Source organism: Medicago truncatula, chromosome 1 (assembly GCF_003473485.1).
Source record: "Medicago truncatula cultivar Jemalong A17 chromosome 1, MtrunA17r5.0-ANR, whole genome shotgun sequence".
NCBI classification, from domain to species: domain Eukaryota; kingdom Viridiplantae; phylum Streptophyta; class Magnoliopsida; order Fabales; family Fabaceae; genus Medicago; species Medicago truncatula.
In genome coordinates this window covers 27802204-27874292 of record NC_053042.1, presented here as the reverse complement: position 1 = coordinate 27874292, position 72089 = coordinate 27802204, and the positions used below count along the sequence as shown (strand labels likewise).

The window sequence follows — 72089 nt, the reverse complement described above, 5'->3', positions numbered from 1 at the left end:
GGGGTTATATTGTTAAATCACCGTCCACATCCATCTAGCTAAAAGGATCAAGTTGACCGCCTTCATGTCTTTTGCACCTAAACCCCCCTCACTTTTTCGGTTGGAAAATTTCCTTCCATTTTACCCAACAAATTTTGCGACCTCCCCATACTCCACCCTATAGGAAATCTATTAAATCTTTATTATTCACTTTAAATTCTTTGTTGGCATTTTCAAAAAAGACAAATATAAAATAGGAACTGAACTCAATACTGAGTTAAGAAGAACTATCCTCCCACCCGCCTACTTACATATTTGTTCCCCCTAATAATTCAATATCTTCCTTAATTTATCCAGCAAAGGTTCCTATGTGGACAATATCCTTAAATTTTCTCCTATCGGAAGTCGCAGATAAATAAACTATATTGTGTCTTCCTAACAATTCAACTTCGATATGTTTAGTGAAAATTTGATAGAAATTTATATTTAGGATGACACTTTGAAAGTAGTCATCATTAATATCTATGTTAGAAAGAAAAAAAAAAATTATAAGTTTTCTTACACACTTACAATAATAAGTCTTTTTTGAGAGATACAATAATAAGTCTTATTGTTATTTAGTTTTCAAATTGGCTATTAAATAATATTAATGCTTAAGAATATTTTAGGTATTGATGAAATAGGTTGATGGTTGTTTAGTGATTAATGTTTTTTGAAGTTTGATTAAGTAGAAAGAAGGTTAGAGTTTCAAGTTTAGTAAGAAGTCTACGCTTATAAATTGTTTTCATGAAATTTTGAGTGCTTTAAGATCAATAGAGATACTTATGTAAATTTTTGTTAGTTATGAGATGATGAGATGATTTTAATGTTTGAGAAAAGGTGACAACTAGGGTACCCATGGAAGAATGGTGGGTAATTTACCCCAATCAATACACATTAGCTACATAAGCACATTTTTAAGTGGTATCCATGAACTATCTTGACCCCACCAACAAATTGCTCATTTTTATTGGTTGATGGGTAAATTACCCACCATTCTTCAAAGGTAATCTAGAAAAAACCTTGAGAAAATAGTTAGTGTTACTTTCTATTTCTATTATTAAGGTTGTCATTCTATATTTTTTTATTCACAAAAATTAGTATTTTACATCATCGACAGTTCATCTGCTTGGTACTTAACTACTCAATAACTTCTTGGTTGATATGATATTTTACCAAAAAAATATCATCGTAAAAAATAGCGGGAAGAGGAATTCAATTCTGGCAATCCGAGAGGGGGATAGGTGGGCCTCTTTTTTCAGCACTTCTCAGAGTCTGTGCATTATGAAACATCTATAGATGATAGACTATTACTTTTCTCCACCCTATTGTCTTTTCGCACGCCCTGTAAAATGTATAAAAATAACCCTGATCCAGATTATATAATCCAGACCAGATTGTTAGTGATGTCAGGAAAACGATATCCGGACCAGATGTTATGTGTTTTTTTGTGTCTTTCTTTGATGTCAATAGTCTCTGTTGACCGTTATATGAATCTCACACAAGTTGCAATGCTATTGCAAGGTTTATATGAACGGTCAACAATGACCATGACACCACCGACACCCCTAAAAAACTAAAAACATTTTAAGAAAATGGAAGAAAAGAGGTGAAGTGAAGAATGAAGGTATTTGTTGAAGATGGAAACCTATTTATAGCCTAAAACAAGTCCTAGGTCATTACAGTCAATGAAAACATGTTAGTGGTTGTAACCGTCCAAACCCTCATTAATGACTCTCTTTCAAAAGAATCCAATGTTGAATCTTTCCGGATTTTACATTCCGGATTCTCCTTAACCCTACAAGAAGTGCCAACTTTTCCCTCGCTCACCATTATCGCATTAATCTGGAAAATAAATTTTGGAAAACACATGTGCATTCCAGATTTTATATTCTTGAATGCATCAGTAATGGCCGGTGGTCTGCACCACACGTTTTTGTCGGTGGTCAAGTCAAGAAAATGCTTTTTACCACGTTTTTTGACTGCATTTATGGCCTCCCAACCATTTTTGACCCGCCCCTCCCTATAAATAGCCTTCCGAACCCCACCATTTCTCACACCATCCTCTCCCACCCTCTCCTCCTCTTCTTCCTTCTACAACCATGGTTTTCCATCGTTGGCCTTTCATAGATAAGGGCCTCGTTGAAAACTTTCAGGGTTTGTATGAACGGTCAATGAGGATGGAACCGCGCTGCAACGAAGTGCAGTTCATTTGAGGGTCATGTGGTCAGTGCGGTTCTTAGATTGGCCTGCCTGGGCGTAAGTTTGAGCACCCCCCACCTCCCTAAGGGGCATTGTTCTCTTCTTCCCGCCCTCTTCTTCCCTCGTCCTCCGGTTTTCCTCCAATAGGCAAACTATTGGTATGTCCTATCACACACCAGTGGTTAGGATCTTAGGAGATTAGAATTAGGCTCTTAGGAGATTACAAATAGATTTATGATCTTATGTAATAAGCTTGAAAATTATTGTAATGTATTGTTCATATATTAATAAAATGAGTTGTTTTTATGTTTGTGTCTTTTTATTTTTGTCTTTTATCTTATTCGCATTTTATTTTACGAATTGTTAAGCTTAAAATTGCAAAAGTTATGGTAAAACATTATTCCGAATTTTCATATCCGGAAACATCTGCAAAATTCTAACAATGAAATTCGGAAAATGAAATCCGGACCAGGGGTAAAATTGGAAAAAAATAGGGCGCGCATGGAAAGGCATAGGGTGGGAAAAGTAATAGTCTAGATGATATTAGAAGTTGTGTATGAGCCTAACACAACTCCATAAAATTGAATTTTAAGGTGAGTATTGTCCCCACTTATAAACACAGGTTCAATCCATCTCGTATACAATCTGTGACTCTTTAAAACACCCACTAAAACCTGACATTATTAGGATGATAACATAAACCTAATAGCAAGTGCTCCAAGGATCTCCAGCTAGGTTCTTATACCATCTTATAAATTTTGGTAGGGCCTAACACAAATTTAAGGTGGATTTTTAGAAAGCCTATGGCGTCTTTGTCAATAATATATTTTAAGGGAAATACTCCCTCCGTCCCTATATGTAAGTCCCCTTTGCATTTTTCACATTTCTTAAGAAAAGTTGTCAATGTAATTAATGTGTCTGTTTTGTGTGTTAATATTATCAAATTGACATTTGTTTGTATATGTATTAAATTTGACTTTTCATATTTCAAGATAAGTTAGTAGTATTAATTAGGGATATGTTTAGGAAAATAATAATAAATGTATCTAGCAATTTGAAAAGGGGTTTACATTATGAAATAAAAATAAAGTCAAATGAGTGTTTAGATATAGGGACGGAAGGAATATATTTTAACGGAAATGTGGATATTGATTTTTTGGGTTGGTGGAGCACTTCCTTAACTATCAATTTGGATATCTCCCATTGAGAATATTAGGTCTACCTATTGGAGCCAATTCCCGTAGCACAACTATCTTTGAGCTCCTTAATAAATCTTATCACATACAACATTGAGTCGTGAAGAAGTAACTATGTTATTCTTGTTGATGGAGTGATACTAATTAACTCTACTATCAATGTTATTCACATTTTATACCTCTCTTTCATGAAAATGCATGTCAAAGTTTGGGTGAAGATGGTCTAGGTTTAGAGGCATTTATTGTGGCGTAGTTCCGAATGTGGGTCTAAGTCTTGTTGGGTCCGGTTGTCGGATGTTTGTAAGCCTAAGAGTAAGGGTGATCTTGGGGTTAGAAACTTACATGTGGTGAATCTGATCCTTCATGGTAAGTGGCGCCGCTGAAAGTTCATCTCGGGTAACCAAAGGTCGTGGAAGGATATTCTTGTTAAGAAGTGTGAAGGCCATATACCTCTTCCGTTCGTAGGGTGGCGATTCATAGGGTTGAGTTTGATGTCAACTTGGTGGAAATGAATGACTCTAGTGGAGGATAACACTGATGCCATAAGTGACTGGTTCTCTAGGGGTATGGCTAGGGTGACCTGTGGTACTCATGTTTCATTTAGACCTATAGTTTATTAATATATTTATTGTTAATATATACTTAAACGGTAAGCATACAATATGTACTTCTACCATTTATATCGCACTTAGGGGTGAGATTGGGATAGTCCAAGCTAGGCTTTGCAAGGCCTAAACTTCATCAGTCAAAAATTTTTAAGACCTAAGGGTGGTGTGTCTGTCATAGACATATTTTCTAGGCCTGAGTCTTACCTTTTGAAAATCTAATATGACATACTAGCCTATTTAAAAGCATATTCCATATGATCATGTTTAAATAAGTAATGTGATATAAATTTAAATAGACTAGACAACTAATAAATAAATGAGATTAAACTCCCATTTGATATTTAAAATGAATTTTTAGAGAGTATAACTATATATTATATCATATTTCAATTATAATTTAAAATAATACATTTAAATTTGCGAAAAAATAACGTATACTAATAAGATAAAAATATTGAAGATGTTAACAAATTTATAATTTTATTCAAAGTATAATATATAATATAATAACATTAGTGTAAAATAATATTATTCGTCGTACTAGCGTTATAACGGACATGCATGTTAGTTAAGAATAATTTTTTAAGAAATTTAGATTTTTTTAATATGTAGTATATATTACTTAAGTATATGATATGATAGTCCTTGTGAGCATAACTCTGGTTTCAACAATGCATAATATATGCAATGTCCGGGGTTCGAACCCTCGCCACCAAAAAATATATATATGACATGATAAGCTCATGAGGCTTTTATGACTTGTTGCCTTACTTTTTTTTTTTTACCCAAATAGACTTTTAAGAAATCTTGAGGCTCTGTTTGGATGAGAAAAGAAAGTTAAAGGAAAGAAAGTGAAAGGAAAGATTGTTAAGGGAAAGAAAATAAGATGAAAATGAGTAGAAAGTGAGATGATTTGATGGTTGTTTGGTTATAGTGAAAGTGAATAGAAAGTCGAAGGAAGGAATAAGCTATATTTTGTAAATGACATTTATATCCTTTTATAAAAATGATATATAGACACATGTATTATACAATTTTAATTTAATATAACAAATTATTTTAATATAGCATATGTACTAATAATGTACTCTCTATATATAAATATAAATCATCTGGCACTTAATATTTTTCGATAATGACAGATATATAGCTATTATTAATAAAAAAAACAATTATATATCAAAACTCAACTAATATATATTAGGCTAAAGTGCACTTTTCCCCCTCTAACTTTAAAAAACTTGCAATTTTGGCTCCCTAAGTACAAAAACTATAATTTTGGTCTCCTAAGATTTAGCCCCTTTGCATTTTTGGTCAATTTTGAATTATTCAACGCCTACGTAGCAGACCACGTGTGTAATTAATTAATTAATTTTTTTTTAAAAATCACATAATTAATTTTTAAATTAAATAAATTAAAAAATCATTATTGTATTCAAAATCATATTCGTTAGCATCATCACCGTCCTTCGTGAATATTGAATAAATTAAATGATAATTTTTTGGAATACTTCTAGTATATTACTGGTATTAATTGAGTCAAACAAAAATTAGGAGTATTAATTGTGAGTGGATTTAATTGTTTGGACTAAATTAGGAGAAATGTCTATAAATTCAAAAGTTTAACCTAAAGTAACTTTATTAACAAAAGAGAGAATGGCGCACCTTCAACATATTTATCCTTGTTAGTTACCATTTCAATGATATTTTCTGACTTAATTAGGAGTAATGCCATTTCACCAGCATCAACCCCCAAGTTGTACGACAGTGTATGTAAAGAACTTGCTGAAAAAGACTATGAACCTTGCCTGACAAGGTTATTGATACTTTCATTTCTACACTGAATAGTGAAATATATGGATTTTCTTATTCATTTTGCCCTAAAAGCCTCACAACATCTAGTATAAATTTTTATTTAATGAATAAAACCACAAATTTTATTTTACTTGCATTATTTTTCTTGAATCTCTTCTTCGTATCAATTATGGCTTGTTTATTCAACAGAGCGGAGGGAGGAATTAATTATATAATCTTTTGTGTTTGATAAACTTGGCTTAGAAGAAGTTTTGTTTGCTTCCTCTTTCATCCACAGATGTCACTCTCATCGACTGATCTTAAGCAAAACATTTGGACCTTGATTATGTAGAGTTGAAATAATGTCTAACTTACACAGTTGCGTTCTTTGTTAGACCTTAATCGAATGACTCAAATTTCGTAAATAAATAAACAAAAACTTTTTAAAAATATACGGTGAAGTTACTGTCATTTTGGATAAACATCAGTAAGTGGTCGTGAGCTTAGTTCAATTTGGATATGAACAATACATAATATATGTATGGTTTGGGGTTCAAACCCCGACCACCACCAAAAAATGATAAACATTAGTAATACTCATTCCGCTGCAAATTTATACATGATAATGACAATTTTAAACAAATTAAAAATTGTAGTTAATGTTGTCATGAAAAAGTGAAAAATTAGTTACTTTATAAAAATACCTTTCATTAAATGTATGAAAAATATAAATTAAAATAATTAGAAAAGGATAAAAAATATATTAATGATTTATTGATATTATAAAATGACTTATAATTTAGGATAAGTATATTTTATAAACATACACTAAATAAAATATCAAGTCTAGATGCAGTTAGGTATAACAGTGAACCTATCATACCTCTGAAAAGCTTTTGATCTACCTTTGCTCATGTATCTTCTTTGCATAAGGTGTAGGTTGGATGCATTGGAGTGTCCATCTCTTTACAGTCATCAAGCTTGAATTTCATCAGAAGCTCAATAGTGTATTTAGACTGTTGAAAATATACTCAATCTTTGCATTGGTTGATTTGAATTTCAAGAAAGAACTTCAATTCACACATCATACTCATTTCAAACTCATCATGCATTAACTTAGAAAATTACTTTGAAAGAGATGCATTATTAGAAACAAATATTATATCATCAACATAAATCTCCACAATTAAGATGTCCTTCTCAAGTTTCCTTCTAATGAGTGTTGTGTCAACTTGACCTTTTTCAAAATCATTTTCAAGTAAGAAATTACTTAGTCTATCATATCAAGCTTTGAGAACTTGTTTTAGACCACATAGTGATTTCTTAAGTTTATAAACATGATAAGGATATTTTAAGTCTTGAAAATCTGGAGGTTGTTTGACATACACTTATTCAGAGATCACAACATTGAGGAATGCACTCTTAATAACATCCATTTGATATAATATAATGTCTTAAATAACTGCATAGGATAGAAGTAACCTGATTGCTTATAATCTTGCAATTTGAGTAAATATTTCAGTGTAATCAATACCCTCTTGTTGACTATATCCTTGTGCAACAAGTCGTTCTTTGTTTCTAACAACTTCTCCTTGTTCATTAAGCTTGTTCCTGACCACCCATTTTGTTCCAATAATGTTCTTCTGATCTAGTTTAGCTACCAGATCCACACATCATTTATTTGGAATTGATTAAGTTCTTCTTGCATAGGCACTATACATCCAGAATCAGAAAGTGCTTCATCAACAGAAGTAGGTTCAACCACTGATAGCAATTTCGCCATAGAATGTTTTGTCTGAAAGAAGATCTTGTTTTCCTAGGACTGTCTTTATTTTCAATGATTAGATCTTCTGGATGTGAAGACTTGTATTTGAATGTGCTTTTGGATTGAGTAGATTGTTTTGAGCCATCTTGAGCTTCATCATAAGCTTTTTCATTTTGAGCTTCTCAAGTGGGTTCAGGTTCTGGACTTTCAGGAATAACATCTGACTCTAGAGTCTGACCAGGTTTTGAAGGTTCTTCAGACACCTGTATATCTACAAAAATTTCAACTAGCTCTGGAATTTCACTTCCAGGATCTTTGTCATCAAATTAATGTGCATTGATTCTTCAACACTTTGTGTTTTTGAATGATACACTCTGTATTCCTTAGATCTTTCAGAGTAACCTAAAAAGATTCTTCTTTGAGCCTTGACATCAAATTTCTTTAGATAGACCTTGTTATTTACAATGTAACATGTACATTCAAATTGATGAAAGTAAGAGATAATTGGCTTTTGTCATACCCCAAATTTGGCCCGTTTGAAATCTTTTATCCGTTTCTTTTACCATTTAAAACTCGTTTTTGTGTCGTCTTTAATTATTAAAAAAAACTATCATCTTGCATTTAAGTCTCTGCTCGCTTTTTACAACAGTTAAAATCACTTCATCTTTTTTTTTTTAATAACTTTTAGACGCATTTTATATTTAAAAGTTTTAGTCATAACAGTCAAGTCATTTTAAAAGGTCTAATTGTATTTTAAAAGTCGCGTTTTTTTTAATCATTTCAGACAAAATTTCGGCAGGGAGGATACTTTGAAGTACCTCATGTCAGATTTCGAAGGGACTTTTTTTATTATTAATTAATATTTTATTTTTATTTTATTTGTCATTTTTTATTTTTCTTTTTTTTTTTGTTTATTATTATTTTATTTTATTAATTTTTTTTAAAAAAAAAACAAAGAAAGGAAAGTCACTCACGTGAACTTTCTTTCTTCTTTCCTCTTTTCTTTTCTTTTTTTTTTTCTTATTTTTTTTATTTGTTAAGTCTTTATCCCCAAGTCTCCAACATGGGTATTTTGGTCTTTGATATGTACCAGAGCCAACCCTATTTTGTCACTATAAGTACACTGTCCAATCATTGGGAAGAGGGTCCGAAAATTCACTGTAGCCGCGTCAGAGTCAGAAAACGGGTCAGATTGGTCCCTATCACATAGAAAACACCTTTTTCCTTTCTCTCTCATCTAGTTACAGATCAAAACACCGCAAAATGATGAACACTTCATGAATACTCATGAACATTCATGAACACAAAATCACAGAAATCCCATAAACAACAATAATTTTCATTTGATTCACATATTCCGAATTTCAACAGAAACAACACTAATCATCATCATCGATTCCAACACACAAATCCAACTCAAACCGAACCGGATCTAAGCAAAACGAACCGAACCGGAGCAAAAAGGAAAGCAAATCGGACTGAATTCGAGCTGGATCGGAGGAATTTAGCAAGAAGAAAGTGAATTCGAGCTTAAAGTAGTAGATCCGGTCTTCTCCGTTTTGAAACCGAAGGTAATTTCACTCAAACTTTCTTTGCTAGATCTAGCTCAAATCTCTCTACCCTTTTTAAAACTAACATCGGATTTGTATAGAGGAGAAGGAGAAGAAGCTTTTGATGTAAAAAAATTTCAAAAATAAAAAATAAAAAAAAGCTCCGACGCGGCGGCACTATGGCCGACCACCGTGCCGGAGCAGCTCCGGCCACCCCTCCTCATCTTCTCCGGTGACGTTTTTAGAGAGAAGGGAGAGCTTCTCTCTCTAAGTTTAACTTAGAGAGAGAAGGTTTGTTTGATTTATGTTGTTTTTTTGGTGAAACCACTTTATATAGCCTCAACATTTTATTTTAATTCCATGTGTGTTGTTCCATCGTATTACTGTGTATGATTATAGCTAGGCCGTCAGATCGTAGATCTAACGGCCTATGATGCATCTCGTATGTGGTTGAGTGTTTGTTTCTTTTGTGTGGAATACTGCGTGCCTGCTGTTGAACCGTCAGATCATTGATCTGACGGTCACTGTGCTTCCAGTATATCCTTCCTTTTTTCTGTTTATTTTTAAAACCGTTGGATCTTAGATCCTATGGCTGTGATGAGATCTTGGGATTCAGATCTGGACCTCTGGATTCATCCAACGGTCCAGATTAGATCCTGCTGAGCCAATATTTTTTTATTTCTTATTTTTAATTGTCTTTATTTTTAAATACTGTTTTTTACACTTTTTGACATTTTTGTGTTTAGAAAAATTCCAAAAATATTTTTCTCACCATTTTAATTTTCTCTAATTTTAAAAATCCATCCTATTTGTTTTCTTTTAAATTTTTTTGTTTATTTCTTATATGATGATCTTAATTATTGTTTGTCTTAATTCCTTGCTTTTTATTACTTATGTCTCATTCACCATGATATTTCTTATGTTACTAACGATTTAATTTTTGTCTTGAATCATAGCATGCACATTTAATTTTCTCATCATTTTGTTTTGTCATTGATTTAGTGTGTATAAATAGGGAATTGATGTAATTTTATTTCTTGCATTTTTATTTTGGCATAAAGGCCTTAGGGTTGTATTTAGGAATTGATGTAATAATGTAGGTAACACAAGCACCGACACTACCACAATTTATTTACCGCTTTCCGCTCGTTTTTACGACGTTACGTTAGTTTTCACCGTTAGTTTAGAAAAATCATTTTTCTCAAAAAAAATCAAATATGCAAAACTTCAAAATCATTTTCTTAATAACTTTTTTCCTTTATTTCTTAATCAAACTTTCAATTAACCTCACTCATTTCTTTTATCTCATGCCTTGAGGCCTCTTTCTCTTCTTAAAATCATTTTCAAAAAAATCTTAAAATCAACCTAACCCACCAAAGAAATTTTTTAGTGGAACTACGTCGGTTTTGATCCCTTTCCCAAAAAGGGTACGTAAGCAGAGGACTTGTCCTTCCAAATCAAATAAAAATAACCAAAAACATACTTCTTCTCCCTCCATTCTTTCACTTAGATTTTAGGTAATAATTTTTCAAGTAAGCCAAATGAATTTAGCACAAGATAATCTAGGTAAGCGGTTCCTTCGGAGTACCGAAGTCGTTTAGGGTGCTTAACACCTTCCCTATTCGAAACCAACCCCCGAATCCAAAGTCTCGATAAGGGTTTTTACTCATTTTTTCCCTTCCCACGAATAAAAATTGAGAGTTCAAAGATTGACGATTCAAATCAATCAATGGTTTGATATCCGAAAATCGGGGAGCACAGCTTTCTTCCTAAGAGTTCATATGTTGTTTTGCTTAGGACTGTCTTTATTTTCAATGATTAGATCTTCTGGATGTGAAGACTTGTATTTGAATGTGCTTTTGGATTGAGTAGATTGTTTTGAGCCATCTTGAGCTTCATCATAAGCTTTTTCATTTTGAGCTTCTCAAGTGGGTTCAGGTTCTGGACTTTCAGGAATAACATCTGACTCTAGAGTCTGACCAGGTTTTGAAGGTTCTTCAGACACCTGTATATCTACAAAAATTTCAACTAGCTCTGGAATTTCACTTCCAGGATCTTTGTCATCAAATTAATGTGCATTGATTCTTCAACACTTTTTGTTTTTGAATGATACACTCTGTATTCCTTAGATCTTTCAGAGTAACCTAAAAAGATTCTTCTTTGAGCCTTGACATCAAATTTCTTTAGATAGACCTTGTTATTTACAATGTAACATGTACATTCAAATTGATGAAAGTAAGAGATAATTGGCTTTCTTCCTAAGAGTTCATATGTTGTTTTGTTCAAAATTGGTCTGCAATAGATTCTATTTTGAATATAACATGATGTGTCTACTACTTTTTTCCAGAAGTACTTAGCCAAATTCTTTTCATGAATTATAGTTTGAGCCATTTCTTGGAAAGATCTGTTATTTCTTTCTACAACTCCATTTTGTTGTGGAGTTCTAGGAGAAGAGAACTCGTGGATAATTCCATGTTTTTCTCAAAAAGATTCAAATGGCTCATTTTCAAATTCACCACCATTATGACTTCTTACTTTTAAAATTTTCATCTCCTTTTTAGATTGTACTTGTGTGCAGAAGTTACTAAACACATCATATACATTATCTTTAGTTCTAAGGAATTTAACCGAAGTCTAGCTGCTCTAATCATCAACAATAACTAATCAGTATTTACTCCATTTGTTGATGCACTTACTGGACCAAATAAATCAATATGAAGTAGTTCTAAGGGTCTAGAAGTAGAAATAATGTCTTTAGATTTAAAAGATGATTTTACAATTTTTTTTTCCTTTCTGACATGCACCATAAAGTGCATCAGAGTAATTGTCAATGTCTGCTAAGCCTCTAACTAGTTGTAACTTACTAAGCTTAGAGATTAATCTCCAATTAGCATGTCGCAATATTTTGTGCCACGTCCATTTCTTATCACTCACTGACAAAAGACAAACTACATTCTGATTAGTCAATTATAAAAAATTTATTTTATAAACATTGTTATTTCTTTTTCCTTTGAACACTATCGATTTGTCATTCTTGTTAATTAATGTGCAGTTGTTCTTATCAAACATCACATCATAACAACTATCACTAAATTGACTAATGCTAAGCAGGTTATTTCTAAGTCCATCAACAAATCACACATCATTAATATAGATTAAAGAGTTACCATTAGTTCCCATATCAATGATTTTGCCAGTCAGGTTTCCTCCAAATCCCACAGTTCATCCCTCTTTCATTGTTAGGGTTGGAAACATAAACTTTTCTTTAGTCATGTGTCGTGAGCAACCACTGTCCAGGTACCATGATCTCTGTTTTTCCTTTACTCTTAACCAGATCTCATTTTTATCTTCAGAATTTGTTCCAGAGTCTATATCAGAAGCCACTGTAGCCACTAATCCCATAGCCACATTAGCTTCATTTTCAGCTTCATCTTTCTCAGACCCTGATTCATTGTCTAGATCTTCCCAAGTAGCCATCAGACTCTGCTTGATCTACCTTCTGAATTTATTGGATTTGAAGTTTTCTTTCTTAGATTTCTCCTTTGAATTATCTTTTTGCAAATCATGACAATCAGCAATGAAGTGACCAGATTTCTTGCAGTTGAAGCATCCCTTCTGATCTTCTTTCCATGAACCTTTGTAACCACTACCTCTGCTCAAGAACTTCTTGTTCTTCCAAGCCAGATACTGAAGTCTATTGGAGAGCATATATAACCATCTCTTCAACTTCTGGATCTTCTTTGGAACCTTTAGCTGGAGATTCATCTTCAGATTCATTAGCTTTGAGAGCTTTTGAAGACTTTCTTTTTGACTTTAGTGCAATAGATTTTAGCTTTCTAACATATTCTTTTTCATTGCGCCCTATCTCATGACATTTGAGAGAGCTTATAAGATCTTCAAGACTTAGAGTGTTTAGATATTTAGCTTATTCAGTAGCTTTCACCTTATGTCTCCACTTAGCAGGCAAGCTCCTTAGAATATTCTTCACGTGATCAGAAGCTACATAGCTTTTCTTCAGAATCTGAAGTCCATACACTAGAGTCTGAAACCCTGAGTACATAGTCTGAACATTGGAGGCTTGTTTGAACAAGATGACTTGTCATCAGTACCATATTCATATGATACAACAGCACTAGAGTTACCAACGTCACCAGAAGCCATGTTTTTCTCGGATCTTTTCTGTTATACTGTTAAGTGCTAGAACAATAGAACTAGGCGCTCTGGTACCAACTGAAGGTGAGAAAAACACAAGAAGGGGGGTTGAATTGTGTTAGCTTTTTTACTTTTCAAACTAAGTCCAGAGTTTGATAGAGTTCAGAGTTTGGAACAATGTTCAGAGTCTAGCTAATGCAGGAGATAAAGTAAAGATAGAGAGAAGAGAAAGGCACAAATCAATTATCATGGTTCCTTCCACAATCCGGAAGTAGTCCAGTCCCCCTTGCACTTCCAAGAAGATTTAACTATAATCCAATCTGATTACAAATGTTCAAGAACACAAGCAAGAGACTTATTCAAATACTCAAGCACACAAGCAGAGATTTCATATTCTCAAGCAAACAAATCACACACAAATATGTTTGGTTTGAACACTTGGTATTGAATCAGTGATGTTCACAATACAACACAAATCAGACTCTTAAGACTCTAATATTTCTAAGATATGAAAGTTGTTAAGAAATTGTAAATGTTTGATCCACAACAATTTCAGCAGAGTTTTGACACAGTTTAAATGTTGTAGAGTCTCTACTAATCTTTAAGTCTTCATAAATAATAACTTAAATAACATAGATGGTGTTAAAATTTGCTTATATTTAACACAATCAAACAAAAAAATTTGATATTTATCTTCAAAGATCGGAAATTATATATTAGACAATTATATATTTATTTTAAAGATGTTTGAATTACGTTTCTCTATTTACTTATGTTAAAATAAACATTTCTCTCATTTGATAATATACACTTTATATTTTTATTTTTTTAGAATAAGATAATACACTTTTTATTATTTCAAAGATTTAATTTATTTTAAATCTTTGAAATTAATTTCTATTTTGTTTTAGAATTTTCCCGTATCGTCAGTATATGGACTTCAAAGATAATAACGTTAAATAACATGCACGTTGTTGATATTTGCTATATTTGAGGCAATCAAATAAAAATTATTGTGATGCTTATGTTCAAGATCGGAAGATTCATTTATTAGACAATTTTTTTTGTTTAAAAAATGGTTGAATTATATTTCTCAATTCTTTTATGATAAAATCTACACTTGTGTTATATGATAATACACTTTTTATATTTTTATTTTTTTGGAAGAAGATAATACACTTTTTATATATTATACAATTCAATCATCGCAATTCCTCAAATGAACTTAGGTCAATTAATAGAAACGTTGTATTATATATGCAGGGGTATGGTTCGAATCTTAGATTTTTCACTTATTAGTTTTATAATGTAATTGCTATTCACTGAACTATTTAAAAAAAATAAAAATTGAAATTTGTATCAAGGGAAGGAAATGTAAGGGCCTATGATTCCCAATGATTTCTGCTGTCAAGTTCGATCACATACTCACATTGGAAGGAAGCTCCTTAATTATGTGTTATTGATAGAGCTGTTAAAACAGGCCGGGCCGTATGGGTCGGCCCGTTTAGCTCGAATAAATATAGGGTTTGTGTCTAAAATATTGAGCCCGAATGTTAATAGGGCTTTTTAGCCCGGCCCATAAAAGCTCGGTACCCGTAGGGCTAACCCAAACGGGTTGCGGGTAGCCCGTTAGCCAGCATAACAAAAGAAAATCCTATAAATTATATATATTTTTCAAATAATTTTTTACTTAGTTGATTATCAAAGTAATAAACAAAAGTGAAAATTAAATGAATTAACACAAATATAAATGTAATATAAAATTATATTTATTCGTTTCGTTATTTATAGTTTTAAAGATCGAATATATAAATATCTATAACCATAACGTATCTAATTTATTTAAAATCATTTTCCTCGTCCTTTTAGTTTACGACGTTTGTACGAAAATGTTTACAATTTATTATTGTGCTAGACATTATTTAAACATATTAAAAATATTATTTATAAAAAAAATTATAGTAGTGTTTTATAGTACTTTTTAAAATAAAAAAATATATAATTTTTAATACGGGCCGGCCCGTTTAGCCCGCGGCCCGTGTAGGGCCGGGCTCGGGTAGTATATTTCAAGACCGTTTTTCAATCGGGCTTGTTGGCCCGGCCCGCTAAAGCCCGTTAGGCCCGGCCCTAAACGGGCCGGGCCGCCCGTTTTGACAGCTCTAGTTATTGACTAAAGTATTGGCATATTGGAAACAGTAAAATTGAAAATCTAGAAGAAAATAAATACTTTGTCACAAAATATGCAGGGGCATGCATTATTATATGCAAGGGTTGGGATTCGAACCCCGTACACCCCACTTATTCACGTTGAAAAATGTGAATTCTAGCCACTAGACTACTTGACAATTTTTTTTTTTAAGGGTATAATTGAGATAAGGAAAAGGTAAGTATAGATTTACTCGTCAAGTTTGTCACACTTTTATTTTATATTTAAATTTACTCTTAACTATTTGTCATATGTATTATTTATATTGAAAGTTGAGGGTAGTTTTAGAATGAGAAAAAGTCAACGCAACTGAGCCAAACCATGTTATTTTCTTTATATATAGTGCAGATGAATATATTTAAATTATAATTTGGTCTATATTTTAATAGACCAACAAAACCAATGGATCAATGAGATTAAGTTTCCTTTTAATATTTAACATGACATTTTCTATATTTTTATTTTAATAGAAGTCAAATATCCAATCTCCATTGTTATCACAAAGTAAATCACCAACATATATGTCACCCGAAGCACCGCAACATCCACCAAGATTCAATGTAATACATCTATCTTAAAGGGGGGATGACGGTTAATGTGATGCTTTGAGGAGTGAATTTTAACAGAAGTTAGGTCAATACACATAATATCTATAAAAGGAAGGACATTCCGAGTTTTGCATTGCTTGTTTCTTAAAATATGTCTAATTCTGAAGTGCAAAATCCACCAAATATATGTGATCTCCCTTAGTATCTACGAGCGTCATGAGAACCAAGTTGGACACAGTTTTAGAGACTATCATGATCCCTACGCTCTTTCTCTCTAAAATGATCATAACTATTAGTGAAGTGTTTAGTTCGAAACTCATAGTGATCTTCCGACTAGTCAAACAAGAATCGAGGAACTTCCTTAACATCCTTCATTATAACAAGTGTTTAGTTCGAAAACTACATCACCACCACTAAACATTTAACAACTAACCTATTGGTTCTAAACTTAAGCAAATCATTGGAAAAAAAAAAACCACTGACAAATCATTCCATATATGAAATGAATAAGAAAAGCATAAAAGAACCCACTTGTTATAATGAAGGATGAAACTACTCTGAAAAATCCAAAGATTCTAGAAAAACATGAAGCTTTGTGTTTGCAAAAACAAAAAAAAATGGAGAGACTTAGAGAAAAGATGGTATAAATTGTTTTGAATACCCCAAAAACCTCTCATACTTTCCGCAAAACAACATTTAAATGTCATAAGGGTCATCCATCTGGTACAAATATAAGAAAAATAATTCAATGTCTCACAAGCATTATACCGACTAGACAGTCAAGATTGAAAGGCTTCATTGAATCTAATGGTTCATCAAGATATTTGATAAAGAAAACCAAGTGTTTTAATGAATAAAACAAACGCAAACCATCCTCGAAAACGAGCGCTAAAGATCACTCAATAGTCTAGGCCATCAAGTGCAATGAAGTAGCCCTAATGCAGGATGTGACATATGAGCATGAACTTGTCCTGCATAATTCAAACTCCTCATTCCTTGTGGGCATAATATCGCATCACTCGATTCTCTCTTGAAAAAAGCATAAGAGAGGATGATCATCGTCAAGGCAAGGCATCCTTGACATGTTTAGCTTAGTAATGTGTTTCCGCTCTAGAGTCAAGTTCTCCTCAAACATTATCTCACGTTCTTACAAGACTATTAGTGTAGCGCTCCCCATGGGTCTAAATTACTCTTTCAAGAAAATATCTTTGAGAGCTTAACATCCTTTAACAATAAAAATCCCCCACGAATTCAAAATTATTCTTCAATAAAATTGCTCGTTAGGAGTTTGATATTCCTTACCATAAAAGCTCCCCCGTAAGCTAAATATTCCTTCATAGTAAACGCCCGAGCGAACTCAAAATTACCCCGAGTAAATTATATCACATTTTTTAAGCGCTTGTCCCTTTATAAACATAAAACTACTTGAAGTCATCACTCTTCACTGCCAGAATGATGACTTGGGGGGTAATTGTTCTAGACTTCCCAAAAAGCCTTGCTAGCCATGCTAGGACCCAAACTAAGCTATTAACGCCTCCATACCACATGAAGGTGTGCTTGCAACTGTAAGGAGCCTCATATATCCCCAAGGAAACTGAAACACCTCCTTCACACTTTAATGTGCAAGGCTCGACGATTAATAAATTCTCTAAGGTACGATTTAATCTTCCCTTAACCTCTCATTCTTGTTCTCGCAGCTACAAATTCATCGCAAGTTCACTGCACTGAACATTGTTCTTCTGGAACGGGTATGACATGTCATCTTGCATTATTTTCCACATATTTTTCAGTCATTTTAGTTTTGATTTGACCAGGGCCGGCCCTTTAAATTTGGATGCCTTGGGAAAATCAAGAGAGTGGTGCCCTTATAAAAAAAAATCCATAAAAAATGATAAGATTAAGAGAAATGAACTGAAAGACTATTAAACATTTCATTTGACATTGTGCAAGAAAAACACAAGTATGAATCTTTGAAGTGTGAACCAATTAGCTATTCTTCCTCTTCCTTTTCCTCTTCTTTGATTTGTTATTGTTTCCTATAAAAAAAATTGACCAAACATTTAAAATTATTTAAATATTTTTCTCGTTGAATTTTTTGTTGCAAAATCATCAATAATTTGTTCAAAATCAAGGTTCTTCACAAAAAAAATCCATCTCTTTATTATTCACTCCATATCATTATTTCTATTTAAGTGCCACAATTAGACTATTGACTTTTTACTTGCTTTTCACGAATTACTCATCGGTTCATTTGCTAACTGATTTTTTGGTACATGTAGTCAATATTATTTTAATTTTAATATTTATGTAATCAATATTTTTTGGTTTTGTTACATGTAGTTAACTGATTTCATTTAATCACACCATTTATTAGTTTTGACTTTGTAGTGCCCCTATAATTTTGTCAGCAACTAGCATTTTTTTATGGTAGTATATATATATATATATAGGTAGTAAAAATATTTTTTTTGGTGCCCCTAAAATTGTGGTGCCCTGGGCTGTCGCCCCCGAGCCCGTGCTCAGGGCCGCCCCTGGATTTGACCTAAATTAGGAGTTTTAGAACATGGAAAAATAAGAGATAAAAAATATGATGGATGTCAAATTACATGGGTAAAACATGTGTTTCTTTTTTACATGGTTATGTTTCAACTTTGCATATATTATAGAGTCAATTTGAACGGTTAACGCTTTCTAAAAATAAAGAACTTATATAGCTATTTAAATCGTAGAAAACATAACGTTTACTATCATTCCTATATCCCAAAAAAGAAATTAATGATTTCCTAGCACGATTTCAAATTTACTTTTATTATCTTGAAAAGTTGATGCATAAACCAAAGAACCAAAAGTTTTGAAATGTATCATGTAATAAAGTAGGAGGTTGTTTATAGGGTGCAGTGTTAGGTACTTTATTATTTAAGAAGGAAGTAGGAATTCTATTAAGAAGATGCACAACATGTTGGACACTAAAATGCCAAAAATTAAAAGGTAATTTCGCTTGAAAATAAAGTTACCTTACAATGATGTGTTGATGATTCCTCTCAACAATCTCATTTTGTTGAGGGGTTACAAAACAAGATCAATGATGTAAGATCCCTTTATCTTTAGAGAAAGCATGCATGCATGAGGAGTTCATTACCATTGTCACTTCGTAAACATTTAAGTTTCTTAACAAATCGTGTTTCAACGGAAAAAAAGTTGATGATTTGTTGTCTAGTCTCACTTTTAATTTTCATACGAATAATCCAAGTAAATCTACTACAATAATCAACTAAGATAAGAAAGTATCGATGACAAGATATAGAGAGTGTGGTATAAGGACCCCAAATATTAGCATTGAATATAGATCAATAAATATATGAGTGGACTTAGTGCAGCTATTAGAAAAAGAGGGGAATTTTATATTTTGATTATTGACCAATATAACAAGAAAAATTTCATATTTGGCACAAAACATTAAAACTTATAAAAGATGCCAAAAATGATGACAATGAATATTTTTATTCCTCCATACAAACAATAATATTTAGAAATGAATGTAATTTAATTGAATTGCTTATAATTTTAAATTCTTTAAAAAATTTCAATTACCCCATCCAAACACACTCTAGGTAATGGTTGGAGATAATGTAACTTTTTGAGGAACACTACAAGAAATCATTGGAATTCCGAGGCCCATAACTCCTAGGAAAACGTCTGTTTCTCCTCGGAACGTCGCTTTATTCCGAGGAATATGGGTCCTCGGAAAATCATTGGTTACAATCCAGGTTCCGAGGAAATTTCCAAGGAAATAAAGTTTCCGAGGAACAAATGTCCTCGAAATATTGATTTGACAACTGCGCAGCAGACTGGTGCTTCTGCGGTGGCTGACACAAAGTAACTAGCATTTCCAAGGATCTTGTACTCGGAATGTATGTTATTTTTTAATTTTTTTAATTCATAATTAAGCGGCAATATCTTAATAAAAAAGCGCCAAATATTTAACCGAGTAAAAAGTTCCTCGGTGTTCCTCGGTATTTATTTTAATTAAAAATAATAAAAAAACAGAATTTGATTAAAAAAAGTAAATAAATGGATTTTTTTTCTTGAAGCGGCAAATATTATACCCATCGAGATTGTGTACGGAACACAAAAGCTCGCGGACAAATCGAACAAGATCCTGCTAGTACAATGGAATACTAAAATAACACCTACCAAATCCTCTCAAAACAAATAACTAAAACAAAGGTCTAAACCCAAAATTGCTGCTAACAGGCGACAAATCACAGCAGCAGCAAAACTGCCAAAAATAGGCATGGCAACAAAACCCATACCCGCGGTTACCCGCCCGAACCAAACCCAATTTGACGGATTTTCCCCATTTTGATTGGGTTTGGGTATGGGTATGGGTTTTCCCCGGTTTCAAAACACGGGTATGGGACGGGTAATGTAATGCCCTATTTTAATATTTATTTATTTTATTGAGTTTAGAGTCTATTTTTATGACTTATGTGATTTATATGATTTTTGTGATGTGTTGTTGATTTATTAAGTGACTTATTTTATTATTTAATAGAATAAGATTTGAAAATAAAATAAGATTAAGTTGTGGGGGATGTTTTGGAAATTGGGAGAGTTTAGTAAAAATATTATGTTATTTGGTATAGAAATATTATGTTATTTGTTGTAGAAATATATGTTATTTGGTGTAGAAATATTATGTTATTTGGTCTAGAAATATTATGTTATTTGTTGTAGAAATATATGTTATTTGTTGTAGAAATATATGTTATTGTTGTAGAAATATATGTTATTTGGTGTAGAAATATTATGTTATTTGTTATAGAAATATTATGTTATTTGGTGTAGAAATATATGTTATTTGTTGTAGAAATATTATGTTATTTGTTGTAGAAATATATGTTATTTGATGTAGAAATATTATGTTATTTGTTGTAGAAATATATGTTATTTTGTGTAGAAATATATGTTATCTGGTGTAGAAATATATTTCTTATTTGGTGTAGAAATATATATATATATATGTGTTATAGAAATATATTTGTTATAGAGATATAATTGTTATTTGTTATAGAAATATTTTATATATATATATTAGAATAGAATATTGAGATTTTGGAGGGCAAATTTGGAAATAAGAGAAAATAAGTAGGTTAAGGATTTATATTAAAATGGAGAGTTAGAATTAGAAAATAGGGATTTCGTGCAAACTGCTTTTGGGAGATAAAGGGAGAAAGTAAGAAGTTAGAGAAGAGCAAGAAGAGAGAAGAACCAAGAGAGGCTGCCTGATCGATTTATTAAGGTGTTGGTCTAAGTTGTAAGTTGTCGTTCCAAAGTATTGGAGTCTTAAGTTGTCGATGTTGTCCAAGTTGTAAGTTGTTGAGTCCATGCATACTCATTTAAGTTGAGGGCTTGATGCCCTGGAGCTTTTGCTCAACACGTTGAGGGCTTGATGCCCTGGGAGCCTATTTACGCTCAATACCTTGGGAGCTTGATGCCCTGTATTGGTACCACATGCATGATTAAGAAGATAAAGTTGCATAGTCAAGTCGAAGTTGCATTGCCGAGTCAAAGTCGTTGTTGATGAGTTGTCATCCATGAGTTGTTAAGTTGTTGCTGAATTGTCATCCATGAGTTGTTAAGTAGTTGAGTTGTCTTCTACATATGTGTTGTTAATGAAGTACTTATGAAGATTATACGATGTTTATGATGTTGTTATGTTGTTTATGATGTTATTCTGATATTGTTTATGACGTTGTTATGTTGCTTATGATGTTGTTTATGAGGTTGTTTATGATGTTGTTTATAATGTTGTTTATGATGTTGATTATGGTGTTGTCTATGTTGTTATAAGATGATGTTTATGATGTGATGATCTATGTTGGTTATGATTTGATTATTATGTGCTATATGATGATGTATTATAATGTGATGAATATGAAGTTAATAATGATTAGAAGTTGATTGAGTTATTAATGAAGTATTAAATAATATGTTGTTGAATTTTAAAGGATAAATAGTTTATTTATTTCCGTTTATGATTTTAAGAAAAGAAGTGTGACATTCCGTTTGTGTTGAATACTCTGATTATATGCGAAATTTTTATGTTAGGAAAACGAGGTGTTACAGGTAACGGGTATATAGGTACCCACCCCGAACCCATACTCATACCCGTCCCAAATGTAAAAAAATTACTTTATGTTGATATGTTATGTTATTTTGTTTGATAATTGTCATGTTTATAAAAACTACTATTGATATTTAAAGTATCAACTAAATCATTCCATCTAACAAATGTTAAAGTGAGCATATTGTTGGATAATGTGTTACAACGTTGCTCTTGAGGATGTAAAAAAACTTCTATTTTTTATAAAAATAAAAATAAAAATTAAAATTATTCAATACGGGGATGGGGATGGGGTGGGGATACCAGAACCCGTCGGGGACGGGGATGGGATTCAATTTCTCATCTTCGTTGGGTATGGGTAGGGTAATGGGTAAGTATATGAGAATCGGTTATGGGGACGGGGAAGGTAAAACTCGTCCCCACCCCGCCCCATTGCCATGCCTAGCCGAAAACAAAACTAAATAAAATACCACTAACATAAAAACAGCCTAGCCCCTCAAACAATGATGCTAGCATATTCGAACAAAAGTTCAACCAGCTGCACACTAGTCTGAACAAATAGCAGGCAACAAGCTTCTTACTGATACCGAAACCACAAATGAGAATACCCCAGCGTCACAATCAAAAACCACCTACATCACCAATAAACAACCTGCAACAACAACAACCAAAAGATAATCCATCAGATAAACACATAATTCAAGTCCATATAGTATGCTAAACAAAATTAAAGTTCAAGTCTATAACAAACATGAGCATGTTGGATGCATCATTATAATCATTCTAAATTGGACTTGGGTCTGAATCTTGAAGCAATTGAAATGGTAAGTCCATTTTTTTACAGATTCTAACCATAATAACACAGTGCACTTAAAATAACAACATTAAACTGAAAAAGTTGTTGTGCAATAAATAAAAGTGTATAACACACTTAAATTAGCTTCCTAAACCTGAAATATGTTATAGAACATAACTAATTTAACAAAATAATGTATATACTTAGGCCGATCGATTCACTGCTAGAATCAAGAGTTTATCAATTTTTCATAGTTAACTTGAACTCATACAAGCAAGTTAACTCAAATACTTACGAAAAGAACAGTGTTTACAAGCAATTTAACTCATTTTTGTTTTAAGGCCCAATATTACCTTCCAAACACTTAGTTACATGCCTCCCATGAAAAAGTTGTTGTAAAACAGTTTTCTCAAAAGTTTGGCTGAAATTGCATTAATTGTAGCCTTCATATTTTTGTGATAAAGTTCTTGGCATAATGGGATACATTGTTTCTATTTTCTGGTTTTCACACCCCATGATAATATAAATAAAGCACCATGTTTTCTCACAAACTAAACAAGCGAACAATTAAGCAAATTGAACCATACAAACAGTTTTGTAGTCAAATATCATTCATTCCAACACACCCCATTATGATACCAGATGATCTCTACCAAAATCACAACTTATGGCAAAAAGGCAAAGACTCTACAACATACCAATAACTTTTCTGGCAGGAAAAAATGAAGGATTTATACCTTCATGCATTTTCTGAATCATCATCATCATCACCATCCCCATCTTTTGAGGAAAGAGATTCATTATTTGCTGAGTCTTGTTGAGGCAAGCGTTGGCGGTGTCTACGGTCCCGTCTTTCGGCCCTCCTTTCCATCTCTTCTATCAACTCTCTGTACGCTGAATTTCCAGAATGAAAAAGTCTTGTTGTTTTAACTGAGTCCTCGCTTGTTCAAGCTCCACTTGTTTTTGAGATTGCATCTGTTGACTCGATTGTTGTATCAGTGCCACCATTTCAGGTGTCATCTCCGCATTACGAGAGCCGCCATCTCCATCAATCGATCGTTCATAAATACATCTATTGTGTACCAAGTTGGAGGCCATGGATCCAGCACCATAATATTTGTAACTTTTTCCACGTCAGACTATTTCCTTCCAAATGGTTTGTGAGGTAGAATGGTCAAGTAAACGCATTGTACCCGTTGGAGATGAGCCATCAGACGGAGATAATACCTCTTTAGCCTTCTTATCAAAGTTCTACTGTATACGTAAATAATAACACTTGTTAATTCAAATTACAATTCGTGAGAAAAGTAACTTCTTAGTATATGTTTGGTTGGCCGTTTGAATGGCCAAACGCACGTCAAATTGCTTTGAACTCTATCAAACTAATTTTCACCACCTACAGAACCAAACACACGCTAAGACAATTCAAAAATATGAAAGTATAAATTTACCTGAGTGGTCTTAGCACGAGAATCAACATATTCACCATTGCCTTTTTTCTTGTGCCGATATTTGTGCAATTCATTAATAAATAGATCTCGCCCAAGGGTGCGTTTCTAATTTAGCACGACATAAAATTAATTATAAGTGGTTAAAAATAAAGTTAGTTAGAATTTATGAGTAATTAATATATACAAATATATAAAAACTAAGAAATAAATGTATTTTTACCATGCGTTGACTGGTTGTATAAGAACTTGCAGAATCACCTGAGTGCAAGCAACCTCCCTTCTCTGACGCTCGGTTAAATTTTCCAATCTGTGAACGTTTTAGAAATGTTGGATATGTTGCCCAATTCTCTAATAAGCGAGGCCAGATGTTAACTCCTATCCACCCAGGTACCCATTCAGGATCTCTAGCATGCTTTGCTCTTACTGTTGACATCATATCTTGGAAACTGTGTTGAGCTCGATAATGAAAATTCTTCTTAACCTGAGCATCATGGCGAGACTCCCAAACACATTTCTTCTGCACCAAATATATTATCAAAATCAACTTTATAATTTTATAAACTCGCCTTTACTTCTCATAAAATTGATTACTATAAATCAGAACTTATATGTTTAACCAAGTGGCATTAGTAACTTCAGATGCATTAGTAACTTGAGCCTAAATCAGAACTTATATGTATTTATTTCTAGTTACCTGAAACCATTCAAAAATCAACTTCTTATCAACAGCCTTGTAAGTTTTTCAAAACTGCTTGAAGTTGGTTTGTATTGCCAACCTAATATATTTGGCTACAACTGCATTGGGCTCCAACCTAAATATATATTTGAAATATATGAATTAAATTGTTAATTTCAAAAATTAATATAAGTTAAGTCAAAATATAAATAGAAAATTAATTTGTTAATACTTACCCTCGAACAACATGGAAGATAATAAATTGGTTACATATTGAATGTCTTTTATGATGCTCAATATATTGCTTGTTGTCCTCCTCCTCCTCCTCCTCTTGGTATTCCTCCTCAACCTCTTGTTGTTGTTCCTCATCTTGCTCATGTTCTTGCTCTTGTTGTACATGTTGCAGCTCATCTTGTTGATCATGGTGTTGCTCCTGGTTCAAAATTGTGGGTACTGGCATGAAGACTTCGGCAGATGGTTGTAAAGACAATAGATTCTTGAATTCTCCTGGTGTATTTGAACGTGGTCTAGGAATAAATGGACGTTGTCCAAAATTTGGGGAGTGTGAATGGACAGCTGAAGTAGTGGGTGTAGGGAATGGAGTAGTGATGTATATGGATGGAGTACGTGAAGGGAATAATGGTTGAGATTGTGTCGGGAATGATGGATTTTGTGTAGGGACATGTGAACGATAATTTGGGGAGTGGGAATTGACAGCTGAAGTACTCGGTGTAGGGAATGGAGTAAAGATGTATATGGGTTGAGTAGGTGAAGGGCACAATGGTTGTGTAGGGTATGATGGTTGTGTCTGCGTAGGACGTGGAGGCAGTGGATATGTAGGAAATGGTGCACAGTAAGTTCGTGGAGTTTACACTGTTGAAGAACCAGGGTCATTTTGAGTCGGCATCGGAATAAACTGTAATGACGGGTCTGTCTCCACCAAGGTAGCCAGGATCGGGTCCCAGCACGTAGGATCGCATGATCTTACGTGCTTTCCCTAACCAAACGAGCTGCGACCTTGATGTGGGTCGTTTTTGCCATTTTTATTTTGTCAGGATCAAGTGTCTGCAGCAGAAACACAAAAAAAAAATGTGTTGCGCTGGCCAATCTGGGCTGGGTTTCGCGAACCGGGTCGGGTCAAAAATAAAACCCGGTTTTATATGTAAAAACGAAACGCGTTTCTTTCATCTTCAACTTTGCTAAACCCTAGCCAAGCGGCGTTTTCGCCGTCGTTCACTCTCTTCCATCACCTAATCTTGTTTTCGTTCACTTTCATCAACTAAAACTCATTTTTTCACATTACCCATAACTCTCTGCATTTTTTCCTCCCTTATCTCTGGTCTCTATTATGATTTTGAATAATGATGATGATTATGACTCATTAATGTGTAGTTTAATCCACTTAAGTTTTATAAGTTTTTTTTATTTTTATGTTTTTGAGTGTGTATGTATATGTGAAGTTAGAATTTTTCCCTTGAGTGGGTTCTTACAAACCGTGTTACGTTCCCCGACTTTCCGTCCCTTCACCGGCCGATCAAACCTACGTAGAAACTTGTTCCTGACTACATTGGTCTCCACTATCTGTTCAATGAATTTCGTCCTCCTCTTTTTAGTACCCTTTTTGTTTTCACCTTCTTTTGGTTGCATGGCTGAATAGATTTTGGAAGATCCCTTGCCTGCATAGTCACAAACCATTTTCATTAACCTTTACCTCATAAAATTAGACTCGAACCAAAATATTCTCACAACATGAAATAAATTAGTCTTATATTAAGCTTTCAATTTCAGTAGTACAGTACCCAAAACTAATCACATTTGGTACCAAGTACTAACCCTTATATTAAGCTTTCACATGATACCAAGTACTCACCCTTGATTAATTAACATTAATTACATGAAATTCATCACAATAAAGACCATAAAAAGAAAAAGGATTGATGAGAACGAGTTTTAATAGTGAATACACAAAGGAACAAATCATGGTTCTAAATAAAAAGTTTCTATAAATTTCAAAGACGTAATTTATTGTTATGTTCTCCTACTCCACATATTTTCTCCACTAATTTAAAAAGTAGATAAAAAAGTGAACAAGAAGCAAAATCAACTATAATGGTTAATATTAGCTAGAAGCATGATGAAAGGGATACAATGAATAAACCTTTTAGCAAACCCTTAAAAATTGATACTTTCACCAAAGTTTAAAAATTAACACTTTCAGAAAATCGTTAAAATTTTATAGATTCAGCATAAGGTTTATAAAAATTATTTTTCCCACGAATCTAAAAAACAATAGTAATGTATATAAGAAGCAAAATCAAGGGTAACTATGTACTTAGTTAGAGGCAAGCCATTATCAATGGAAAATAATGAATAAACATTTCAACAAACCCTTAAAAATTGAAGCTTTCAGCATAAAAGTGTTGAAAATTATGATTAATAGGAACCAATGATTGAATAGGAACCGATACAAAAAAAACCCTGCTGCATGACAAAACCGAAGTAGCTAAACAGGGAACAGGGTTGAACCGAAGCAGCAAAAACCCTTAAAAATTGAAACTTTAAACATGTTGAAAACTATGAAGACAATAATGTAAGCTTACCTAGCAGCGACGATGAGATTACGGGAGGGAGATGGCGAGAGGCAAGCTTCTTTCTACAATGGTGAGATTGGAGAGAGAGAAAGGAATTTAGGGTTTTTTGATGGTTTGAGATCTGGACTGAGTACTCGTTCTTTCTATCCTTCTTTTCACTTTGTTATTGAAAATAAAAGAAAAAGAAAAAGAAAATAATGAAATGACTTAAAAACTAGGACGCGCCACATGAAAAACTGAGCGGGAGAGTGAAAAAAAGGGAAAAATGTGCTTCTATACAACTAAGGGATACATTAAAACTAATAAACTTATCATTACACTGAAATGCTACACAATATTTCAAAGAAGTTGAAATCTTACACAAATATTTTAATCGAAATCTTATATATCATCACTACTATACTATATGTATCACCCCCATCGTAAGACATGTTATCTTCACAACTATTTGTCACCTCCTCATTGTCATCCAACAAGTTAACTTCAACTTCTTGACCATCAACTTCTTGGTCAACTAATAAACCTGTAATTGGTTCGACTTCAACTACATTGGGAACATATGACATTTCATTATCTTGGTAAGCTGCTTCTTCAATTGGGATGTTCGTTTCAATGTGACATCTTGGGTTTGTCTTGATGGCAGCACACCATCCTCGTTTGCGTTGCTGAAACGAAGGATAAGGTACATAATACACTTGTTTGACATTATGTGCCATGATGAATGGGTCAAATGCATTATACCTTTTGTCCATTCGTATGTCAACAATTTTGGAGATGGGGTCAATTTTTGTCCCATTCCTTGAAGGGTCAAACCAATCACAGTAAAATAACACAACTTTGTTCTCATGTTCTACATATTGGTAAGACAATTCATATATGTTTTTAATTACGTTGTAGAAGTCATCTACACCTCCTTCTCCGAATCCTTTTACGTAAACACCATTGTTATATGTTTTTTGCCCACCGTCCATGCATGAGTATGAAATTTATATCCATTCACAAAGTAAGTGTGATATTCTTTGACAAGTCTCTCTGGCCCTCGAGCTAGTCCTCTCAGATGACTGGCTCCTCTAGTCGGTTCAATAATTGATACTTGATGTTTAAACCATTCTGGAAAATTAGCAAATATATAACTAGAAGATTGTTGTTCACTAACGTTTGCCCAACTCAAAAATACCCTATGGTGAAATTCAAAAGTTAACTTCAGTAATATTAAAAAAAAATATTTGATTAAAATAAATATATACATGATGGATGTACTCGAGGTATGGTTTAACTTCAGTGTAATTAATCAACACATGAACTTCAGCTGACCACAACTCTTCATCTTTCATCCAGTTTTCTTTGTTTTCAACATGACGCCCGGGAAGACAAAAGACCGATAAGGCAAATGAGTGACTTCCACTTGCAGCATCAACTTCATTTCGTGTGTTTGTTGGAGTCAATGTCCCGTTTTTGAAGTAATGGGAGAGAAAATAATTTGCTTCCTTCAACGTGTAAGTTGTGTGTATTGATCCCTCTACCTTAGCCTTATTCTTCACACATCGCTTTGCATCACCCATGAATCTTTCAAAAGGATACATCTACCTATATTGAACAGGCCCTCCGAGCATGGCTTCGTAAGCGAGATACACCGGCAGATGTTCCATAGAATCAAAGAAACCTGGTGGGAAAACTTGCTCAAGTTTACAGAGAGTGACTGACATATTCTAGTCCATTTTAACAAGTTCATCCATTCTTAGAGTTGAAGCACAAAGGTCTTTAAAAAATTGGCCAACTTTAGTCAATGGTTTTATAACATTGTTTGGCAATGAACTAAATGCAATTGGAAGTAAGTGTTGCAAGAAAACATGACCATCATGACTTTTCATCCCACGACACTTTCCCTTGTTGACGTCGGCACACCTTGCTAAATTAGAAGAATAACCATCCGGCATCCTTAGCTCTTTTAACCACATGCAAACAGATTTTGCTTCATCAGAGGTTAGACTAAAACAGCTTTGGGTTTTCGAAATTTTCCATTTGGAAGAGGTTGTAGTTCCATTTCTGGTCTTTTACAATAAACCGACAAATCCAGTCTAGCCTTCTCATTATCTTTTGTTTTACCGGAGACATTCATCACTGTGTGAAGTATATTGTCAAAAAAATTATTTTCAATGTGCATAACATCAAGCTTGTCTTAGTAAATTGTCTTTCCAGTAAGGAAGGTCCCAAAAAATACTTCTTTTGATCTAGTTGTGCTTTTCCCCATATTCATGGTATCTGATTCTTTGGCCAACATCTGGGAATCTCGATAGCCCACGAACCCTACAAAACACTTCACGAGATGTTATCTTAGGAGGTGGACCATCTTTTTCTATTTTATCTTTCCTGAACATATTTCTTTTCCTTCGAAATACATGACTTTCTGGTAAAAACATCCTATGGTCAAACCATGAAGCCTTTTCTCCATAGTCCAAAGTAAACACCTTTGTTTTCTCCATACAACGAGGGCAAGCAAGTCTACCATGAGTCCCCCAACCAAAAAACATCCCATACGCAGGAAATTTGTTGATAGTCCACATCAAAGCCGCCCTCATATTGAAATTCTCCCTCTTTGCAATATCATACGTCAATTGACCAATTCACAACCTTTTCAGATCATCAATCAAGGGTTGTAAATACACATCAATGCCATCAAGTGGACTCGACGGTCCCGGAATAAGACAAGTCAAGAACATGTAAGGTTTTGACATACACATCTCAGGAGGGAGGTTATATGAGGTAACAATAATTGGCCAACAAGAATAAGGCATTGCCAACGCTTGGATATATGGTGTAAAGCCATCGGAGCATAATCCCAATCTCACATTTCGTGAATCTAATGCAAAATCATGATGAACACGATCAAAATGCTTCCATGCCTCACCGTCACAAGGATGCCGCATCACGGATGGATTTGACTTATTGTAATAATGACAGGTCATTTGACTAGCAGTTTGCATTGATGCATACAACCTCTGCAGTCTTGGTATTATTGGCAAGTAAAACATTGACTTAACCGGGATTCGTTTGTGATTACGGTAAACATCATCATTGCGAACAACATACCTCGGTTCATTGCAAAATTTACACTCCTCTAGTGCAGCATCATTTGTACCGAATTCATTGTCGTAGAACAACATGCACCCATTACTGCAACAATCAATCCTTTTAGATTCTAACCCCAATTTCGACACTAATCTATTGGCCTCGTAATAACTTTTCGGAAGATTGTCTTTGATGGGAGTAGCATCCAAAAGCATTTTCACGAAGTGCTCCAAGCACTTATCAGGTACATTCCAATTTGACTTGGCAGCTAAAAGTCTCGCGCACATGGATAATTTAGAGTCATTCGATCCTTCAAACAACGGTTCATTTATCTTTTCCAATAGGTTGTAAAAATCTTGTGCTTTCTTGTTCGGGGGTAGCTCCTCTTCAACGGACTCATCATAAGACATGTTCACTCCAAGAGCGTCACTAATCATATCATCCATCATGTCAAACTGTTCAACATTCTCTGTATGTGTTCCACTGCATGAAGCATGTGTGTTCACATCCAACCCAGTATTAATAGGCGACATTTGTTCACCATGATTAGTCCACACCCAATAGGAATCCATAAAGCCAACATTTTTTAAATGTTTGATGACATCTTCTCCACTCTATATCAATCTACACGTACAAGTAAGACACAGACATCTTATCCCTCCCTCCCTCTCATAAATGGTTTGTGACATGGCGAAAGCAGCAAATCCATGAATTCCTTCCTCAAATTACGGTTTAAGCTTGGTTCTCCCCGGAAATGTTCTATCGTACATCCAACTTCGGTAGTAATAATATTAATCCATCTTCAGCATTGTTGCCATTTGGTTAAATTCTTTAAAAAAAAAAACTATTTATGCATTTCTTAAAACAAAATATAATATTTATGTATAGTATATTTTATTTTATACCAATATCCATGCATATTTAATCAATAAAGTTATATATAAATAAATATATAATTAACAATACATATTATATATCACATGTATGTATACTAAAACTTACGAACTAAGATTTTTGTTACTAAGATTTTTACTAACTAGCATTTTTTTTGAAAGAATACTAACTAGCATTTTTATTACTACCTATTTACCAACTAACATTTTTTATAATTAAGTAACGTTTTTATTACTAACTAGTTTTTTTTCACAACATTTTAATTACTAAAAACTAACATTTTTACTTCCTTCAAAAAAAAAAAAATAACTAACATTTTTACTAAGCTAATATTTTAAAACTACTTAACTTTTCACTAATTTTTTTTTACCAACACAAATTCCTTTTAGAAATTAACATTTTTACTACTAATTAACCTTACATTTGAAGAATTAAAATTAAAAAATAAAAAAAATTAAGCATCAACAAGAAATTGTAGTGAAATTATAAATAACTATGATCAAAAGTATATAAATAATTATTGATAGTGAGATTATAAATAAATTGATAAATTAACATTGTAAAAAAACTAAATCAACAATATTTATAAAATAAAAATACATTTGAAAAACTTACCAATAACAATGATCTGATGTTAAATTTCAATAGATTTAAGTGACAATGATTTTTTCTTCTTGATGAAAATGGAGTCAATACATTGAGTAGATTTTAGTTTGCAGTGTAGTTTGTAGTGTTTGATCAACTAGATGAAAATGTATTATGGATGCTTATGCTGCTACTTTGAGGAAAGTGGGTAATAAAATTAATACAAGCTACCAATATTTGTACAATGTCGTGTAATAGTTAATTCTTCCAACGGTCATATATGCTTTTCGATGAACGTTTTCCTCGGAATTCAACATCGAAAAGCGTGCTCAACAGTTTGTGCAGGCGGGACAATAAAGAGTCCTGCCATATGCATTCTGAGTAATTACTTCCTCGGAAAACCTTTATTTTTGCGAGAAACCATGCTTCCTCGGAAATTTTTGGTCGGAATTCCAAAGTATTCTTGTAGTGGAAATTCAAAACTTTGAGGTGAATTTCATTGTTTGGATTATAATTTGAAAAATTATCAATATGATGGAAATTTATAAAGTATTTTATTCAAGTTAAATTTAGAGAATTTCAAATGACACATAAAAGTTAAGAATTTCAAATTTCTTCATTGTTAAAATTTTTCAAATTTTGCATTTTGATCATTAAATTTTCAATCAACCCCAATAATTTTCCAAAAAACTGCAAATTGACCCCTCAAATTTTTGAAACTTATAAAAGTTATCCAATAATGATGACAATGAATTTTTTTTTATTACTCCATTCAAACAAAAATATTAAGAAATAAAAGTAATTTAATTGAATCATTTAAATTGACTAAAATTCTAAATTTTTTAAAATTTCCTAATTGCCTCTTCCAAATACACTTTACAGGAGATTCTAAAGCAATCGTTTTATGAATAGAATAAAAAAAGATGGCATAGTCAATTAGATGCCATAAAGAAGCATTGTTGTAAGAAAGATTATTACAAAAGAATAACAGAACACTAACTAGTTATGTATTAAATGTCATACACAATGCTATAGTTTTTTCTCTCCATAATTTGTACAAAACTAAGACTTTGTATTCTTTCACCAAAAGAATTTCAATAATAATCATGTTCTAAAAATAAAACATTTCATTAATGTCTACAAATTAATTAATCAGTACCTAAAACCAATTAAAACATAGCATAACCTATTGTAGCATTAACATTCATTTCTTGGAAACCATTTCTGATTTCTGATAACCCTTTCCTTGCAACCTCAAACTCTGCTTGTGAAGCAGCCAATTCATCCCTAAGCATCTTCATTTTAATATCCAAAGAAACAACTTTATCTTGTAATTTCTTCAATTTGTTTGCTCTTTCCAAATAAGGTTTCACACCTAAAGCAGATTTAACATAAGGCTCTAACCAACTCAAGTCGAATTCCGAAGATTTTGCTAGTTCCTCCCACAAACTCTTAAGATTCTTTATGTCATCTTCACTCATATCTTTCACTTTCTTCGTCTTAAGAAAATACAGAACTTTTCCTAATGAAATAAACGCCCATTGTCGAAACAAACGAGATTTTTTCATTTGACTTTGTATCAAAGACGGACGCCACGTGCAAACTTCCTCTAAAAATGGAACAAAATGTTTTTCTTCGGGTTTTAAACCATCCAAATCTATAAATTGTCTTAATGTTAAATCCGTACCTTGAATCTCTCCTTCATCTGGACTAGATGTTGAACCTGATGTTCTTGGACTAATTGTTTCCCTTTCGTCTGAAGATTGATCTGTTGGAGTTGAATTTTGGTTGAAGGAATTGACGTCATAAATTTTTGGTGCAAAGTTAGACACACAAATATGAGCTTCAATTATGCATGTGTCTCTCACAAGATACCCTTGTTTATGGTCAATGAATTTATTGAAATTTAGGAAAAATGCACCCCAGCTTCTATATCCTCCATTGAACTTTTGCTGAGTCTCTAAAAATCATAAATATGCATAAGAAGAATTAGCTTTCAATTTAACCAAAAATATTATCATTAGAGAAAAATATCTCAAAATAAAATCTAGATATCTAAAATTTAGGATCTCAATCTCAATTCCCTACCGTCAGAGTCAGTAAGTCAGTATCGTCCTATTAAGATCAAACTGCTCATATTTGAGAAAACAAAATATGAGCCTTTAGATCTTGATTAGGACGCCTTGACTTACTGATTTGGTTGGGAATCTTCTAAATCACTATAAATTAGTTTAAAAATTAGTTATTATAAACAAAACTAGTAAAGGGGGGAATGAAGATCTAGAGTTTGAACCTTTTACAATGTTCTTGTTCCTATCCAGCTGGTTAACTAGAACTAACTTGAAAAAGGTGTTTCTATCCCATCCATATGGTGGTAAAGAATCAGCAACCATTAAATACAATGTAAAATGGTCAACATCCCTCCTTAGTGGATGCACAAGGATCTTCCTATCACATGATGAAGACATATTACATATGATTAGTGAATTTAATTAGATACTTCCATTAACAAAAATACACCATAACTTTGTCCTATAGTTATTTGTCTCAACTCAAATATAAAAAGAAAGAAAAAAAATATATGAAAATGAAACGAAAAAACATTGGAGGTACTTACCATGTATAACCACGGATTTTGAAATCTTTGGACTTTAATTTCATGCAATTCTTTTTTGAGAAATCTTCAATTCTCCATGTAAATTTCTCAAAATATTCAGAACTAGTGCTCATTCTGGTACGTACATCTGTTGATATGTATTCACAAACTGAAGAAGAACAAGAAGAAAAAATAGTTATTTCTACAATAAATAGAAAACAAAAAAAAAAAACAAAGAAAAAATAGTCATAAAATAAAGTCATAGTCTCATTGATGTTGATGTAATTACATGTCCAAAGTTCGTTACTGCCGGCGCAGAAAAAAGCAAGGAAAGAGCTGTTGATATATTAATGGTCGTGAATAATACTAAGAATTTGGAATAATGAAAAAAATAAAGAGAGAGAAGATTTAATTAAGTGAATGCCAGAGAGGATGTGTAGTAGTAATATGGTAAAGTCAAGTCAATTGAAGATTCGTTTTGTGTAAGGAGGAAGCAAAATTAATGTATTTAATTGATGAGTAGAAATATTCAAACTCATGTAAGATGTTGAGAGAGCCAATATTATTATATTGTAATGAAATTTCAAGGAAACATGTTTTGGAGGTGAAGATTACTTAGAAAATTAGTTATGTTTATTGTAGTTTATTTCTCCTTTTGTAATCGTGTTTCAATGTCATCTGGAATATCAACTAAATCACACCAAAAAAATATGTAAGAATTTATTTAAATAATTTAATTATTTCAAGGAGTCCAAACTGATCTTATTGGTGGATCAAATTAAAAATTAATAAATAAGTGTGTCTTCTAAGCATGGAGTATGCCATACGTTTGATTTTTTATATGACATATTATTAAAGAAAGTCAAAATGTTGGCAATTCATAATATTTCAATTTTCACATAAAGTTTATCTAATGAATCCAATTTTATAAATGCGTCCGTCAATATTTTTTATAGCCGAATTTTTTTTGAAGGATTTTTATAGCCGAATTTATTTATTTATTTTTATCTGATTCATAAACTCGTGTTTAACCAATGAGAGTTGTATGTCCTTGTGAGTTTAGCTCAGTTGATATGGAAATGCATAATATATGCAAAGCATAATAGCAGTTTTGGCCCCCTATGTTTCAAGAAGTTGCGATTTTGACCCCTAAACTAAAATAATTTGATTTTGGCCCCTATGTTCTGCCCCTTTGCACTTTTGGCCCCCTATGCCAATTTTGACCAAGTCAATACTGATGTGGCGCCACGTGTGTAATTTTTTTAATTATTAAAAAATAAAAAATACTTTTTAGAATATTTTTAATTAAAAAAATACTTTTTTGTTATTTTTTAATTAAAAAATAAAAAATAATTTTTTAAAATTTTTTAATTAAAAAAATATAAATAAAAAATAAAAAAATTATCCATGTGGTGCCACGTCAGCATTGACTTAGTCAAAATTGACCTAGGGGGCCACAAGTGCAAAGGGGGCAAAGCATAAGGGACCAAAATCGAATTATTTTAGTTAGAGGGTCAAAATTGCAACTTCTATAAATATAGGGCTAACACTGCTATTAAGTCCATATGCAAACCACGAAAAAAACCAATGAGAGTTGTATTTGAAAAAAGTTTAAACTCGCACAACATAACAAATTAAGATTTAAATTACAGTTAAAAAAGTATTTATATTGAAAAACATCGGGTTGAGCGAAACACATATGTTTGGTTTGGCTTTTACGAAGATGGACATGTGTTTATGTGCTCGTGATTTTCGGATATCAAACCATTAATCGATTTGAATCGTCAATCTTTGAACTCTCGATTTTTATTCGTGGGATGGGAAAAAATGAGTAAAAACCCTCATCGAGACTTTGGATTCGGGGGTTGGTTACGCGAAGGGAAGGTGCTAGCACCCTAAGCGTCTACGGTATTCCGTAGGAACCTCTTACCTAATTTATCTTGTGCTAAATTCATTGCTTATTTGAAAATTATTACCTAAAAATCTAAGTGAAAGAATGGGGGGAGAAGAAGTATGTTTTTGGTTATTTTTATTTGATTTGGAAGGATAAAAATCCTATGCCTACATACCCTTAAAGAAAAGGGATCAAAACCAATGTAGTTCACCTAAAAAGTTTCTTTTTGGTGGGTTGGTTGATTTTAGATTTTTTTAGAAAATGGTTTTAAGAAGGGATAAGAGGCCTCAAGGCATGAGATAAAATAAGGTGAGGTTGGTCAAATTTTAATTACAAGAAAATCAAGTCTATTATGAATGTTAATTCAATTAAGCATTTGATTAAGAAAATAAAAGAAAAAAAGACACTTGGGTTACAAGCCAAGGTTTATTAAGAAAATATTTTTGTAGTTTTGCATATTTGATTTTTTGGTAAAATGATTTTTTCTAAACTAAACGGTATACTAGCGTAACGGCGTAAAACAATAAAAAATAAGCGTAAAGCGGTAAATAAAGTGGGATAGTGTCGGTGCATGTGTCGGTGCTTGTGTTACCTACATTATTACATCAACTCCTAGATACATTCTATGGTCTCAAGAGAGATATAATAGCAAGAAATAAAAAAACGCACAAGATAAATTACATCAACTTCCTAATTATACATACTAAAAATAATACCAATGAAATAAAATAACAAAAAAAATTAAACATGCATGAGATGATTCAAATATACTACAATAATAATGACAAAACAGTAAATAAACAATTAACACAAAGCAAAACATATTTTTGTAATTTTTAGAGAGATTTTCAAAAATGAAAGTGGTGCAGAAAGTAAAATAGGGGTATAACTAGCAAAACTGTAGTGAATAAAAAAAACAATTGGGCTTAAGCAAAAAACGGGTCGTTGGCGGGTCGGTTAGACCCGCCCGGTTCGGATTGGTATATATAGGGTGTAAGACCCATTTTCCTTCATTTTCTCAAATCACTTCTCTCTCTTCTTTCTTCTTCTCACGTGAAACTCTCTCTTTTTCTCAAAATTCTGGAAAAAAGAGAAGATGATCTTCATCTTCTCCGGCGAGCTTCGCCGCTCCGGCGCGGTGGTTTGCCGGCCCAACAGGGCGGCGCCGCCACACCGGAAAAGTGAAACCTCTCCGTTTTCATTTTTTTTTACGTTTCCAGATATCCTTTTTTCTCCGCTTTTCAAATATTCACTTAGTTTTTACAAACAAACAATCAAAACTTCTAGATCTAAATTCAAACTTTTTTAACAAACTTTTGAAACAAAACCTACAAAGATGTCTGGATCTAAACTTCTAAGCAAAGAAGAACACGAAATAAATGAAAGAGGATCCGTACCTCTTTGGATCGATTCGATCTGGAGGTTTTGTTCTTCGGAAGATTCCTCTTCCTCTTTTACTTGACGAATCCGAACCCTTCTCTTCTACTTGTTCCGGTTCTGTTCTTGAGCTTGAAAGATGGTGACGGTTTGAGGTTTATGCGAATTTGATTCTTATGAAAATAGATTTGGAACTTGTGATGTTGATTCTGTGTATGATTAGTGGTGAACAGTAGTGATGAATCCGATCTGTGTTATTGTATTTTGTATGAATTTGTTAGGGAGTTGTTGATCTTTTGATTGTTTGTTCTTTGAGAAATCTGGAAAAAAAACTATGTGGTGTTCTTCATCTCTTTTGTTTGATCCGTAGAGGAAAGGAAAAATTAGGGTTTTGAGTTGATTGGTGCGGCTGCCAATGATTGGTGTGTCAGTGTGTGAACAGTTTGTGCGGCTAGGGTTTTCTCCTCTGTCCTTTTCTTTCTTTTCTTTTTGCAGGTTTCAATTTATACCATTAGGGTTGAATAGAATAAGGAAATTACTACTGATTTGCTGGATTTGGCAACAACACTTTGACCCTATGAACTTGCCTAAACATGTGGCGTGGAGAAGAAATGAAAAAAGAAAAATGGACCCTTGCTGAAATTTTCGGACTTATTGACTTCATTGGACAAAAAACGGAAAATAAACATTTATTAAATATTAAAAAAGTAACTAACTTAAAAATTAAAATTAAAAGACGGAAGTTAGATAATTAAATGAAAGGAGAGAAAAGTGCCTGCAATCGGAACAAAAATGAGGTATTTTAAAATACCTCTCTGCCGAAATTTTCACTGAATCATGAGATCGACCAGAGTCAAACGAATGCACGTCCGTGGGATCTTTGGTCAAAAATTAGGGTATGACAGTTTACCATACCCTTTTACCGTGAATTTTGGAGCTAAAAATCTCATCTTTTAGTAGACGTGTGTGTCTATGACAATTCCTTTTTTTTCTTTTTATACAAGAGAGGTAAAGCCCAAAAGAAAACAAAATTAAGAAGTTAATCGAACATTCCTAGGCATGCAAACCCCGGATAAATCATCAAAAATGATTCTTTTGACCTCACAAGGAGGAGACTCCAACACAATAAAATTAAAATGATCTGTAGAAATGCTTAAATTAGCGAGCCAATCAGCACTCCTATTTCCTTCACGCCAAGTATGGTTGAGTTGAACATTCTAACTCATCTTCAGCAGCTTCCGGATACGGTAAACTAAAACAGGAATATTCCCATTGAACTTGAAATTATCAGAAATCATGTCGATCAAAATCTTTGAATCACTTTCCACTATAAGATGAGAATAATGTTCCCTCCAAGCCATGTCCAAACCCAAATATAGTCCCCACATCTCAGCATGTAAGGCATCACAAGCTCCAATCTTCTTAGTGTAGCCTTTGATCCATCTACCGTCTGAATCACGAAAAAGGCCGCCACATCCAGCAATAACCCCCATATCCTTGCAAGCAACATCACTATTAAGCTTGATCCAACCTTCTCGAGGCTGCTTCCAACCTATATAGATGATTTCCTTCAACTTTCGACCAATATGAACATGCTCCAAGTTACAATCTTCAATATTTTGGAAAAATCTCCAAATTAAAGAAATTGGGTTGTTCGGCCTAATAAAATCAGCTTCAAAAATAGTTTTATTCCTCCACTTCCACAAGTACCAACATGTTGTCATGAAAGTTGTCTTCCAACATAAAGTGTTCGTCCCAATGTCTTTCTTGATGAGGTTATTGAAGAACCAATCCCTGCAATCGAAAGAAAAGAAATTAGTTATAAAATCATATGGAATGATGTAAAGCCATACCTGGGTAGCGTGGATGCAATCGCGAAGCACATGAAGAACAGTTTCATCTTCATTTCCACAACACGGGCAAGTAGGAGAGATTCCACCACCCCATTTACTCCTTTGGAAATTTGTAAGAATGCGCTCGTGCGTAGCCAACCAAATAAAGGTTTGGATGTGATGTGGGCCATGCCACTTCCAAATACTTTTCCAATCACCTTCCAAAATCGGGCAATCCTGATGCTGCAAAGAATAAGCACTTTTAACTGTGAAATGGTGGGTATTGGTTCCAGCCCACCCAATAGTGTCTGGACCATCATCATCATTAGGGACTGGAAGCGCAAGAATTTGATTAACAGTGTTAGTTGGCAAGTTATTTACGAGGAAATCAATGTTCCAATCTCCAGAAGGACTAAGAACATCCCTAACCGATAGAGTTATATCCATGTAGGTCTGGTTACCTATAGACATAAGTGATCCATTGTTAGGAACCCACTTATCTAGCCAAAAGTTAGTATTACGACCATCCCCAATATTCCACACCACATGACCTTTAAAATCATTCTAAATATTTACCAAGGCTTTCCAAAGAGGAGAATCGTAAGGTTGCGCACTAATGTTAGCAATGAGGTCATTAGTACGTCCATATTTGCTGCGAAGAACTCTACACCAAAGGTCTTCCGGATTTTTAATCAAATTCCAAAGGATCTTCATGAGAAAAGCTTCATTCATCTTATCAGTTTGTCGAAATCCAAGACCGCCATCAGCTTTAGGCAGGCAACAAACATCCCAACTAATAAGATGGGCTTTCCTACCTTGATCAGAGTCTCCCCAAATGAAACCCCGCTGAATTTTATCAAACTCATCACATATTGTCTTGGGAATTTTAGCATATTGCATATGGTAGTAAGGAATTGTGCTTATAACAGACTTGGCGAGAGTGATCCTACCTGCCAAACTTAAACATTGTTGCTTCCAACCATTCAACTTGCTCTGAATTTTGTTAACAATATGATTAAACTTGCCTCTCAAACTCCTTCCAGGAGCAAGATTAGCCCCAAGATACATGCCCAACCTATTAACCTGATTAAACCCTGTGTGATGTAAAATATCCTCGCGAAGTTGGGTATCAACATTCTTGGAGAAATATACACAAGTTTTATTTCTATTTATCTTTTGACCAGAGGCTTGACAAAAAAATATCAAGGCAGTGCAAAACACAATGAGCCTGTTCAATTGAGGCCTCTTCAAAAAGAAGAAGATCATCAGCAAAAAGTAAATGAGATATTTGTGGACCATACCTGCCTGCGCGCATAGGAATCCAATATTTTGCTTCTACCTGATCAGCTATCATGTGAGACAATCTATCCATACAAATGACAAAAAGATAAGGGGAAAGGGGGTCTCCTTGCCTAATTCCTCTAGTGGGATAAAATGTATCAGTTTTTTCACCATTCCACATGATTTTGTACGATGGGGACGAAATGCAATGATGAATTATTTGAATGACTTGTGGGGGAAACTAACACTCCTCTAAGCATTTCTCCACAAAATTCCAGTTAAGACGATCATAAGCTTTTTCAAGATCGATTTTGATAGACATGAAACCTTTTTTACCTTTCATTTTAGACATGGCGTGCACCATTTCTTGAGCCACAATAATGTTGTGGTGTATGTTACGACCTGGAATAAAACTAGACTGGTATGGAGAAATAATACGATCAAGGAAAGGTTTAATCTTGTTAACAATCACTTTAGAAATAATTTTATAAATAACATTACATAATGAAATAGGCCTAAACTGAGAAACAAATTCTGGTTTCTCAATTTTAGGAATCATCACAATAAGGGTATTATTAATAAAAGAAATGAGAGAAGGATTTACCCAAACCTGTTTGACAAAGTTAAACAAAGAATCAGCAACCTTATCCCAACAATGTTGGAAGAAGATAGCAGGGTAACCATCTTCGCCAGGTGCCTTATGCGGACCCATATCAAACAAAGCTCTTTTGCACTCATTAAGCTGGACATTAGAAATAAGTTTGTTATGATATTCCCCCACAACATTTGGATAAGTGGTCCAAGAAACAATAGAGTCACGACTAGGAGTATCCTCTTTAAATAAATCCGTATAGAAATTCCGCACAAGATATTCAGGTCATCAATCCAATCACCAGAGTTATCACGGAGAGTCAAAATTTTATTTTTACGCCTTCTGATGATTGTTTTGGAATGATAATACTTAGTATTTCGATCACCATCTGCAATCCACTTGCTACGAGACTTTTGGAACCAAAGACACTCTTCTTGGTAAAGGGTTATAGCAAGTTGCTCGTGAAGCTCCTTCTCAAGGTTCTCAAGGAAGTTACTGTACCCATAATTGTGACTATTCTGAATCCCGTTTAACCTGGCCAAAAGCTCATTCTTCCTTCTAAAGATATTTCCAAAAGTTTCAGTGTTCCACTCTTTAAGGTGGGGGGTAAGGCTAGAAATATTATGAAACAAATCAAAGCGTTTATCCCATTTCTCATGCATCATCCTATTAAAATCCTCATGAGTGATCCAGGCCGCTTCGAACCTGAAAGGGCGATCCCCCCCATTCGATAATTCCCCCTCCGAAAGAACCATAATAGGATGGTGATCTGACTGCACTCTAGGAAGGACCTTAGCAAAACCTTCATCATATTTTAATCTCCATTCCACATTACAAAGAACACGATCTAATTTTTTGAAAACTCTGTCACGGCCATTCCATTTAGGGCCTCTCCAAGTAAATTTGGTTCCTATAGTAGTGAGCTCCATCAATCTACAGTCATTCATCCAATTGGAAAAATTTAGGCATTTTCTGAGGTCCGGCTGAACTCCACCTTTTTTCTCATCAGGGTTAGCAATCTCATTGAAGTCCCCCATCATAATCCAAGGTTCATGAATATTAGTAGCAAGTCCCCTTAATTGATACCACGTTGTATCTCTTTCATTCTCTCGAGGGCTCACATAGACCACAGTAAGAAGCCAAGGATCTACACCTTGTTCTCTAACTTGAACGTGGATGAAGTGAAAATTATTCTGAATCACTTCAAATTGAATATCCTGTCTATTCCAAAGTAACCAAATGCCACCAGAGAATCCTTGCGCTTTAGAAACAATATAATTCTTAAAACCAAGTTTCTTGATTGCCTTCCGAGCAACATTGCCGCTACACCTAGTTTCCTGCAAAGCCACAACATCCACTTTGTTTTTTCGACAAAAATTATTGAGTGCTCTACGGAAATTTAATCCTTAAGCACCCCTACAATTCCAAGAAATAAATATCATTAAAAAATAAATAAAAGGATACAGGAAATTGACGTGTAAAAACCACATCAATTCAATTGCATTTGAGTATCATGGGAGTGTCCCACGTTTTGGTCCTCATCATTCATCCTTCTAATGGACTCTTGATCATCTTTCTTGTTGTTACTAGCACCTGCCAGCACATTTTCCTCACTTTGATGTGAGTTAAATTCATGTTTTTGTGAAGTTTCCTCTCCAATAATACCATTAGATGAATTGTCATTCCTATCACCTTTCAAAGTTGGAACGATAGTACTATTAGACTGAGAGTTATCCACTTTATTACAAGCTTTGACATCTGGCCCTTTATCTTCAACACCAATAGACTTAGTAGTCCTCCATATTAAAGATGTCATGTCCCCACTTTTATTCACACCGCTCAAGCTTTTATTTTTTGCCGAATTATCACCGCTAGAACTAGCAACATGAGTTGGTTTCCCATTATTTATGCCTATTTTTCTTGTACCAATATCACTTCTAGTTCTTTTTTGTTTATTTTTTCGTACTTTAATGCTTGCATTAGAAGAGTTAATTTGGGAGGGTTTGTAACCGCTCCTTATTTCATGCATATGATCGTATTTTTCAGCATTCAATTCATTAATTCTTTTCTTAAGATTTTGAAATGATGTACCTTTCATGTCTGCACCAGCAATGCGTGAACCAACCTTATTGACTCGTTTTTTTCTTTCCACTTTAATCCACTCACCATGCAAAGAATCCGGTTCACCATTAATACCCAAGATATCAGTTTTGAACGGAATCTCCTCCATCATTATTCCTGATTTTTCGTTTTTACCGTTACCCACATTAATGTTGTTATCGTTCTTGTCTGTAAGCGTTTCTTCTGCAACTTCCGACACGGTGGTCGTCGGAACAACCACTGATTCTGGTTCAACTGTTAAAGATTGTGTTTGGGGGCGCAATCCTTTAAAGTATGGCCATAACAACCACACTGAGTGCAAATAACATGCAATCCCTCATACTGAACGTGATACCACTCTCCGTTAATTCCAACTTTTCCCACAACAGGTTTTGTGAGATCAATTTCAACGCATAATCTTGCAAACTTTCCCCTCGCTACTTGCAACGTATGCATGTCTACCTTCACCAGTGTTCCCACCATTGATGCCACTGCCCATAGCAAGCTCTCGTCGTAATAAACCAAATTCAAACTCGGAATTCTTATCCAAGCCATTGTTTTATCGATCGTGGCTGTTGCTGCATTGAAAGTAGGAGACCATTGACAGAATGCCAAATAATGATCGAAGATCATCCACGGACCACCATTTATCACCTTGTTTTTGTCTGCCTCCTCATCAAATATTACCATGAAAAACGAATTTTCCACCTCCATGAGATCAAATCCTCCAGTAAGTTTCCAAACCCTTTCAAGTCTTGTCTTCATCATGTTGTATCCAATCGATTTTCCGAGAAGTTTCACGATCAAACACCCTTTATACGGAAGATTGAGTTCCTCCATCACTGAATCTTGAACATGAAGCATTGGGAGCAATCTATTTCCCTTTATATGTTCGACCTGTGCAAGTTTCTTCGCCACCAGATCAACTCTTTCCTTTATAACAGTAGGTTGCGATCCTAAGACCTTGTCTCGGAAGGATATGAGCATGGGCTGTTTTGATCCATTTTTATCTCTTGCATCAAGCATTCCCTTGTCACCACTCTTGTCGGGAGGGTCAGGCGGTTTCGAAGACATGGCCGCTGGCCGTGGAGACGTGAAAGTGAAATCCATGAACAAGAAGAAACCCTACCGGAGCTCTAAATAAATAAACCACATACATCATTAATTGAATGTATCTAAAAAATGAATTTTTGCTTATATTAGTGACCGGAGGGTGTATGTTTTAGGACCGCACCCCAAAATTAAGGTAATACCGTCAACAATAGTTAATTGTTTCATGTAAATGAATTAATTTTTTTTATTATATGTGAATGAATGTAGTGGTAGTGAATGATTGGAAATGAAAAAAAGTGCATGTTTAGGTTTATGTCCCTAAAAAACAACAATTCTATCAAGAATGGTGTCTGCATACCAAAACTTAACGGCAGTTACTATCGTTGATAGTGAGCGGCAGTTAATTTTTGTTGGGGATATTAACGTATTGTGGAGATGTAAATGATCAATTCTTAAAGTGACAAGAGCAATTTTCATCAGAATTCTGCTCTTCACCCTGCACATTTTGCTTGCGCCCTGCAACCGTTCCAAATATACCCTTGCGTTTGTTAACTAACGTAACTGTAAAACTATGCGCCAGTTAACTCACGCATAGTGTTAACACATGCGCGATTTAACTCACACTCTACTTATATATCAGTACAACAATAAATGTTGTACTGATATGCATTGAATGCAAATTGTGTCCGTAACCTTAAGATGCTCGTAATTGAACCGAATTATACCAGTATAACAAGATTATTGGATAATACGACACAATCGATCAAAATTACACAAAAACATCATTTTTTTCACAATCACATAATCACACATAACGATCCAAAACGGTCCAAATTACACAAATTCGCCGGTAATGACACGTAATCACTTAAACACACTTAATGACACGTAAGCGATCCAAATTACGCAAATTTGTCCATAAATTTATAAAATTACATAATCTCACATAAACGGTCAAATTACATAAACAAAAATTTATTAAAATTCAACAATACGGACACAAATTCGAAAAACATTACACTATTACACTTAAATAATGATTACACTTCAACGGATCGGACAAAAAGATACAAAGTGTTATTCTCAACCATTACCCTAAACATGAAATCAACGTCGCTATCATCTTTGAGAAGTTGTGGATAATACACGGTCTTCCAGAAGTCCTCTTCCTTATCCTCCCCCAAGTCCAGGCCTGGCACATTTACTATGACAATGTGTTCTATGATTTGAACCAATTTGGATAAAGAAGGCGTCAAGTTTTGTCTTCAACTCGTCCAACTTGTCTGTGGGGTTTACATTCAACCAAACCCTTTTTTTCACATCTACATAATGAACTTCAAGTTTAACCGGATCTTGTGCATCTTGAGACATGTTTCACTTCACAAAAATATAATGAAAAACAAATATGAGAGAAATGAGATAAAATAAGTAGTTGAATAATTATTGACAAAGTAAGTAATGCGAGCAATAATTGGTGTGATATAACCGGCCATCAAAAAAAATAATTCATTTCATTTAATATATATAATATTAGTTACATATTGGCCACAAATATACAAATTACATAAGTGCCAAGGCATGCATCTTTCCTCTTTGGAAGTGACCTCTTGGGCTGTGAAGGTTGACTATCCGGATTTTGAGAGTCAATAGTCTCCCACCTAGAGGGGATTCTACCCGATGATGACACTTTGAGTGTAGTCCTCTTCCTTTTATGTGCTCCCTTGGTTACCGCCTTTTTGAAAGGCGGAGACAAAATTGTGGTTTCCGGAAATGCTATTTGATGCATCATCTCTTTGATGTGGAGTTTCATATTGTAAGGGCTTTTCTTGAGAAGTTCTTGAATGTCATTCCACTCCTCCATCACGGAAAAATCATCATCAATCTTTTCTCCTTGTACACACAAATGTTTCCAATGAGGGTATATAGCATCAAAGACAAGAGGCAATTTTTGCTTGCTCTTCATGGCAATAACACACGCACAAGGTAACCCGTACGATGTTTTTTGCACACAACCACAATCTTCCTCACCAAAGTCGAATGTCTTGGAGCGTTTCAATTCATCATAGATAAATTTCAATGCACGTCTAGATACATAACCCTCCAACTCTCTCATCATCTTGATTTTTTTGTATTTGTGTTCGCGACATTGTCAACCATCTCACTATATATCTATTGAATAAAAAATTTACAAAGGAAGAATAAATAAATTACTTGTGGAACAAGCTAACCAAGAACAAAAGTGGCGCAAAAAAATCAAAAAACAGGACTGCAAAGTGGCGTGACTTAAGTCACGCAACACATTATCTCCTGCGTCACTTAAGTCACGCAGCCTTTACCACTTGCGCAAGTTAACTTGCGCACCTAGCCCTATTGCATACGAAAACCAGACGAACCAAGCACAAAAACCAGCAAAATGAGATGAGTTTTGATGATACAATACCTGATATTTGGTGCTTGATGAACGTAGAAACTTGCTTCCTGACGATTTGCAATGATTTGGGATGAGGGTTTTGACCCAAAAAATTGCACTTTTTGGGTTTTTGAAGGTGGAGGGAAAGAAAATGGTGCTTGGAGTTTGGACTGATGGGTTTTGTACAAAAACAGTAACACTGCGTGACTTAACTCACACTGCGTGAGTTAAGTAGCGCAACGTTACTTAAGGTGTGCAAGGGTATATTTGGCTTGACTGCAGGGCGCGAGCGAAATGTGCTGGGAGAAGAGCAGAATTCTTTTCATCATTCTTACCGTGAAAATAAACGGTCCAAGAGTGAGATAGGGTGGAAATGATGTATGAGCCCAATGGATCAAATTAAGATGGGGCCGAATTAAAGGGATGCAGCAAGTTAATTTTTCTTGTGTTGATAGTGACGGGTAGAAGGGTGCAGATAGCAATGGCTCAGACGGCAATAAGATTTTCATAATAGCCCCTTGATTGAGGGGTTGTGCCTGGTGGGTGGTCTTTCTTCAAATTTGAACCTTGCCATCTACTCTTAGAAGTAGAACGTAAGACTGTCACAGTGTCACTTACTCTTGCTTTTTTAGTGCACAATGTTGAAGAAATTTGGAACTATCACTTCATGCAAATGAACATATTGCTTTATTTTATTATCTTAATTTATATGAGAAAAAAGAACTACATTGCTGGTGAAAATTAGTTTTACAATAACATCCAATAAAATTAAGTATATGATAGTATTTTTAAAAGATGTTTGCAAAATAACATACATGTTAGGAGTCACTTAGTCTCTTTTAAGGTGTTTAGAGTTTATTGCATTGCTTTAGTTAGTTTTAGACTTTGTTTTACATTCCTTGTTGATGCTTTACTATAAATAAACATTCCTTGTACTTTGATTATTTGAATGAAACCAATATTTCACCTTACAAGTGGTATCAGAGGCCTTCATTGGGCATTGTAACTAGAGCTTGAAAAGTGCAACTTTTGGCGGCAAATTCAGTTATGAGTTAGTTAGATTGATTTGTTTCTTAACCAACCTTCATCTTTCTTCTTTGTTCTTCCATTGTTCTTCTGCAACTCATTTTCCTTCATCCTTGACCAAGATTGATCAACTCCCTTGCTCTTTTATATGCAAGAATCCACGAATTACGTGCATCCTTCTATTCCAAAGTTTGATGGCTTTTATGATCATTGGGCTATGTTGATTGAAAGTCTGCTTCTCTCCAATGAATACAAGAGTTTGATTGAGAATTGTGTCACCATTGCTCCTACAAATCCAACACCAGAATAAGAAAAAGCTGCAAAGGATAATAAACTTTGTGATCTTTAGGTAAATAACTATCTTTTTCAAGGATCCACAGAGGTGAAGCGTGCTCAATTGCAAGCTTTGCGCACGAAATTCGAGGCTCTTGCAATGAGGGAGGGTGAATCCATTAATAAATACTTTGCAAGAACTATGGCTATTGAAAATCGTATCACTGCTCATGGGGAAAGAATGGAACAAATCTTGGTGGTTGAGAAGATTTTAAGATCATTACAAGCAAGTTCAATTGTGTGGTGTGTTCCATTGAAGAATCAAATGATGTGACTACTTTCCCCATTGATGAATTGCAAAGCAACTTGCTTGTGCAGGAACATTACATGAACTCTCATAATCAATAAACTGATAGTGAACAAGCTTTGAAATTCTCAAATGCAGGAATAGGATATGGGTGAGGAAGAGGGCGCTCAGGATGAAGGGGGTGTGAGAAAGGTCAAAATGAAGAGCTACTGAGAGATGATAATTAATTCATTTAGATGTATGTGGCCATATCAAACCAAGTTCAAATGCAGGAAGCGGATACTTCATGATTTTCGTTGATGATTGGACCAGGAAAACTTAGATATACATCTTGAAAGAGAAGTCAAATGCTTTTCAGGCATTTAAAAACTTTAAAAGTCTTGTTGAAAAGGTTTCTGGATATGTTATCAAGTGTCTAAGATCAGATATGGAGAGAATAGACTTCATCAACATTCAATGAATTTCGTAGTTCCAATGGAATCAAGAGACAACTCACCACAACTTACACACCACAACAAAATGTTCTGTATGAAATAAATAATAGAACTCCGATGAATATGGTTTAAGTGAGGAATCCAAAGCTTACAAACTCTATGATACTAAAAGCAAGAAAACAGTGATAAAAAGAGATGACATATTTGAACAAACTAAGGGATGGAACTAGAGTGCTCTAGTCAAGAACTAGACAAACGAGGTTTCCATTGATGCATATCAATTAGATGTCAAGAGTGCTTTTCATCATAATCATAGCAATAAACAAATTATTTAGGAAAAATGAGGTACTTTCTTGGAGAAGTTAAGCAGAATGATCAAGGTATTTTCATCAATCAAAGCAAATATGTTGGTTAAATACTAACAAGATTTGGCATGGAAAATTGTGATATGGTGTGTAGTCTCATAGTCACTGGAAGCAAGTTGAAGAAGGATGAAACCGGGAAAACTATGGATGCGACTAAGTACAAATAGATGGTTGAATGCTTGATGTACCTACTTGCTACTAGACTTGATCTCACTTATTATGTATGTCTTGAGGCTAGATATATGGAAAGACCTACAAAAATTCACTTGGCATCAACTAAGAGAATCTTGAGATATCTTAAAGGAACAATGAACTTTGGGATTATGTAGAAAAGCGATTATTTTATCAGCTTAACATGATGGTCAAACTTTGATTATGCTGGAGATATAGATGACAGAAAGAGTACATCAAGTTATGTGTTTATTATAGGCAATGGAGCAATATCATGGTCATTTAAGAAGCAGTCAATTGTGACTTTGTCCACTGCAGAAGTTTTAGTTTGTGGCAGCAGATTCTTGCTAATGTTAAGCAATTTGGTTGTGAAGAATTTTGATGTGTCTGAAGGAAGCTCAAGAGAATTTCACAATTGCGTATTATGACAACAGTTCCTCAATTGAGTTGTTTAAGAATCGAGTTATGCATAGCAGATTCAAACACATTGATGTGAGGTACCATTTCCTTAGGGAAAGAAGGAGTAATTTAGCTAGTGCACGACATCTCTATTGATCAAGTTGCAGATATTATGAGAAAGCCATTGAAACTCGAGACTTTCTACAAGATTAGAGCAAAACCAAGGGTGATTGATGGTTTGAACTTTGATCGTTAGGAGTTACTTGGTATCTTTCAAGGTGTTTAGAGTTGATTGCATTGTTTTAGTTAGTTTTAGACTCTGTTCATAAGATAACTTGCAACGCAAGTTATCCGGTCTTTTACACTCTTTGTTGATGGTTTACATAGATAAACTTCTCTTGTACTTTGATTAGATAAATGAAACCAATATTTACCCTTACATGTCCGCATAAACTATTAAACACAATTTTTCTTTGGTTCTAAATACTTAGCGACAAAATTCATACACACAACATATTAAGAAGTGGGGAATTTTTTTTTTTTACGAAACCAAAGATGTGAAAAACTATATATTTCAATTTATGTCAAAAATATATAAATGCTTCTATTACTATATAAGCATTGAATTGTAACCAAAAAAATAAAGATAGGCATTGAACTTAAATCTATATTGTTATTATTATTTTTTTAAATAATTAACATCTTTTCTTTAGTGCATCATTGGGTAACACATAGGCTTACACGTATTTACTAGTCATGCAAGCATGGTATAGCTAGTTCTGCCAAGTATCATCAAGCCTAGCTCAATAAAAGTGTCCACTTATAAAGAAAAGAAGAAAACTTTAAACTTCCATTTCAATAGAAATAGATTTATTTAAAAAAAAAAAAAATCTTTATATTGTTTTGCACTTATTATAAAACGCCATTTTGCATCTCTCATTTCTATTCTAGCAGAAGAAAGGAGAATGAAGATGAAGGTGATGGTGGCAATAGATGAGAGTGATGGAAGCTTGTATGCTCTTAAGTGGGCCCTTGATAACCTCTTCAACATTATGGCTACTGATACTATGAATGGAACAACATCTGAAAATGAGGAGGGGATAGTGTTTCTTGTTCATGTTGAGCCAAATTTTCACACTTATGCATACCCTATACCTATGGGACCAGCTGGTGTTGGTTAGTATATATCACTATATACTTTACTAGAACAATGAAATTTTGAGACTGAATAAAATAAATTTCATGACTCTTAATTTTTTTCCATGTTTAATTCTCTCATAGTTATTACAAATGATGTAACTTTGTAAGGTTGGCTTTTAATATTGTCCAATTTTCTTGTGTGATACTTTGTCCTTTCAACAGCTTTTTATCCATCAATACCTGAAGTTGGGGATTCTTTGAAGAAAGCCCAGCAAGAAAAATCTGCAGCTATTGCCTCACAGGCTTTGCAAATGTGCAAGGATAAGCAGGTAACTTTGGTTTAGTGATTAGGGTTATGATGCTTTAAAATTACTTTGGTTTAGTGACGATGCTTTAAAAAATCGGTAGAAGCTACATAAATCCAATGAAAGTATGCATTAATGAAAATGCAGGTTAAAGCAGAAAGTGTGATTCTTAATGGAGATGCAAGAGAAATGATTTGTGAGGCTACAGAGAAAATGCAAGTTGATCTCTTAATCATGGGTAGTCGTGGCCTTGGCAAACTCAAAAGGTAAGTGTTTTCTATGAATTAGTATTTATAAGAAATTAAAGTAATAAGCTTGCTAATAATTTTGGTTTCAATTATGCATGGTTGATTGTTCTAATATTTTTTACATTTGGTGGCAGAGCATTTCTTGGAAGTGTAAGTGACTATTGTGCACATCATGCAAAAGCACCTATTCTCATTGTGAAGCCACCAGAGGACCACCATAAAAAGCATTGATCATAGTTTTATTATGTTTAAGCATATCTTCTGGGATGGCTAAGTCTGAAATAATCTTGGATTTGTTAAGTTTGATTATAGTTTTATTATTTCTAATTGAATAATCTTGGGTTTGTTGTATCGTTTAAGCTCCTTTTATTTAAGAAGGCTAAGGGTGTGTTTGGCCAACTATTTTTTATCCTTAAAAGCTCTTGTAAAGTTAAAGTAAAAATAAGAGCTTTATAAAAGAAGTTAAGAGTTGTTTAGTAATAGCTATTTCTTTTTTAAATTCAAGAACGATTTTAAGCTTAGATTATTTTTGGTTATTATAATTTTCTATTTTCATGTAAATTATTTTAAATGAATGAGACATTAAAAAATTGTTTAACTAGTATGTACTATAAGAATAAGTAAATAATAATACATTTAATCTATATTATAATATAAATATTGGTGAGGATGCCTTTAAAAAATATTGGTGAAGATATTTTATAGGGTTAAATAAGTTTTTTCATCTATAAATTAACTAGTATGTTTCGGGTAGAATGTAACCCTATATAGATGACAAAATTTATTTAACCCTATAAGTTGTTTGAAAGAATATAGCATATTCTACCTGAAACAATTGTAAAACGATTTTTAGTGTCACCATTATTAATAATAATTTCTTATTTTTTAATTTAAAATTTTTTAAAAGAAAGATAAATAAACATAATTTAAAAATATGTAAATTCAGCAACCTAAACTACGAAGAGTTGTTTTTTTTAAATAAAGTGTTCAATAATAGAGTAAGAAAATTGTTGTTCCCACTTTAAGGAAGACTAAGAAAACCTAGAAATTACCGGTTTAACTCTTCAGTAGTTAACTACCGCCGGTTAGTTCTATTGTTAGTTAACCATTGAAGTTTACTTCAGCAGTTAATTGCCGCAGGTTCCATCACTTTTGTTCTGCAATTTTTGTATATGTTCAGGATGTATCGGCAGTTAACTGTCGATACATCCTGAACATATACAGAAATTGTAGAACAAAAGCATCAGTTACACAAATTATCACTAAACCTCTCCAATTACTCCGATTCTATTTTGACCATTTTTAATGATAATGTTAGTTTTTGTAGGTTTATTTTTGTTAATTTTAGTAGATTGCATGTGGTTAGGGTTCATGTTGAAATTGAACTTTTGGTAGATTGCATGTGTAGATTATGATGTTATTTATGAATGTAGTTGTTGTGAATGTTGTTTGAATGATTTTTAAGTACAATGTGGTTTTGAATGGTGTCAAATTAACACAATGGTAATAAGTTTCATACTTTGCACTCAAAGTGTTTGTCAAATTAACACAATGGTAATAAGTTTGGTTAGAACACTTGATACACATACAATCAGTGGTGATCACAATACAAAACAAGTCAGACTCTTAATACTCTAGAAGTTTTAACATATGAAAGTTGTTAAGAAATTCTAAGTGTTTGATGCACAACAATTTCAACAAAGTTATGGAACAGTTCAAATGTTGTAGAGTATATGCTAATCTTCAAGTCTTCATTCTTTTATATAGAGGTATGAAAGAGACGTTGTAGATGTGCCAACGCATCAAATAGTCGTTACTGAAAATATTCATTTATAATCAAAGTTATCTAAAAATATTTTTAAATAGAATTAATCAAAGCAGATTAAAAAGAAATATATATTACTAACTACTAAGTAAAAATGTTAATTTTGGTGACCCTAAAAAAATGGTGCCCTGGGCTGCCGCCCCTCAAGCCCACCTTCAGGGCCACCCCTGTAATGCCAGGGGAGTATATTCCATGAAGCGACCAACGAGTCCTTTGCCTTCACGAGCAGGTTTTCCTTCCTTTTTCTTGTCATAGAAGGGCTTTTTGGAGGATTCAGCAGCAGGCTCCTCCTTCCTGGGTTTGTTGAGGCTCTCCGCGTAGACTTCCTCCTCATACCTGATGTACGTTTTGAAGATCGCCAGGAGTTGATTGTAAGTCTCCGGGAGATCGAGACAGACAGCCTTTTTCACGTCCATGTCTTCACGCAGACCACACGTGATGAGATACTACTTCATGTTCTCATCAGTGCCACGGACTTGGACAGCTTCTTTGTTGAACCTCTCGATGTAATCTCGGAGAGGCTCGCTCTTCCCTTGCACTATGGCCTCAAGGAATGCCATTGTTTTGGGCTGGGTCCTTGAAGCCGTGAAGTGAGTGGTGAATTCGTGACAGAGGTCACCCCATGAATCTATGGAGTTTCTCCTTAAGTTCTTGAACCATGTCATAACTCCTCGTCTTAGCGTGGTGACGAACAGCTTGCATTTGACTGCTCCCTGTACTACTCGGTACGTGAGGACAAACTCTATATTCTCGATGTGCTCATTCATGTCTGATGTTCCATCGTATGAGTCCATCTGGGGTGGCTTTTCCAATCCGCGAGGGATTGGAGTTTCTTGGATGTGCCGAGTGAAGGGGTCGTATGTGTAAAGACCCCCTCAGGCATCGCGCTCGTCTTCAGAACTGGAGGAGGATGAAGACGAAGGACGCCTTCTCCGCCTTGGAGGAGATCTTCTTCGAAGGGATCTCCTGGGAGGGTAGCGTCTTGGTGACCTCCTTCTAGGTGATCACTGGCCGCAACTCGTTGGAGTGCCATCTCCTCGGGTCATTGAGGACCAAAGAGTGGTTGTTCCTGCGTCGGGACCGTCAAGTGGACACTCGTTGGAGTGGTTCCCCTTCGAGGGCTATGAGTAGGAGATGGAGAAGTCGTTTGTTCGTCGCGTTGAGGTCGTTGGATTTGGCTATGAAGACGTGGTGTAGCACCGTTGGCCGCCATGGTTTTACATGAAGAAGCTTTAGTTTTTTGTATGTAAAAAACGGAGATAGCTTGTTATTCCCCACAGTCGGCGCCACTGATCATACCTGATCAGAAGGTGACTGTCGGTGCTTGGTTTAATGTGGTGGTGAATGTACTTCAGTGAGCATTGAACCGAATGGAGGGTGTGTACCTGCAGACACTCCGTCGCTCAAGTCAATAGAGGTTCAAAATAGGGGTTTGAGAATGAAAAAGATTCTACCTTGGAAGCTGCGAGGAGCCTCCTATTTATAGAAGTGGGTGAATGCAGAGCCATTGTAATGGCACACGTGTGTCCGACGATTACGAAATCGTAAGAAGTGTAATCGTCGATGAGTTATTTGCGGGAACATGGGAAAAGAGACGTTATTGTTCGTTTGAACAAGTCATAGTTGCTACGAGCACCCCGCAGTTTGCTATTAGGTAAAAATTATTTGATTGGGTAAAAAATGACAATATTGTAAATTTAGTACTACCATTATTCTTAATTATAAGATCATCTTGATAAAAACAAATTGTCTCTATTTATAAGACTCATTTTGTATTAAATTACTCCCTCTGATCCATTTTATTAGAAACAAAAGTGAAAATTTTGTTAGTCCATATTATAATAAACATTGACCAATTTTCAAATGTGTTTGAAGTTAAATTTCATTTGTGCCCTTATTTATTATATGAGAGAATATTAAAAAATAAGAAAGTTGGTAGAATCAAGAGTAATTAATTTAGGGGTATTCATGAAAAAAAATTAAATGTAGAGGTATATTAAAAGAAAATAATTATTTTCAATGTATTTTTTTGGTCTTGATGATTTATGTCTTTTGTTTGTTTCGTCTGAAAAGGATATGTGGAAGTATTTTACATCTTTTTATTCAATGACAATAAATCCTATATGTTTCAAACATAAACTAACTTTCTTTCATCCCCGTGAGCTTAGCTCAGTTGGTAGGGACATTGTATAATTTATCTAGGGGTCGGGGTTCGAACTTCGAACACCCCACTTCTCTACAATTAATTATGTGAGCTCTAGCCATTAAGCTATTAGACCAAAAAAAAAATTAACTTTCTTTCATTTAAAGAATAAAATTATAAAAACAATACTAATTACAAACAAATTTAATATTACCACCAATTTTTTTAATTGATGTGATTTAGTTATAAAGGTCCTATATTTAAGGACGAAGATAGTAAATTACATAAACGGTAAAATATGAAGTTAAACAATTAATCTACAAAAACTTGATGTATATATTTTAACATTTTTATTTATATAAAATAATAATCGATGAAGTTAAAAAATTTGCATCCACTAACCTAGGGTCCAGGATCCGCACCGTATCTATGCACTAAATAATTTATATTTGTTCATTGGTTTTTTCTTGATTACCTTTGAAGAATGGTGGGTAATTTACCCACCAACCAATGAAAATGAGCAATTTGTTGGTGGGGTCAAGATAGTTCATGGACACCACTTAAAAATGTGCTTATGTGGCTAATGTGTATTGATCAGGGTAAATTACCCACCATTCTTCCATGGGTACCCTAGTTGTCACCTTGTTCATTTGTGCATGAAGCCATTGGGTAATATACATGCGAGGCTTACACGTATTCACTTGTCATGCAAGAATGTTATAGCTCGTACTGCCAAGTATCAACCCTAGCTCAATTAATTAAAGTGACCACCGAAAAAGACAAAGATCTTTAAGATATGTTTGAAATAAATATTTAAAAGAAAACAAAATTTCAATAAAGTAGTTTTTAAATTACGAAAAAATTATTGTCAACTTTCTGAAACCGGTTTGGATATTTTTCATTCACACTCACTTTAAATTACACCATTTTATCTCTCTTTTTCTATTCTAGCTAGCAAAAGAAGGGGTGATGGAAGAAATAGGTAGAGCTATTCATGAGGGGAGGGAAGGTGCAGAAGAGAGAAGGATGAAGATGAAGGTTATGGTGGCAATAGATGAAAGTGATGGAAGCTTTTATGCCCTTAAGTGGGCCCTTGATAATCTCTTCAACGTTATGACTACCATGGAAGGAACATCATCTGAAAATGAGGGAATGGTGTTTCTTGTTCATGTTGAACCCATTTTCCACAATTATGTGCACCCTATTGGACCAGGTGGTGCTGGTTAGTACTACATCTTTTACTTTCTCCTTATCTCCTTTGAGTATCTTTCTTTGGAAGATAGACGAAATGACCACGTGCATAAGTGGAGGAGTCAGGGTTCTGACTCTGGATCACATTGTCCGACTAAGCAATTTTGATATTTTTGCGTGTTGAATTGAGACTTTTGGACATTTTCTTTTAATATCTATCATTATAGAACTATTATAAAACTAGAGAAATGAAATTTTGAGACTGAACAAATAAAATTTATGTCTAATTCTATCCTCAATATTTTATCACTTCAACAGCTTTTTATCCAGCATCTGTGGTTGTGGATTCAGTGAAGAAAGGCCAGCAAGAAAGATCAGCAGTTATTCTTTCCCGGGCTTTGCAAATGTGCAAGGATAAGCAGGTAAGTGTCCAAATTTCGCTTTCCTCTACTCGAATACAATAAAAATTATTTTCCCTTTATTTATCTTATTTAATGTCATTATCTTAAAAATATTTAATATCACTTAATTCAATACAATTGAAATAAAATTAAATGGATCACTTCAAGTGGTTCATATGTTTTGAGTTGCTTAAGAAATTGAGTTTGGATTTTAACATAAGGGTTTTGTTAACGAATGTCTCATGTCACTTTTTAAGAATTTTAAATTTAGAAATTATTCTTTAGTTAAATGTTACAAATTCTAATTAATAAAATACACGAATTTTCATAAAAATCTACTATTAAAGGTCTTTGAAGAGTGTCCATCTCTCGAATACTCATCAACATTTCCCAAACAATAAAAACTACGAGACCTAATCCAATTAAACCTTTGACTATGTAAAATAATGAGTACACAATAGATTTTTTATAAAACGGTAGAGAATAACAATCATCACCCATTGCAAAAATCAAATCAAACAACAAAGTAAAACTTCCACAAAATGGTTATATCAAAACAATCTCAAAATAGACGAAAATTACTAGTAAAATAGCTAAGTGATAGAATAAAATTTACCCTATACCCTTATCTCAACAAACTATTGAAAATATCAATTTTAACCCTTTCGAAAATCACAGCCACCCACCCCATCAAGTTTTCCGAAATTGAAAACATTTGATTATTTTTCTAGTTGCATTACATCCCTCCCTAAATACACAAGCAAAGCAACCTTGTTCTTTTATTTGTTTTTATTAGTTATTTTCTTTGTTTCTAGTTAACTGATTCATCGCACTTGGGAAGGGAGGAGATTGTCTCCAACTTTTTCTCTCTCTCATATGTAATCCAAACTCTCTATTAAAAGGGAGACAGTGTGTCCCGTGAGCATAGTTCAGTTGGTAGGACAATGCATTATTATATGCAGGGGTCGGGGTTCGAACCCTGGACACCCCATTTATTTACCTTATAAAGTGAACTCTAGCCACTAGGCTACCTGACCAAAAAAGAAAAAAGGGAGACAGTGTAATTAAAGGTGGATAGTTAGGCACGGCAACAAACAGGGGATTTGGATTTTCTTAAGTTTTCTCCATTTTCAATCTCCACCATTAAAATACAACAACCAAATTTTCATTATAATTTAATTCTCATTTTCTCTCTCATATTTGATGGTTGAGATTCTACTTAAGAAAATTTGAGACAGTTCAGAAAATTCAACACAATTTTCATTGGAGAGAATCTCAATACAAAAACATGAGGGGTCTCCACCGGTGAGGATCCACTCCTGTTGGGAAGTGAACCCACCAAAGGCAATATGAGAAATATTTTTTTTTAGGAGAAAATGAGAAATACTTGGCTAAACACAATTCATAATAAAAAATAATATTTGTAAAAAAATAAAAAAAATAAAAAAAAAATAAAAAACATTTGGGCACAAAACATAAATAAAAAAATTAATAAACGAGAAATAATTTAGTTATATCATTCAATATCATTTATCTTTTAATTTTTATCATTTGTGTATTTGACCAAATAAATTTTATTTGGGGTACAAGAGTTGCTCCACACATATACTCTTCTTTATGAAGACCAAGGAAAAATGATTTTTCTAGCCAAATCTGGTGAAAATGTTCATTAATGGAATTATAGGTCAAAGCAGAAAGTGTAATTCTCAATGGAGACCCAAGGGAAATGATTTGTCAGGCTTCAGAACAAATGCAAGTTGATCTCTTAATCATGGGTAGCCGTGGCCTGGGCACACTCAAAAGGTTAGTGTTTTATAAAATACATTGCAATTGCTATATTTTCTATCCATTCTTTCTAATATATAATAGAAAATTGTTGGTCCAAATTGAAGTACTAACAAATTTGGTATTGATTTTGGTTTCATTTTGGTGCAGAGCATTTCTTGGAAGTGTAAGTGACTATTGTGCACATCATGCAAAAGCACCTATTCTTATTGTGAAGCCACCGGAGGACCACCATAAAAAGCATTGATCGTTGGTTTTATGTTTAAGCATATCTTTTAATGGATCTTAGGATTTGTATTTAATCTCCTTTTCTTTATAAGGCTTGCAAGGTTTGTATTTTTATAAACAATGATGAATGTACTTAGAAAGAAACATATGTATTTGTTTATCTACATGTGTTTTTAGGATATTTATTGTTTTTTTTTTTTTTACTGAATCAAGAATGATGAAGACTTCAAGGAGCTGCTGGACATCTCGATTAGGTCGGGACTTCAGGGAACTACGTGTCCGTCTTTTCGCTCTTTTTATTGCATTAACATTTAAAAATTATGAACATTGTTTTTTTTTTATGAAATTTTGATTTTGATTAAAACTAAAAATATAAATATTTGTTGCTTTAAGCTATAACAAATCAAACTAACTAAGATTATTTATTTCAATGACACAAGAAATATAACAAAAAAAAATCGGGATACCTTTTTTTAGCGACACCAACAATAATCTTTATTATATAAAAAGTTGTTTAAGGGTATAATTGGGATAATGAAAAGAAATGTATAAATATACTCATCTAGTTAGTTACACTTCTTAATTGATAAAGGAAAATTAAAACAAGACATATATATAATTATATTGTGTTAGTTATATTTTTTTTAATATTTAAATTTATTCTTATCTATTAGTTACATATATTGAAAATTGAGGGCATTTTTGGAAAGAAAAATTCAACCAAAAGAACTGAAAGGGAGTGTTTTCTTTATGTATAGCATGGATATTATATATATAGAAAAACGGGAAAAGTATGTACAAGAGAGGGACCAAACCAAACCCTTGATAGAAAGCGAAAATTACGGAAAACGAAAATTAGGTAACCCCAGTCGATCCCTAAAGAAATCCCCCGAACAAACTCGGGCATATTGTCCCACCATATTGTGTTTGTAACCATGTGACCGTGACTAGCTAGCTTAGAGATCATTGGTTCAACAATAAATATGAGAATAGGCTCATGAGTAATACGAGAATTCGAATTAGCTATACCTCGAATATTCCAAAATAAAATCTTCATTGAGATGAGTTTGGTAACGGACCCTTGGAGCTGGTATGATAACCTTTTTGCTTCTGTCGGATGCTCTTGGAAACAACAACAGTAAACCCCTCCTCATGAACATCTTTATAAACTAGCGTGATGAATGACCTCCAAGTCTTTGGTAATTATAGGACATTGATACGGGATAACAGTAGCAAAAGGGTACGACTGAATGGCAGGAGAGTTACCTGCATTCGCAACTACCAAGGCACATGAATCCACTTGCGCAATCCCCTCCTCAAGTTGTTGAACGTCGACCGTAAGGGGACAAGAACATGTTAGAGCTGCAACAGCGGGTCTGAAATTGATGTACGCTCTACATCATTGGACCGAATAACATCATTAGGAATATTCTCAAGAGCCAAATGATAGGTGAAGGCAGACTTGTCACTATGTGCATGTTTGCTTGAATCAAGGGGCAGCGCTTCTGTACAGGTTTCTGATTGTGCAACATATGTGTCAACGGTGGCAACAACCGTGGGGGAGACGTGTTGTTCATGTGGCTAATGAGTCGTTGTAACCGGTGCCGTAATGTCAGAAGCATGTTTTGCAAAAGCTAAAGAAGACTCAATGCCATGAGGACTATCATATGGCTGCCATACTTTGGTTTGCAGTTTCTGCTACGTGATAATCTTCTTTCCTTTGTCATGTACCTTCCTAGTATTATCGTTGTCTTTGTTCAAATCTTTTTCCGGATGCAACCAACAACAATTCACCACCAAGTGGCCAAGAATTTGACAATGCGAGCAAAATTCCGGGAGCCATTCATATTCCACCTCAGGAACACAAAGCCCTCCATTTTTAGTATATTTATTGTTTAATTATTAATATTCCATATAAAAAAAATCATAATTAATGTGGGTTTCGACCTCCTTTCAAAAAAATAATAATAAACTAGACTATAATGGAGAAGACAAAAGTTGAAACTGTTGGAACAAAATGTGTTTTACAATAAACCTTAATGAGTTTTGATGATAACAAGGTATTAAAAATTGTCAATTGGTTATTGCTAATATTTGTTCAAGTGTACAGGACCATAGGCAAAGTTAATCAATTTCAATAGATCTTGGAAGAACAATAGAGAGCAAAGGAATTTAAAAGCATCTGAAGAAAACTGCGTCTGAAGCTATGAAGTGCTTCTGAAGTTTCAAGTGCCTCTGAAGTGATGACGTCATCAGAAGCAGAAGTTCATCAGAAGCTATATCATCACTAGAAGTTACAGTTGATCAGAAGATTAAATCTGAAATCTCAAAAAGAGCTGATTCGTTATGTTAACCTCGTCTAAGAGAGCGAAGGATCAAAAGGAAAGTGTCAACGTTCGTTTGAAAAGCACTAGGTGTTTTTACCTCATTGAAGAGTTGACAAAGTACAAGTGTACAACCACTACCTCCACGACCCTGAGTATGTCCTCGCTACAAGACAAGATAACAGCTCTGCCTACAGAAATGTTCCTTCAAGATAGGAATGGATTTGAACGTGATCCTTTATAGGACTACACCCAAATCAGGCAAAAGATTACTAGTGGATGATCAAAGGAACTCAACGACTCTTTGGACGTGCTAAAAATCTCAACGTCTCTCTACTCACCTCTATATAAAGGAGTGAAGACTTGAAGACTGATAGAGATATCAACACAAGTTAAAAGCGTCAAAACTCTGCTAAATTTGATTCTCAAAAGCACTCTGAATTTCTGCACTGATTTGATATATCTTAGAAATTCTTAAGTCTAGAGTCTTTTATTGCATTGTACTGTGAACACCACTGATTGTATATCAAGTGTTCAAACTCAAACAATTTTCTGTGTAATTCTGTTTGATTAGAAGTCTCTTGCTTTAGTGCTTGAGCATTGGAAGTCTCTTGCCTGCGTGCTTGAGCAAAGGAAGTCTCTTGCCTGCGTCCTTGAGCAATTGAGAAGTCTCATACTAGGTGTAGTATTGAGCAGTTGTAATCTGTGTGATTATTTCTTAGTGGAAATCTCCTTGGAAGTGCAAGGGGGACTGGACTACTTCCGGTTTGTGGAAGGAACCAGTATAATTGTTTGTGTCTCTCTTTCTTTTCTCTACTCTGTTTTTATTCTGCTGCATATCTGATTCTGAACATCATATCAGAAGCACTCTCACCAAGCTTCTGAATTGATATCAGAAGAAGAATTTTTAGAGAAGAAGAAAACACAATTCAACCCCCCCCCCCCCCCCCCCCCTTCTTGTGTTTTTCTCACCTTCAGAAACTACCATCCAATTTTAAACAGGGTTTTGTTAACTAGTGTCTCTAAGGCACTAGTTAAGGAAAGAAAAAAAGAAATATTTGCATTGAAAATATCATTCTTTACACTTTTTAAACTTTGACTACACAAGTTCCAAAATACCTATATTATATTTAATTTTCTTAACTACAAGTGTTCGGGACACTAGTTAACATTTTTCTTTTAAATACCATGTGTTTGAGAATTGTGTGGTTTGAAATAAGGGAGAAGACAAAAAGGTTAAAGCTTTTGAGTTATTGTACTCTCTTGCTTAGGAAAAGGTGCATGAATTAGTGATAGGAGATATCAAATTTGCAACACATTTCGTATCGGTTCAAGTTTCAATATGGTATTGAAAAAAAAATCAAAGTTTTGACAGCTTGAACCGATTCAAAGAAGGTTTGTATCTATTCCAGTTTATTTATGGTACTTAACAAAATTCGGGATTTGACTACTTGAACCGTTTAAAAGAAGGCTTGCATCATTAAAAGACATCAATTTAGTCTCTGATCTTAGAAAATCAAGTTTATCGAAAATTTAGTTGCCTTTCAATTTTAGTTGCATTTTAATCATTCTTAAGGGTGTTAGCACCCAATAAAAGGGAGATTAGATCCAATATATATCAAATATGCTTAATATATTTGCCCTAATTTTGATATCATACAAAACACTATAAAAGAGGAATGCACTCACAAATGGTAGGTCAAAATGTTTTGGTATATGATGAAAACCGTTGTCTAGAAGATTTTGAGAAACAACCTCGGTGTTTGAATTTTTGAAAATTATTCTATTTGATCTTCTTTTTTCTTTTTTTTTTGACAAAATTTGATCTTCTTACTTCTTTCTCATCTAGTGTAGTTTCAAAAGTTTCAAAAGGGAATGAAATGGAAAGCAAAATGGTGATAAGAGGTGGAAATTAAGGTTCTAAAAACTAGGTTAAAATATCGTAAAAAGTTACATGATTTTTATACTTTAAAGATTTGAACATTTCTCATATGTTCGATAGTTGATTCTGACAGAAAAAAAATCAATTTTATAACTTGAGTATATGATTTTCAGTAGTTTGGTTTAATAAGAAGGTAGTTCGTCCAACAAAGCTATTATCTCGCCTGATGAGTAATGGTGGTCTAAAAACTCAAACTGGCTGGTGTGGCATAGAACTATCAAAACGGGTGACCCGACCCATTTAGATGCATCTGTGGCAGAACCACTATCTCAAGTTTGTTGAAGAAACATCTTGACATCCTCTCCTATATCTTGTAAGTTATTCATTACGTGCAACTAATTTCTCATTGTTGTTGGATTAAGTGTAAATATTAGTTTATGATCTAATGTAAATACTTGGACATAAATAAATCATATTTCATTACATTGGTGTTTTTATTATTTATCTTAACTCTTCTCCAAGGTGCAATCCGAGAATGATATTTTACCTTGGGGTGTGGTAGTCATAAACATCCCTTGTAGCAGACATGTGTAAGGGAATTTGTAGGTTCTAGTTTAAAGACATCAGGTTAGGTTTACAATCACAGACACCGTCAAAACTTAATGCTTCTTTTTTACCTAACTAAGCGAGACCTCAATTGTTAGAGACTATCTATGTTTTTCCATTATCTGTGAGACATCGAGATATTTGAAGGAAAATAGATGAAGGTATAATTGGAAGAGGTGGATTTTATAATCAATCCAAGAAAAACATTAGTGAGCTAACTAATGAAACTCAATCCCTGTACATTCTATCTATTATCGGGGACTTGCATCAATTAATTGTAAGGTAAGTATTATATTGTTAGAAGTTTGTACATTAATTAGACTTAGTTCATACTTTTTTTCTTTTCTACTTACATTTCTTTCCTTTCTTTGTGAATATTTAGTTTATTTTTATTTCATTTATTCTTTGAACTCTTTCATTCCAATTCTTTTCGAGTTTGGTACAACTCGCTTGTTTTTGTATGCAAGGTAAAACTTCTGTCTAAGAATTACTATTCGATTATGAGATCAAGATAATAGCGATGAAAAAGTTAAAACAAGAGAGACTCAAAGCTATACAAGACGAATCTTCTCAATAAAATATGGTAACTACGATTGACATGCATGTTTGCATACAATCAACAATCATTTTAGTCTTATAAAATCTATGTCTAGCTTAATACCATACTTTGGAATAGGCTAGGTCTAAAAATAAGCCTATCATGACACACTACATGCTAGATTTAGGCCTTAGCATTTTTTTTTTTTTTTGATGAGGTTAAACATAAGTCTTACAAAGCTTAACTTGATCTAGCTTATTTCCCATATATATTAACCTAATATGTGAGAGTCATGTAATTTAAACATCTCTTGTAAAGAAATACTTTTTTTAATTATTTTTTTTAATATTTTTATTGTTTTTAGTTATAACTTCAACCTTCTGTCAAAAAAAAAAAAAGTTATAACTTGAACCTTGATCTTTTAGCTTAAAACTTATCTAATATGTGAGAGTCGTGTAATTTAAGCATCTCTTGTAATGAAATATTTTCTTCGGTCTTATTTATAAGAAAAAATTTACTTTTCTGATTCATTGCATAAATGATGCATTTGGTCTATATTCTAGACAATATACATTAATTACTCAATGAATCTAAAAATTCAAATTTTTCTTATAAATAGGGTACTTTTTTTTTTAAATATTTTTATTGTTTTTAGTCATAACTTGAACCTTAACCTTTTAACATATTAATTTCTTTAACTTTAGCTTAATTATTCTAGACAAGATACATCAATTATTCAACGAATCTAAAAATTCAAATTTTTCTTATAAATAGGGTACTTATTTTATCTTTTTAATATTTTTGTTGTTTTTGGTCATAACTTGAACCTTAACCTTTTAACATATTAATTTCTTTAACTTTAGCTTAATTATAATAGACAATAGTATTTATTTAATTTAGGTTGACCAGATTTTGAAAATATTTAAAACTAAATTATAGTGTAGTTTAAAATTGGAAATGACTGCCAACCAAAAGAAGAAAAAAAAAACAATTGTGAAGGAAACCGACCAACTTTTATTGGTCTTATATAAATTAATTACATCAAAGGAAAACACTCATTTCAAAACAAAAAAGAAATTGTGAAAACTGAATAAATTAAATAAAATGGCAATTTTTCGAAATAGTACGTTTACTGGTATGAACTGAGTTTTTTTGACAAAAAAACCAAGAATATTAATGGTGACTTTATTTGTTTCTGACTACATTCATTAACTCATTTTGATTGAGATTTCTAAAAAAAAAAAGGTACTACATTATAATGCCTATATATTAAGAACCCTAAGTAACGTCTCTTCTCCACTCTCCTCAACAACAAAATAAGTCTATTGTCCATTATAATTAACAAAAGAGAAAATGGCATCTTCAGCCTATTTATCCATTTTGCTCACCATTTCAATGATCTTTGTTTCTCATGCCATTTCACCAACACCAACACCAGCACCAAGCCCCAAGTTGTACCAAAATGTATGCAAAGCACCTGGTCAAAAAGACTTTGAACAACGTTGTTTGAAACTTATAGAAGCTTACCCCAAAATTACTTTGATTGAAGATTATCTTACCTTTGTCAGGTCATTTTTAAAGAATGCGGCAATAAAGAAGGCAGTAAAATCCCAACAACAAGTTAAAGAAATTATGAAAAAATATCCTTCTTCTCAACCAATCAAAGAATGTGTTGATGATTATAATAGTGTGGTTGGTCAATTAAAAGTTGCATTGATTGAAGAACCGGACACTATAGACTTGGATATCAAATATGCTAGTGATGCACTTGGCAGGTGTGAAGATAGCTTAGCTCGTGAAAAGAATGTTAATACGTCTGCCATTGCTACATTGAATCACGAGATGCAGTTATATAATGATATTGTATTGATAGCCGGAGGCCATCTATAAATAAATAAATTTATATTTCATGAATAAAACCACAATTTTCTCCTCACTTGTATTATTATGTTTTCAATAGTTTCAGTTAAGACATGTTTGATTTAACAGAGAAGATGTCAGAAGTGATAGAAAAAAATTGACAAAAATTGTGCGAATTTTGTCAGAACTTAATTCATGTGAGTATTTAAGAGACAAATTCATCCTATGTTATTCGTTGCGAATTTTTATTTTAGTTTCGTTAGAAATAATTTATAATCTAATCAATTAACTAAAATTTAAACTAATTTATTTCCTCCGCTCTTTTTTCCTCCAACCAAAATGAACACACTCTGAGGGGGCAAAAGTTATTGTGCATAAGGAAATCCTTATGCATCGTGCATAAGCACTTCATAACCATCAGATTTGATTGCACTCTTACAATCTGATCGCTTCGTCGCTCTCCAACGCTGCAACCATCGGAATGATCTCTCTCAATCTCTAATCACTCTTCTTCCATCTCTCAGATCTCTCTCACACACTGATTTCGATTTCTGAATTCTCTCTCTTCCTCCGCGGCTTCCACTCCCTCCGCCGTCGCCGGAAAACTTCGACTGATCTCGTTCCAATTCCGAATGATCTCGATTCATCTACATTTCTTCCAATTCCGTTGCCGAATTCATCACCGTCGTTGATCCGTATGCGTTGCAGAGAGTAATCGATTTTAAGAAATGGTTGGTGGTGCTGCAAGAGGTTTTGTTACTCGAGCATTCGATTCTATGCTCAAGGAATGTTCCAGCAAGAAGAATTCAAAATTTGTAGTGTGTTGTGATTATGATGATTGTTTGCTGGAAAAGTGTTTGATGGATTTGTAGTGAAAGCTCAAAAAATGAATTGCTGGAAAACATTGTTCATGTTGTTCTTGCTAGAAACCATTCCCACAGCAAAATGGTTTTGAAGTACAACTCACAAAAACCATTTCCACAGCAAAATGGTTTTGGAGTACAACTCACAGAAACCATTTCTTTCCTCCTCACCAATTGTGTCAGTCCAAAACTGAATGATGGCAATGGCTCTAGGTCCTTAGTTTTTTTCACCTGCTTGAAACCATTAAGCAAATCTAATGGTTTTGGAGTACAACTCACAGAAACCATTTCCACAGCAAAATGGTTTTGGCATTCCAGTACGGTGATAATGATGAACGACGGTGTTGATGATGAGATTGAAGATTCCAGTGGTGATGATGATGAACGACGGTGATGATTCAGTTTATTTTCGTGTTTGGGGGTGTAGGAAACAATTATGTTGGGATTTATGCACGATGCATAAGGATTTCCTTATGCACCATAACCGCTCCCCTCTAAAGGTATGTTTGGTTGGATGGAATGTGATGTAATGGAGTAGAACATAATCATGTTTCATTGTTTGAATTTGTAAAAATCAATAAAGCATAATCTATAGATAATATAATAAAGCAAACTTAGTATTTTGGCAAGTTTGCCATTTGTCATCTTTTAAGAGTGCTTGCTTCTTCTAAATTGTCTATTATTAGTAATGTTTCCTTATTTATCTCTAAATTTTCTTAATTATTTTTTATTTATTTTTAATTGTATGTTTAAAGTTCCGGTGATAATTTCAAAACTCAATTTAAAAGGAATTTTGAACTTTTTGTAAACAAGCGTGTCTTTATTTTGCTGCAATACAATCTATGCCCTCTCTCTCAATTGTAAGATTATTTGTAAATTTTAGTGATTGGTATTGTGTAGATAAATACTCCTAACTCTGCACGAAATTTCATTAAAAGCTCAACTGGCTCATCTTTAGAGAGATTGTACATATTTGGAGTTGTTATAATTTCTCATCGAACTTTTCTTCTTCTGTTTTTTGTTTGTAGTTTGACAAGCAAGAAGAACTTGAATAGGGTCTGTGGCACTTGGGATGGTTCAGAGAAATGCAAGGATAAAGACATTGAAGTGTGAAAAGTTTATGTTAAAATCGGCCTATGACAAATAACTTGGTCGATATCATAATGTTTTAGACAATGTTTATTTTCTTTGCTGATATCATCCAAAAGTTGTATCAATCATAAAAGAATACTGAGACCTATATTTAGACTCCATGAAGCCTTTGCAATATGTATGTATTTGGCACTAATCGCATCAACAACTGAGTTAGTATTCTTTTTGGCGGTTAGTTATTTGTTAATGTGTTTTTTCTTTGCCGCATTCTTTAACAAAAATGAAAGGAATTTGTCTGACAAATCTTATGGGGGAGGAAAGGAAATAAATATGTGTGATGAAATGAGGTGAAGATAGTTTGTACCTCGGATCATTAGTTTAAAGATTTTGTCAGTATTGTTTGAGGGCATAAATCGATTGTTTTAATTGATATATTTTAGGAGCATTTGCTTGACAAAATCGATCTTTTAGATCGAACCAGATTTATGCTGCAATTTCAACATACAAAATACTAGGACGAATCTCAGTTGAAACTGAGTTAAGAATATAACTTGCAACCAAATCATTGCATCGTTGCTATGTAAGGATGTCTTCTTTGGAATGGTCAGTGATCCATCAACGCAACCAAATTTGTTTTTTGCACAGTGCCATTGTCACTGCACGATTCCATGAACCATAGTTATCACCTGTAATTAAAGGGGTGACAAGAACAGTTGAAGGGTTGTCTGAGTGATGAATGAAACAAGGGTCTGGGTTTGAGGTTGTTGTTCATGTTGAGTGGACATCTATAGGTTAGGAGATGGAAGAAAGTGGAGGAATTTATGATGGTGGTAAATCAGACATGATGACAAATAGATGCAAAGGTAAAAAACTGGAACAAAGTGATGATATAAATAAGACAAACAACTGATACCATATAAGAAAAGGATGACTAGTATAGGAAATAAGGATATGACAGTATTGATGTTACAATTGTGCATTATTCTTATTCATGTAATATCTTATATATACAAGAATACAAGAAATCTACGTAATAATGACTAGCCTATAATATAAAAACTACTAAATACATTACATGAGTCAACTTCTGTACAAGGAATCTGTCATGATATGCTTCTTTAATTCCATATGCATTTATATGTCAATGATCATCAGTGTTGACCACATTCCATGATATATTTTCAACAAGGTAAGACCTCAAGACTTTGAAGTGGGAGACCTTGTTAGCCCCAAATTGGAAAGAATCGTAAAGAATAATGATGAGCACATCAAAAAGGTCATACACGCTTGAAACACTCAAAGGAGAGCTAGTACCAAGAACATGGAAATCAAACAAGTTGAAATGCTATTATAGCTAAGTCCTCACCCTACTTAAATGAAAAATCCACTTGTAAATATGATTTTCCAATGAATAAATAAATCAAGGCAATTTCCCATAGAGGAATACGTTATTCTTCTGTTTTTTAATGGCAGAGTAAACCATGATGCACCAGCCAGAGACTGGGCAAAATGCAAAGGCTTCTAGGCAACACTATGTGCTCGAGCGAACATGAAGAAGTCAAAGCCTCCTAGCAGAAACCTTGTGCTCGAGTGAACGTGAAGCAGTCTAAGACTCCTAGCCAACACTATGTGCTCAAGCGAACATGGAGAAGTCAAAGACTCCCTGTCAACACCACCTTCTTTGTGGAATCGAAGGAGTTGATTAGATAAAGAGGAGATAAGGAACTAGCCCTTCCTAGCTGACACCACCCTTCAAGAATAAAAAGAAGGTCATAATGGATAAGAGAAAATGGAAAGAAAAAAAGTAAATGAAGAACTGATCCCTCTCCATGGATAGCCACCGGGGAGCTGAGAGTGTCAGTTGAAAGCGTCAACCCTAAACCAAGTCTTCACTTGTGGGAAGAAGAAGAGATGTTAAACCTTTGCTAGTCATGCTTCCCAAACACGGTCTACAATAAAGGTATAATCCTATCGATTCGTCAAACAGTTCCTCACAAAAAGTTAGAATCTATTTCAAGAAATAAATAAGTCAGCAAGATTTATGAAAGTGTGAATTTTGTGAAACCACCATAGGAGCAGCCAAAAAAAGCCTTGATCATATATTGTTATGTTTAAGCATATATTCTAATGGATGACGATATTCGTATCTTTTATTCTCCTTTTCCTTATGAAGGTTGTTGAAACAAAATAAGTTTAAACAATACTGCTTAAATTTTGATGATAACAAGGTATTAAAAGTTCAATTGGTTATGAAATAAGAAATTGAAGAGCAAGGGTTTTCAAGAGAAACTTTGTTGCAAATCTGAAGGAGTCAGACTCTGGAAATAGTCAGACTCTGAAGATGTTTCAGGCTCTGAAGGTCAGGATCTGGACAAGCTAAAGGAAAAAGGAGCTGAAGCTTTGAAGATCAAGCCTGAATTATTCTGAAGATCATGCATAATCTTGTACGAATAAGGACAATGGATGTCATTTTTAGTGAAGGTACTAATAAGCACAATCTAGTACGACCACCACTCTACTACCTCCAACATTCCCATGTGCATTTTAGGAAGCTACAAATGTGTCTCCATTGGAAAAGAACGATTAATTACTTATCAAGGAAAGGATTCAAACTCATTCCATCATAGGACATTAACCAAATCAAGGAAGAAATCAATGTTGAATGATCAAGCTTCTCAAATGACTCTTTGATGTGCTGGCACTCTTCAACATCTCTTTTCTACCTCTATATAAACGATTAAAGACTTGAAGAATTTACATGACTCTGCCATATTTTACAAGTGCTAAAACTCTGTAAAATTCATTACGCATCAAACACTTAGAATTTCTTATAAACTATCATATCTTAGAAATTCTTAAGTCTAGAGTTTGGACTGTTTTGTATTTGTGAACACCTCTGATTGTATATCAAGTGTTCAACCAAACAACTATTTCTTTGTAATCTTTGTTTGTTAGAAGTCTTTTGCTTGTCTGCTTGAGCATAAGAAGTCTCTTGCTTGTGTGCTTGAGCAATTGTAATCTTGTGTGATTATAGTGAAAAAAATCTCTTGTAAGTGACAAGGAGACTGTACTACTTCCGGATTATGGAAGGAACTAGGATCATTTTATGTGTCTCTTTCTTCTCTCTCTATCTCTTTTATATCTGCCGAATTTAACTCTGAATATCGCTTTAGGTTCTGAACTCTATAAGAATCTGGACTTTGGACTTAATTTAAAACAATAAAAAGCTAACACAATTCAACCTCCCTTCTTGTGTTTTTATCACCTTCAGTTGGTATCAGAGCGTCTGGTTTTGTTGTTCTATTCCTAGCACTTAACAG

The 72089-nt window shown here is 33.8% G+C and overlaps 3 protein-coding genes across 5 annotated transcripts; 2 read left to right on the top strand and 1 right to left on the bottom strand.

Moving 5' to 3' along the window:
- Positions 1-33164: 33164 nt before the first annotated feature.
- LOC112419477 (MATH domain and coiled-coil domain-containing protein At3g58210) lies at positions 33165-35241 on the bottom strand. 3 transcript variants are annotated; one of them, XM_024777229.2, is made up of 5 exons: positions 35114-35241; positions 34846-34993; positions 34522-34676; positions 33916-34188; positions 33165-33837 (listed from the first exon to the last, which is right to left on the bottom strand). In XM_024777229.2, exons 2-5 carry the CDS (start codon positions 34956-34958, stop codon positions 33398-33400), a joined length of 981 nt encoding a protein of 326 aa, XP_024632997.1. In that variant the 5' UTR covers positions 34959-34993; positions 35114-35241; the 3' UTR covers positions 33165-33397. The 3 variants fall into 3 exon arrangements, with proteins under 3 accessions (XP_024632997.1, XP_024632996.1, XP_024632998.1); XM_024777228.2 differs by having other exon boundaries at positions 33165-34188; positions 35114-35240; XM_024777230.2 differs by having other exon boundaries at positions 33165-34188; positions 34522-34672; positions 35114-35240.
- A 15969-nt stretch (positions 35242-51210) lies between these two features.
- Positions 51211-52511, top strand: LOC25483602 (universal stress protein PHOS34). The gene is made up of 4 exons (XM_039834874.1): positions 51211-51514; positions 51701-51807; positions 51931-52049; positions 52166-52511. The coding sequence occupies exons 1-4, from the start codon at positions 51304-51306 to the stop codon at positions 52260-52262; spliced, it is 534 nt and encodes a 177-aa protein (XP_039690808.1). The 5' UTR covers positions 51211-51303; the 3' UTR covers positions 52263-52511.
- Positions 52512-56941: 4430 nt separating this feature from the next.
- LOC25483600 (universal stress protein A-like protein) lies at positions 56942-59837 on the top strand. The gene is made up of 4 exons (XM_013612296.2): positions 56942-57221; positions 57509-57612; positions 59276-59394; positions 59527-59837. Exons 1-4 carry the CDS (start codon positions 56969-56971, stop codon positions 59621-59623), a joined length of 573 nt encoding a protein of 190 aa, XP_013467750.1. The 5' UTR covers positions 56942-56968; the 3' UTR covers positions 59624-59837.
- Positions 59838-72089: the final 12252 nt, after the last annotated feature.

What these genes read in the sequence shown, in the direction of transcription:
- LOC112419477 (XM_024777228.2), bottom strand. Translation starts at nt 34,958, where the DNA reads ATGAGCACTAGTTCTGAATATTTTGAGAAATTTACATGGAGAATTGAA. An exon ending in AAAATCCGTGGTTATACATG is followed by an intron (nt 34,677 to 34,845) that starts GTAAGTACCTCC and finishes ATCATGTGATAG; the next exon opens with GAAGATCCTTGTGCATCCAC. An exon ending in GAACAAGAACATTGTAAAAG is followed by an intron (nt 34,189 to 34,521) that starts GTTCAAACTCTA and finishes TATGATTTTTAG; the next exon opens with AGACTCAGCAAAAGTTCAAT.
- LOC25483602 (XM_039834874.1), top strand. Translation starts at nt 51,304, where the DNA reads ATGAAGATGAAGGTGATGGTGGCAATAGATGAGAGTGATGGAAGCTTG. An exon ending in TATGGGACCAGCTGGTGTTG is followed by an intron (nt 51,515 to 51,700) that starts GTTAGTATATAT and finishes TCCTTTCAACAG; the next exon opens with CTTTTTATCCATCAATACCT. An exon ending in GGCCTTGGCAAACTCAAAAG is followed by an intron (nt 52,050 to 52,165) that starts GTAAGTGTTTTC and finishes ATTTGGTGGCAG; the next exon opens with AGCATTTCTTGGAAGTGTAA.
- LOC25483600 (XM_013612296.2), top strand. Translation starts at nt 56,969, where the DNA reads ATGGAAGAAATAGGTAGAGCTATTCATGAGGGGAGGGAAGGTGCAGAA. An exon ending in TATTGGACCAGGTGGTGCTG is followed by an intron (nt 57,222 to 57,508) that starts GTTAGTACTACA and finishes TCACTTCAACAG; the next exon opens with CTTTTTATCCAGCATCTGTG. An exon ending in AAATGTGCAAGGATAAGCAG is followed by an intron (nt 57,613 to 59,275) that starts GTAAGTGTCCAA and finishes ATGGAATTATAG; the next exon opens with GTCAAAGCAGAAAGTGTAAT.